The following is a 72089-nucleotide window of genomic DNA, read 5'->3' on the forward strand; positions in this document are numbered from 1 at the left end:
ATGTAAGGGAAAAGAAAGTGTGCTTGGAGTCATACGAAGTGAAGGACTTGTCCGTCAAAGCGAACGTACGGGTCGCGAACATTGCATTCGAAAAATCTGTGAAGGTAAGGTTTACCATCACTGACTGGGCAACGCATTATGATTTGCCAGCAAGGTATGTTGACAACTCGAACGATGGCCATACAGATAAATTCACATTTGAGATTGCGTTACCCAGGGATTTTGTAATCGGTTGCCGACTCGAATTCGCCGTGAAATACGAAGTCGATGGCCAGACTTACTGGGACAACAACTCGGACGACAACTATGCATACGAATGCACGGACAACAGGCGCACATCTAGACCGTGAACTAACATTTCCGACTTAAAATCGAAAGATATAAGATTTGTTGAACTGGGAATAGTCAAGCAGGACTGAGCTATTAGTTTGCGTCCATGGAAGACCTCTTCCCAGTTGATGCGGGAAAACCGAAAACAACAGCTCCCTGTTTCTCCACTACTGCTCTGGACGTACAGGGGTGCACGATCGATATTGACATGCATGGTAATGCGTGACGTCAAGCCAAGCCTACCATTACAGAATTTCAATGAACACTTATTTACATAAGTATGTTGTTCAACATGTTCTAACGATTTTCTTTAATAAGACTATTGTTTTTGTCACATTTTCAACTTCAAAGCAATCTCTCAGGCCATACATATACAAATTTTTGAAAGATTTTCACAACAAACCAGTCCGGTGGCATTACAGCCCTACAGTGGCAAAACCATGTTATGCAAATATTGCGGTTTTGGCGCGACCGCTATGCGAGGGATTGCGACGAAGAAAAACACGATAAACTCCGGGCATGCTTTACCATTACTACTTTACACACCATGTTTTCTGAAATTTATCTATGACACTTATTAGCATTGCCAGTAGTCAATTTTACCGTTTTGCGGAAAAGGAAAACCGATGAAAATTTTGGAAAATTTCTCGTTTGGCTTATGTAGATAATAAATGAATTTGGGTCAGTACTGCCATTTCTATGGAAGAAGAAAAAAAAACATGACATCATACACTGTGAAATCATCATGTCAAAATAGATATAGAAATATTAATTTTCAAGAGCATAATGGACTTTTTTCCTGTGACTTCAATTTATGTTTATATTCACCAGTTGCTATTCTGACATAATTTAGCACTGCGTGTTTGATAAGATCACTCAGAAAGAGCGTTCGACTCGATGAATTCCTCTCTCTACAAATATGAGAGCACCTATACCTGCTCTCGTGTCAATCGATGGAATTCGGATCTTGTTCCGCTTCAATTTCTGATGTGGCACATTGATGGTATGGTTATGGCGTTACAGAAACCACCGCTAGTCTCACTAATCAGTGGCGCGTGGGTTTACTTTTACAACAAATGTATACCTTCAAACTTTGTTTGCAAGATAATTGATCGGAGAAAGCACCGCGAGACCTGCAGGTAGTTTAAACGCGTGTGTTTACAACAGAAAGATACACCTTCAAACTTGGAGTTTACCAGACAAATTGAAATTCTAAGTACTTATAAATAATGTAAAAAAACACTGTAAAATACAAACGAAATATATGCATTATTTTTGAAGTTATTTTGTAGAGAAACTTTATCGTCAGAGTTACAAGCCGTTCGATGGGAACGTCGAGTTGTCGTTTAGACTTGTTGTTGGAGCTTGTGGAATTTTCACGGTTTTTTGTAAACGAATTGTAAATCGTATATCTTGAAGTTGTTACCATTTCATTTGTCAATTTGTACGTGTTTCAGTGTTAGTGGAATAAAATTGAAACATACAAAGATGATAAAGTGAAAATTTGTCTCTGCACATTTCTATAAGAAAGTGGTTGTCTGTGGTGTTTGCGATGAATATGTTGAGTGTAATGGACCGGAGATGTCACTAACAGTTTAACGTCTCTAGTAAACAATCCGTCGCTGGGCCCGGGGAAGAGACGAAACTACAATAAATGCTGACCTATGCTCTGCCTGAAGTTATGGGGACAATGTCCCGTTCGACCCATTAAGTTACTGTGGCGTGCGGTGCATGTAATGAAACCCTACACCGTGTGTGAAGGAGTCAGTTTGCAGGACAGTGGGGGCGTCCTGAGCGAGAGCCCAACCTGGACGAAACAGCTCTGTTGAGGTTAATGCTGAGGAAGTGACGCCTCAAGCTGCAAACTCCAGGGAGTGTTTATACCGAACGTGAATTCCATCACGCCAAACATTGCAACTCAAATATCATCAATATGAATGATTGTAGTGTCTTTGGTTTACGTTCACTTAACTTTCTGCTGTCGTTATCTGTTCTTCCGTCCACTGCCATGATCTGTTCTATTTATATAGTTCCAGAGAAACTCGAATTCCTCCCTAAGCCGACACTCAGACAATGTGCGTCGGAGTCTGTCATAATTGTACGCTGATTAAGACACTTCTGCCGGATATCATGTGGTCTCTCCATCCTCAATGAACCAGTTATTTATAGAGGTGATCTACCCATCCCTGAATGAACCATTTAAAGAGATGATACTATAATCATGATAATATAATACTAGTTGGAATTTCCACCGCCATATTACTTTCATCCTTAAAGTAAGGAATGGGCCTTGTCATATTTGGGTGGAAGAGCATTTTTCTCACTTGCACTGTCTCTCCTCCACATCGCTTGGTCACTCTTTTCCTGACGATGTAGGCCTTTCCCATGTTCAATTCCACGGCCCGGAAATTCACATAATATTTAAAAACAGATTTGGCAAGGAAAATGAAATTCAATCAACTCGCATCATAACTACGGTGACTGAGTTCATCGTAGTTCGAAAATAAAATAGTGTCGTACGCTTTGCCCCAGAATCACCTTGCTAATTTACAGAGCTATCAAACGACACAATTTTCATATACTTCCATTTCCTCCGTGTCAATTCGCAGTCACGTATAATGTAGTGGATCTTAAATGATGCTATGTCGAACTTTAGCTGATACTTTGAATGAGACTTTGAACTCTTCCCTTTTCAGAAATCAAAGCCACGCCCTTTTCAACTACACATTCTTGTTTCATTGTTTCCTTTCTTAAAATACAGAGTGTGAACTCTGTTTTCTTTTCAATATAAAAACCCAAATATCATTGCATGCGGCAATTTTAAAGGATTTAAAGGATTTTAATTTTTTTTCAATTCTGCCCCTGCGTTCCGCTGCATTCAAGACTCTTTTTCAAAGTTTAACATTCAAACTCAAACTTCGTTTACTGAATTTTAGATAAATTCACTAATAATCCATTAAGCAGAGCACCTTCAACCTGTAGGTGAATAGTGAACTTGATCTGCTCGATGGCGCTATACCCTAGAGGTCCAAGTTTTCAATTCAGTTCGTAAAGCCTTTCCAGTGTGATGCAATCACGTCCATCCGTGAAACAAATCGCTCCAACATGCAGTGAGGATTTGTTCCATCTTCAGTTATCACAGCTACACTGGTTAAATTTGGAAGCTTTTAAATATTTAAATAATTACAAATCGGCGGGAAATCTTGATTGTACCACGACATTGCATTGCGGTACGGTTCACGGCTGGACTATGACTTTTCAAATTCAATCCGGTCAAACTCTGAAAATCTTGACAAACTCTAGATATGAGACCGGACATTATGTTACATAGGTAAATTAAAACATGATTTTCCATGAACAAAGACACTGTCACATGATAATGCCGGTCACGTGTCAGTGTAATTCGATGATGAATGGAATACGGCCTAAAGCATTGCCAATACATGTATGTCGTTTTAGACATTATTTGTGTTGAATAAACATATTTTATACTCGTTGTACAGGACGTTTTTGTTTCCCCTCATCTTGATGCATGCACTACAGGAATTTAAGGGCTTTTATGATGCAAATTCACAAAAGGGGCAGTCCCTAGGAATACATTGAAGCGCTTACCGCCGAGGTACCGCTGGCTTTTCATGTGTGACGTCATCTTTTATGACGTCAATCATTTGCATTTGAAATAATTCTTTGAAAGCTGCAAAACCGACCGTTTCACTTAGTTTACTGCTGTTTTTATGCAGTCAGAGCAAAATAAAAAACAACCCTTAACCTAGTATGAACTTTACATGAAGTTTGTTCTTCATATATTCCGATGACAAATGAAGGGAAGATCGATCCCATATTAAATTAACTCGTCTCTGAAGACGCAAAGCGTGAAGATAAATGAAAAAATTCGAGATTTGGTTTTCCAGCGAGTAATATTTTTTACCAAGCTTTTCAAAAATGTATACATGAGAATGACCACAGTGTGTAAAACATTCCCAAAAAAATGGCCAACACACAATCTTAATTCTTCACGATATTCATCACTTAAAATAATTGACAATGTACTTAATTGTCCTCCAATTAAATATGAAAATGCTAAAATGCTAAAAAAGAGAAGAAAAAGTATTTTCTGTGAGTGCCAAAAAGAAACAAGGAAAGAAAAATTGTCGAAGGTGACTAATTTGAAGTTTGGCAATGTAGTTTAGGATGAAAGGGGAAGAAAATGAGAAAGAGAACACAAATAATGGCACGCCTGTCAATGAGCTGAAAGAACGGATTTTCGTTTTGTTTTTTTTTCGCAGTCGGTCGATTCAAACTTGCTTTAGTCACTATGCCTATTTAGTTTGTTATTTTCCATGAACTGAAACGTGACATCATACTGAATGCATTATGTAACACATAAAGAACAACACTGACAACAGCAAAATTAAATTCTTTTACTGTGAATTTGTTTATATTTGAAATATACATGTACTTTTTGTATTTTCGATCGAGTCTAGCGTTCGATTACGTTTCATTGATATGTTTATCATCCGCTCTTTGTACCCGCGATCAATGCCCTTCACCGCGGGATCGGACGACAAGAACACACAACAATAGAAGCCTCGCAAATAATACGTACTGTGGCCTGTAAACACATGGGTAATCTCACGTAGGCATCATAAATATTCAAAGCGGCTGAGGTCTCACGTAGATATCATGAATATTCATAAGTAAGGTTACAATGTCACCGTGACAGATTCAGTGACACAAATACATGTGGACCGTATTAACAGCTTGTATGACATTATCCGACTGTAATAAAATTGATGTTTGAGCGGATTTTCGTTATGATCTGATTGCATGAAATTCAGTTTTCAATTTATTAGGTGTTTGTTAACACACATTTCTTGTAATTTCTGTATCAATTGTTTTCTGCTCGATAACCCATGCTCCGCTCCGATCGTCTTCCTAGCTTGGCAGTTTAGCGGTAAATCAGTTATAGGCCTAATAGCTCAGTAGTTTACACAAATATTCCTTGTAAGTCAGAATGACAATGTACTTTTCCTGTACGCAGAACTCTTAATGGAATGAACTGAAATCAAACAAACCTAATCATGCACGGTTGATCATCGAACGCTAGCCAATTGATATCTCCTTTTCACTCTTGTTTATTTCAATAATTTCCCATTTCCGTTCGCTGTCGATAAATATGGAGCTGTTTTGATGAAACACGATCAAATGTAGTGAAGTCGATATCGTGATGTCAATGAATGGTACCCGGATGTTGCCCCTGCACAATTACAACTCATCTGCGCAAAGGACTTCATCTTAGGTCTGGAATCAGAGTGATATACCGAGGAAGCGCGGTGTCATTTTTTTTTCTAATTTATTAATTTCTTGATGTCAACTTATTATCTGTACGAATCAATGAAGTTGAGCTGTAATTGAGGAAACTTTGATATTCCAAGCATTGACTAACTGCACGATAGGTAATGACTAATGTCAGAACCTGAATATCTCTTGTAGTTTACAATATTGTTTAAAACGCCGAGTATTATCAAGAAAGCCTTGACCATCACCATTGACTTCATGAAATGTCGATTTCATTGACTGGATTCCATTGTCCACCTCAAAATAGCATACGTCACAAATGGCATTCATTGGTCTGGGTTACACGGCCGTGACAAGGTCATGTGTGAATAGCACTTGTAAGTCGATGGTCTATTTTTCAGATTTACTTCTGTAGCAACGCAAAAGTGTGTCTATATAGGGCTAGTCAAGGACAATGAGTATGCGGTGTTTCAAACCCACTTCCCTCAATGAAAATAAATTTGGATGCAATAGACTCTTTCAAGAATAAAGGATGAACTCGAGAATGCCGGTGAAGTTGAAACTTCCCAAACCAAAATATGCAATGTTCATTTTGGAAGACAACGAAATCACATATTTTATTGATGAAAATGAACTACAGAGCAACATTAACCAAATGTATAGTTATCACACATATCAAGTCATGATGATAAAATATCACATCATCATAGCAACATTTCACTTTTAAAGGAAACTCAGAAACTTTGAAGGATGTAATAAAAGTAAAAAAATTCTCGTATATATCAATATAACTGTATATATCTGTTAGGATCAACTTTACGATCATGAACATATCACCCACGTGCCCCTGTCACAGGCACACAAACTGAGGTGACTCTGTGCACATGCGTGTGGTTAAGGTAACGGGAAGTTATCGATATTTGTACAGACAGGTGATATATCGAGGGTGGTAATGTAACCGTCTGACAGTTTATCGACATCCTGTTCGCTGACCCTTCACTTCAAACTTTGTACCAAGGGCTCCACTTCTCTATCGAGTTTACGTGAGCCTTGCGCTTTGCATCGCAGGGTTGCACAGCGATAACTGGGGTCGTTGACCGGATTGATGATACCGCACACCGAGTACGTTGATAGTATCATGCGAACCACTTGAGATCTTTGATGTCTGATGTACTCAATCGATTTTGTGAATTAACTCTTTAATCTGTCAAATTTAAAGTGATTCTTTAGAGAAAGATCTACTGCTTTAGTTATAGATCGGCGAGTTTTGGTGCTTGTTTGTATTTAGGTACTTTGACCATACTCATAATGCCCTCAATTTTAACTGCATAAGTTTGTAAACCAAGCATACTTCCCCTGACATGGGCAAAATATCGCTAAATTGATCAATATAATGGCCAATTGGCGAAAAATGTCAGCTGCGGTATATAGACTAATAGCTTTATTTGAACCCATGAACTTATTCTGCGGCCTCAGACTCTACGGTACACTGACCGGAACTTTTCTTACCGTTCACCACTGGTTCAATTGAGGTTATTGATCGGAAATCATATCAACAAAGTCTGATACGTTGATCAAATACATATACGCAATAATTAAGTAAACATGTTTATTTGCAGTATAGGTTATCGTACGCTTTATGTCACATGGTGGTTTATGCGTGTTGACGAGTCATTCATTATTATTCATGTGTGAAAAATTATTATTATGTTCAACATTTTGATTTCAACTTATATATTTGTCCTTTACGTTTCCATTTACAAAAAAACAACTGTAATAATGGAGAAATACGTTTGTTCATTTCCGTGCTAGACTTCTCGAATCATAAAAATAATTTTCCTACATGCCTCGCCGAACCAAATACTACATATTAACGATTGGCGTAAACAGACACTGCGATCAATGAAATGTACATATTTCACTCTTATTGTTGGATTGAATTTATTCAATACACGGCTTCACACTCACTCAGTTCCAGGCACGCGATGTCTGTTTCGTCGAAATCAGGGTGACCCCACGCTTACGATGAGTCACCACGTCATAATTTGAAAACAACAATAGCTAACGTTCACACATGGTCAATGACCCTCGTCATATTACCTTGTCCGCACGACAGACGGTCAAAAGGATTTTCCAATAGAATGCTTGTTAGATTATGTTAATGGCACAAAATCAACGTTAAAATTATTGTCAGGTCAGTGGAGCTTCAGTTGATAGTGTGTTACCAACGAAGGTTATTTTGATAGTGTTTGTTTTGACAGACCAAGTGTGCTGCACGCTAAGTTTTTTAAACATTTCCAGAATGTGGCCTATGATGACAATGAGACACTGTGACGTGGCACATTCATTCATGAACCTTTCGCTGAAGTTCAAAGACAAGGTGAATGCTCGTGACGTGTTTCATCTATTCGAATGGAGTTGGTTCAAGTCATGTGTACAATAAACGGGCGGACAACGGTCGAGATAATATTATCTCGGCTGACAAATTGTTTTGATGGTTTCCTACCATTTAGAAACTCAACTATGTATTGTTATTTTAATCATCAAAACATGTGGTTTAATACGGTTTACTTGTTTATTAGGGTAGGGTTACCAGAGGTCATAGTGTGCGTAAGTCGCTTTCAAAACAGTTCCCTTTTCCATGAAGTACACTGACCTTTTGAATTCTTCGGAGCTTATAGCCCATTTGCTACAATCCGTCAAAACTGCCTTGCCTGAATTCCAGGCATCCCTTTAACATTAATTGATACCCTGTATGGTATGGAGTTTTGTTACACGTGAATCATGAACGTGTAACGTGTTCTGCTTGGCGGCGTTACCTGTACAGCGCCATACCTGTTCATGTTATAGTATTTCTGTTGTTTTCTATATTGAGATACGTAGTCTTGATTTGTTGATTTGTTCTTTAGCACATCCTCCATATTTTGTTTGCACTAGACACTGTTTGTTATATAAGGGCTTCTCGTCAGTGACAATCATGTCACGATATTAGCCGCTAGTTGTAACTGTGTTCTACTCGGTAGTGCCATGTTGTTAAACTATATCTTCACAAGGCAGAGGAAAACTTGTTTGTTTCCAGATACCCGTAATAGCTATTTCAAATCATGCCGAGGCAAAACATTGTACCTGATGTTTGCCCATTGTAGCGCCTTTTCTTTAACAGGTCGTAAATCCGAAAAACCTGACAGTTCCGTACCAACCTACCAATTCGCAAGAGGGCATGTTATGGGGAAACAAGTCCCTTGTATTATGCTTTATTGTGTTGAATTTGTGGCGGGCCACTTTGACTTGCCAACGCTCACCTTCTTCTTTTTCGAAAATTTATTTTCATGAAATGAAACATTAAATATATCCACCATATACATGAAACGTCATATCAATACTGCTGTAAATAAGTAATTGAAAAGTAAACGAAAATATATAAAGAGCTGGTCTTAGAACAAAGCTTGGTCGGGCTCAAGGCGGTTCCTTCACCATCAAATTTCACAAGGCTTGAAAATTTAGCCAAAAAATCACCAACTTTGTACTTCATCTTATAAATGAAGTACGAAGTATTCATCCATAACGACAAACTCGCATTTCAAAGGCGACTTTAATCTTATCAAGAACATTAAAATTCTTATATTCAAAAATTGTGCATTATAACATAGGAAGTGATACAGTAAATAATATCTCTCGATCTACTGTTTATCTTTTGGCACTCTGTGATGGATATCGCAAATTTGTTCATTTTGTGAATTTGAACTCATGATCTTTGTATTTCCGTGAGTCTTGTGTAGAAATTAGACGTGCAGCATGTTCTGTCGTAATTTGCATTTGAATCTGTCTGTTCGTACCACCTGTCTTCTCAGAGTCTAATTTTCGCAATTATCATTTACCTCTAGCTGACCATTGTAGTTTACAGTGTACATTTTCAGCTTGCTAACGCCCTCTCGGGTCTAACTTCATAAATTCGATGAAGCGACGTCGACGATTCCCTTACATTTCGTACTTTCGTCTGGCTTCCTGTCCCATTTCTACCACTGATTGCCCTCTGTGAACGTATAGGGTCAGTGTATGGCCAAAATATTCGGCAAACATGTCAACAAGGTCACATGATCAAATCCATGAGTTCCACTACCTTCAGTGTGTAACTTGTCATGATATGTTCTCAAACGAACTTGGCATCGATGGAGAAAGTGAACGACGGGTTAAAGTCGTTGAAGAGTCAGGTAAAAGCGGTAGACTCTATCTTCGAACAACTTGTATTTTACATCATGAATTCTTTCAACAACAGCGATGCCCAATAGCTTTCCCCGGTCGGCATTATCTTACCAACTCCTGGCCCTAGTCTATACCACTACAGTACAACCAATGATAGAATGGAATAGAGAACCAGAAGATGTTATCCGGTTCGTCTATGCGTTACTGAACTCAATCAATGCCATTTCACCATACATTTCAACACTGTCCATCAATTTTTGTAAGCTCAGTAACTGAGGCAGTTGTCCATGTTGTTGGTGTATGACTCCGTAAAAGTGAAACACAGTTAATCAATGTAAACTGCGCACCGCCGGGTTGTTTGGATACTATTATCTTCGACTGATTTTCCAAAGTACGTCTGTGAAGACTTCCATCGTTATGTACACTTAAACAATTTTTTTGAGAAGATGCTTACACTTTTTCCACACGTTACCAACGATACGTTCACTGAAATTAAAATAGGTTTAGATTATGTCACCCTTGAAAACGCGCAATGTTTAATTTTTCTTTTGGTCAAATCTCGCGGTTGCTTAGCTTTGGAATAAGGGACATTCCTCAAGGGTTTGAAAGAGAATCGGTCAGATTACCCGGTGATCTGAGTAGAGCAGGCACGTCCACTGGAATCAAGTTGAACTGTTTTTTTTAACGAAGTCGCTCAGCTGTTCACTGTACACCCGTTTTTCTAAGAATTCATTCCCCGTTCCTCAACAAATGTTGTACGTATGCAAACTACTATTCATTATGCATTTCCTTCAAAGCCGAGTTGATGACAGCCAATAATAATACAGTATTACGTGCATATGGTAACGTGCCAGCCAGTGATACTGACACTTGAATGTTGTTCCGGCAGAACTATGGCAATCACGTCCATGTTGGTTGAAGAGGAAAAACAAATATGTGATGTGGGTATCATTTAAATGAGGGAAAATGACATTCTCTTTACAGATTTGCCGTAATTGCGATAATTGTCGTAATAGTTGCGGTAATTGCAATAATTGTCGTGATTGTAAAATATAAAACGGTGCTTTTCCTCTCGACTATTCTTTCATTCTTTACTTCTCTTTTCTTAAGAAAGCAAGCTCACAACCTCACATTTTACAAGCACAAATTGGACAAGTATACGTGTGTAAATAATATTGCAGGTTTGTTGGGACGCATGAAATTTGAATCTTGGAACAGCATCGTTACTTTCTTCCACAGTTTGCTTTACCCTTCGAAGGTCATGGGGTCAGAGCTTTCTTAGAGCAGGTCATTGACATAGTTCACCCAAATTTGACACTAAAGACCAGTACATTGCAATCGGATCTTTAAAATATGAAACAATCGTTGAAATTTTCCGACCCGATATACAATTTGTCAATCATATACTGCTTTGGTTTACTGTGTGTACCTACCAATACCTTATACGCTCCGTGCGCACATAACTTTTCCTAGAAATCTCCTAAATCCCACAATTTTGTGGACATGGTGATCAGTCTTACATATTAAGGTGACAAGACCATCTTTGTCGAAGTAAAACGTCTTTTTTTAGTCTATGATGCTATTTTTCTGTCTGTAATTGATTCTTGCTGCATTGTATGGGGCAATACTACAAAGACGAATTTGCAACTTGAAGAATTTACAAACTTCAAAAGATGGCCAGTAGAGTCATACTTGGAGTTGATATCACAGTGTCCACGGAAACTCTTTTCTCACGTCTTAAATGACTACCGATTGACCTTCGTATGATTTATATAATGGCTGCCCACACTTTCAAAGTTCCGAATGGTCTAGCGCCTGACTGTTAAATATTTTCGTGATGTATCTTATAGGAATGATTTTAATACTCATGGTTCCAGTAACCGTAATTTATATGTTCCTTCATTCAAGACAAGTATGTGAACAAAGGTCATTTATTTATCGTGCAACTATCATTTGCGATATTCCTCTTTCTAGAAACACCGGGAGTTAGTCGCAGTTTAAAAACCCACTTACGCAATTTTCTTCACAACTTATTTATGAATAAAGGTTTTTCATTGGATTAACTAATTTTTCCTTTGTCATATGCGGTATTTATACTTTGTTTTTGAATTGTATCAATGTGTACTCACTGTTTTTTCCAGTGATTATATTAATTCGCTTGATTTCATAGTATATTGTTCTTTTTTGTGTAATGTCATTTATTAGAGCTCTAATGTAAATTACAATATTTTGTAACTCAGACTACCCTCTTGAAATAAAGTGTAATAATAATAAAATGAATCCTTGAAGGCAAAAAACGCTTCTACTTTCACTATCTGATGATGGAAAGTTTGCCATGTCAATTAAACCTATTGTGTTATACAAAATGTCTGTACAAATGGTATTGGGCATCGTCAGAAAAACACGCTGTCACACATTTAGTAATGTGACTTATGTGATCCGGCCTAGTAGGCCTCTTGCGAATCAATTTTACAATTTTACAATTCTTTTGTTTCGAATTTTTCATTTTTTGTATTCAGAGTTCATCCTAAGTATAAAATTATATCGTCTTCCTTAAAATAAGATCTGTTTTTCCTAGCTATGACAAATGTGAGAGAAAAGAAAATTCAATTCTTCTTTAACAACTTCAAAAGGCATGTGAACATTGCTCGGTCGATTCCATGGTGCCAAGAATGATAGATTCATATCCCACACGTCTAAGAAAACGATCCAATCGTCGTGAAAGACGTCCCGCAAAAGTTTATTCATGTCTTGAAGAATATAATCGCTAGCATAAATATGTGAGTCTGTCGATCGATGGTCACGTTGATGAGAGCCTTTAACGATAACTACTGTGTTGCTACAGCGTCTTTTCAAACGCAGTAGCGACTCACGAAGCAATGTGAGACGTTCTGAGTAACTGACCAAGGTCCATTGGACATAGTGCGCCCATGGACTTATCAATATAACGTAATTACAGTTTTCTGTTTTCAGATTGTCAAGAATGTGCTGTTCGAATAATACATCTGGGTTTGGCTCTTTGATGCGGTATCTGGCCCTCCCTGTAATCGGCAGACCGTGGAATCGGAAAGTCATATTGATATTCTCCTTTTCGTGGCGTACGAGGGCGTAATACATTCGCATATGGTCCTGGTGGCAACTGAATCCGGTAAGATTCAACAGTTTTTGGTCCGGAATGTGTACCTCACCTGGGTAACCTAAAGAGCCAACTAGAGCTAGAAATAGTTGACGAATGGTCGAGTCCCCAAGGAAATAGATATTTTTGTTTTTTAAACAGTGTTTAACTTCATCAACAGTGTATTGTTTATTTCTGCACACCATGGAATGCCAAACGTCATCTAGCCAATATCCTGAAGTAATGGATGTGTTGTCGAATATACCGGGTCCACAAATCGGCAAGGAAGTGTGACTAATTTTCCTCTCCGAGTCTGCAAAACAGAATTAATAAACAAAATTGCATTCGTTCTGAACGATAAAAATACTAAAAGCAAATAATTATCGTCTCTAAAATCAGATGACATGGTTAGTTGTATATATTTGGCGTTGTGGGGTGAAAAGTTACACGCACCCTACGAACCTTCTTACCTGAAACGATATTTAACTAGGACAATCAAAGTCACAGAGGAATGGAATTTATACCAAGTATAATATGTGTTACCTGAAACACTGACGACATCGGGGGAACTTCGAACCGGTGTGAATAACGTTGACCTAGCAAAGAAATTGATATCCTGAATTTTGGTGCGTGAAAAAATACAATATTATTGTGGAATGTCAGCAGAAGTTAAAAATATGATTTTAAGTGAAAGAGTCACGGTGCAAAATATAAAAATAGTGTCAATGACACTTTGCTTACATTTGGTTAGATGTTGCAGGCCAGAGTGAGTGTACGTACGATATTTAACAGCTTCTACAGGCCTTAGCTTGTAATATTCAATGTCACAGGCATTTGAACACATTTTGACACCAATACAAAGGCAATGACTGTAATAGTCGGTAACTGTTGCTATGGACACATACATATACAACACCATGTAGCATGGTACATCGAAATTAGTGATACAATCTACCGTAACAAAGTAAAGATGTCCTCTCGTAATATTGTATCGCATAGAATTTATGAAACCAATTTGGTAGTTCATCGAGCAGTAATATTTAAGAAAACAATTTATTATTGGCTTGGAGGTCTTTGGTGTATTTTTGTACAAATCATCAACGACATGTAAAATTCTGACTCACATAATAGAGATTTTCACCAAATTTACACTTTTGCTGCTCATTAGCATACTTTTTGTAAATGTTAACTTACTTGCAACAAATTCCCATTTACAATTGAGTATGCATCTGCACAACAAATATAAAGCTGAAATTGTGAAGCAGCTCTAAAGTTTTTGGAATCGGACCAGGGAAACAGCAAATTGTCCCAAAAGTACAATTTGACAGGTTTTGTTAAAATTTGAACAAAACTGAGATAGATCATAAGAACCTTTCAAGTTTGTCAAATATCGAAGCAATCGGACCAGCAATTTCAAAGAGTTATTTTTGAAAAAAAAGGGGAAAAATGACCAAACGCTCCATATATGCAAAGTTCACCACAATTTGAACTCAACTTAATTTACTCCTTGGAACATGCATACCAATTTTCAAAACAATCATACGAGCGATTTCAGAGAAGATGATTTTGACCACAAAGGGGACAAATTGCAACAAAATACAAACACCACAATTTGAATAAATCTAATTTAAGGCACCTTTATGAACCTGCATACCAAGTTTCAATCAAATCTAGCTTGTGGTTACAGAACTTCAGCAATTAGCACGATTTTGCCTTTTTTTACCCCATTTACATATTGTTAACACTGACATGTTCATTTGAACAAATTTCACATCTCCTCCTCTAGGTTCACCTGTACACCAAATACTAGAGTGGTAGGTTCTGCGGTTTTTTAGTTTTTGATTCGGACGGACATGCATGCATGCATGCATACGTGCATACCTTCTTACCTCCCTACCTACCTTTCTTCATACAAACATACATACATACATACATACATACATACATACATACATACATACATACATACATACATACATACATACATACATACATACATACATGCATGCATGCATGCATGCATGCATGCATGCATGCATACATACATACATACATACATACATACATACATACATACATACATACATACATACATACATACGCCACCGACCTACCATATGAGCTCTGATTGGTATATATACAAATACCAAAAGTGAGCTAAAACCATTCATATTATCAAGTATATACTATTAAATAATTGTTGTTATAAAATCGTCAACTTACTTGTCAAACAGGTACGTTTTGTTGCCAAGCAACTCAGTCACTCGTGCATCCATGTTCTTTGATTCCATGTAGGTCAGGTGATCACATGATAATTCGCTTGGTTTGTCACAAACCAAGACAGTTTGTCCTAATACAGTAGTGTCCTGATATTTGCACTGATCCAACTTTGTCCTGTCATCTCGTTCTATGACACACTCTGTGGTTTCGCCTCCTATTGGTCCATCTCTGAACAACCCCTTCCACGTCACACGACGTTCACTTGGTCGGTACACCTCGTTCAACCAATTAACTGTTTCGGCAGGATAAACCAGTGTTATGTTAATATTCATAAGTCCTTTGAATCCACAATAAAAATGCAAACTGTAGGATCCGTTTCCGTGATCTAAAAAGCGACCTGACGTGCGAAAATTTCTATCTTCAGTCGACATTGTAGCATACCAAAAGTCACCACCACGATGACGTTGATGCCCTTTAGAGTCCAATGTATCGATTTGAAAATGAACGATGTCTCCCATATTCAAGACAGTGTGCGTGTTAGAAATTGAAAATACTGCTTTATCAGTTGATATGCCCACTGTAGGTCGAACTGCAGCCTGGTCTTGATTCACTATCACCTTCGAATTCGACTTGGCATCTTGGCGCTTTCGGCCATTATTTTCATGATATGCAATACGGATCTGTTTAGCTTTTTGAGCCTCAAACTGATACGCCACATCCTCGCTTGGGTATGGATGGTCGACCCAATGTTGGAGAGTTGTCTTCATAGAATATCTAAACTGAAATGTGAAAAAGGCAAGATGAATGAACAAAGTATTAAGGCGCTCTGTCTTTGCTTGGATGGCAATAAACGATGCCGTGAGAAAATACAGAGTTCGATAGTTCACAAGGTTACACTGTAGTTGTACCGAAAGGCCATATTTATGAATTAACAATATTAGCGAACTTCCAAATTAGCTAACTATTAACCGCCAAAGTGGTTAGCATGTAAGTTTGGTTAGATAAATCGTATGTTTATTAGATCAATAAGGTCCTTGACAGAAATAATTTTCCATAGTATTATGTGTTCCAATCTTCTATTTGCTTTTGCTTGCCCCATTTATGCTTAACTCTAATGATGCTAAAACGGCAGTCAAAATTCCATTTCAAGGTGGTAAACAACAACAAACTGTACGATGTCTACTGCACTTTACGTGTACCGCAGGCTATCGTAGTTGACAGAGTCAACACATCAATTTGGTACTTACCAGTATAAGTGTCAACATCAAACAGAATACACAAAGGGGAATGCCATACACCAGCAATCTCTGTGATGGTATCATTTTTCCTTCAAATCTTTGGTCGTTATATTCATACTTGACTGTAAGAGAAATGTTAGACTTTGTCATGAACAATGACTTCTCTGTATCAACAGTATCAAGTCCAATGCCATCATGCTGCATGCAATTTGTGACTACCTCAGAGATCTCATGGGACAAACTCACCAGTTTAACCAAAATAACACCTAACTACACCAATAACACTTTCATTCTTATTCGTGGTTTAAAACAGGGAATGGGTTGTTGACCCCGTATTTATACTGTCAAGAACAGGGACAGTTCGGGTGTGCATCATGTCATGTGTTAGGAGTAGATACCGGCTGCACTTCTGACAAACAAAACAGCGTTGATACTCATGCGCAGTAAACCTACACTGCACAGGCAAAGGTATGCCAATACTTCATTCTTGTGAACTCGCTTTGTGTGTATCGTTCTTCACAAGGCCTACCAGTGGCCAGGCTGAAATGCCGAGAACGGGTGTAAAGACCTTAGGTGCTTGTGGCATCGATATCGTGCTTATTTAGTTATTTTAATACCACTACACTACAGTATCTCGGCACACTATACACTCGACTATATCCCCGAATGTGTGTCACAAATCAGACAACATAAGTAGCGCTTCTTTATATGGAGACCAGTACAGCTCTGACAACTATCCGTATAACGATGTAACTATGTTCTAAGATGCCTTTGTTAACATACATGAGTGATTGAACAATCTACAGCATATCATGTACCTAACGTAAAAGCAACACATTGCACCCGACGCGGGAAGATTTGGTTTGCACAGCGAGGTGGTATCGAGTAGTAAAACAAATATCGTTACGAAGTATATGTTTGTGCTTCGTTTAGTGCATTATTGCGCCGATATTAGTCCTTTTCGTAAATAGTTACCTACAGATTCTCCCAGACAATGCTGCACATCGATTGAATACGACGCAATTTTTTCAACGGGCCGCCATGATTGCAAGTCAGTCTTGTTAGTGACGGGGATGTATTGTAATTAATAACTAACTTGGTAAAATTTTAACTAGGTATACGTGCAAAGATCACGCTCGGATCTCTCAGGTAAGGTTTCGGCACAGGGGATGGCGAGCAGTAGATTGATTTATTAATTATGATAAACAACTATTAGGTAGTATTAAAACAGTTTTATAACAAGCTTAAGTAATGCATCTCGGGGCAACGATTGGTCCAATGAAGAGGTCAGATTACTTCAGCCTAGTCAGAACGGAACCTGCAGGGACAGCCATGTATTATAAAAAACCTCTGCAAAAGCGGCTAAACAGGACAGTTGAGCAATGCCACCGGAAAATCAAAGCACTTAAACCTGTTCAGAAGTTGTGGGCAGCAAAAGACGAAACGGTAGAGGGAGTATATTGATGCCTTTCATCGAGGAACTGTCTCAAATCACAGCTTAGTCATATACATATTTTACCAATACTCAAGGTTTAGGGAACCTGGGAGTGTTAGACCTAACATAATACCACGAAGTATTGTGTGTGTGGACGCACACGGACTTAAACTATTAATCCTCCGTGTTTGCAAATCACAAATACTGTCTCTGAAGAGTTTCCAGTTTTATCTATTTCTTTGTTCACACTATTTAAAATTGGAAACCTTTCAGCGACACTATTTGTAATTTGCAAACATGGGGGATTAATAGTTTGAGTTCGCTATGTCTACAACACGAAGTTCAGTCTTTGCTTTGGTGTTTTAGCCGGGTTAAGCGCCCTCTCCAGTTCAAAAGATATAGTAAAATAAGGAAATGTGGCTCCTCACATCGACAATTAAATTACGTTAGGAGTTATGTGTTTTAATGTTTTGTGGTATGGTTTGATAGTGTATCTGTACAGAGATTATTTTTGTGTAGTATATTCTTGTTGTATGCTTTGTTATATGTCGGCTATTTGATGTTAGAAATTAGCAGACCAAAAATCGTGTAGGACCCCATTAGACCTGCATGGAAGTCTAACCCTGGTAAAAAGCCATACAGTGGAAATTTACAAACCTTTATGGAGCAAAACTGAGCACTTGTACGACATGGGCACAAGCAAAGCATTTCTGCAAATCTTTCGTCCCTGGCTAAGTCATGATTAACTGAAACAGAAAAACTAAAAAATTTGCTTACAACATTTATAGGGAAAATCTAAAAATTTTGGTGTAAAGACATATGTTTGACTTTAACTACATTTGACTGGCAGAAATCATACGGCATTTTAGACCTTGGCCGCACTGAAATTTATACTCTGCTTTCAGACATATTGCTTTAAAACCCGCCCAAAAGGCGGCACATATGCATATTGGCAAGTAGTGGAAGTTACCTACTGGGACGAAGTCGGGCCAGTTTTTATCTGTGACACTGTGATCCTTGGAGACTTTCGTTTCTGAGCAGTTCTGTCATGAGTCACTTGAGTTTATGTGTTTTTTGGTTCACATTTCATTGCTTTGATATTCTACTTTTGTTGCTAGAATGTCCATGTTTTGATTTGTGAAGGCTTGTGTTGATTTGAGACACTTTCTCGAAGAAAGGCAATGATATGTTTCCTCTACTACTTCGTCTGTTGCTGTCCACAACTTTCTTGTACCTGAATTTAAGTGCTCTGATTTTTTCGGGCGTATGGTTCGGCCTACGGGCCCTAGCACGCTCGGGCCCTTCCGCCGTACAACCTCGATCCGCAAAATTTATACCAGGGCCGTAAAGATTATAATTAATTAAAATACCTGTCGCGCGAGGGTGTTCATAACGTTCCTGAAACGGCCTTGTCCGTTCACATAGCAAGTAGAGGTGATTTTAAACCCACCTAAGAAAATCCCTTTTTGTTCGCAATCAACCAAAGGTGTGTCCAATAAGCTTCAGTCGTTCCGTTTAATATGTATTAGTTATTTATCACAATTGATAAAGCAACGCATTCTTCGCCATCCCCTGTGGTTTAGGCCGAGAATGGAAACTTTATTCTTTATGTTGAAGTTAAGCAAATTTTCTGCGAGAAAATTTAATTGATACATTGATGCAAATATAGTACATTACTAATATGATATTCTATTGCCAATATTGTCCCTACTAATATGTACTGTTTGTTATAATAGAGTAGATGCATATGCTAACATGATGTACAGCTAATATAGTACATACTAATGCTAATAATTTTTACTTTTTGAATTCATCTCCGTTGTTGATTAGCAGTTTAGAAGTGATAGATATCCAACAATTCTGCTTTGAAACGAATAGAGGTGTGAGTATTGGGTAGTTCGACCTGTTTCAATGGAATTTAAATCACTAGTCTGATAACAAATAACAAGTACTTCCACCCTGATTTCCACAAATTCTGGTCACATGACATCAGTCGGCGGCGATTTCATACGAAGCCGTAGTGTTTATCTCCTTTGTCAATCTGGTCGCATATTAATTTAATTTCTTCACCGGCTTCACTGGCTTCACTGGCTCACAGGTAACTTAACACTGACAACGTATTTCACATGTCGAGCAAGATACGATAAAATATCTATAAAAGTTTTGTGTTGCAAGTACCATTTAACTAGATCGTGAGAGTACCAACGACGGAAGAACAGGTCAACTTTAGTCACAAGATTAAATCATTGAAGATAAAGTACTTTAAAAATACAAAAGTAAGTGCATATAGTTTTCTTGATTAGATATTTGTTGTCGTAATGATGTTTATACATTCATTGCTTCATTGCAAGTGCTATGTTCTGTCTCATCGCTGGATAAAGAGAGTCATGCGTACACAATTATAGTCTTCTATATGGAAACGAGAGGTTGAATTAATAGCCATGGGTCGGGAGATAAAACTTCTGGTAGCGAAAAATTAGATATCAAGAAGGGTTGGGAAAACTTTTCTGAACCATGAGGCGACAAACATTTTGAAGAGTAAGTTTAAGTTAACAATGATATACAGAAAGTCCAATGGCTCGAAAATTATAAATAAGGAAGAGGCATAACATGAACTCATGACGTCTATGCCAAACCCAGTCTGACAACATAGACGTCAGACTCTAAATCATATATATACAACATTTACAATAGCTCAACAATGCTGAAGTGCCTTAAAGAATAGCATGTACGTGAAGATACAGAAACGCGAATCTAGAGTGGGTGGTCTTTTATTCGCCTGAAATGGTGTAACATCACAAGAATGTAAGGCAAACCTTAATCTGCGGTTGATGCTACCAGTTTGTAAGGACAGTCATGCATGTATCATTAAAATAATGTAGAGGTAGTGAAGATCCTGATAGTATTAATATTCATAATATTAGTCATTTGCAATATTTTATAGATTGCATGCCCTCAGGTAGACAGTATTCAGAATTTGCGTAACTCACTGTCTACTCAAGTTGCATGATGAACAAAGTAAAAGGCGCACAGAAAGGATTTGTAAAGGGCAAAGGTTAAGACAAGGCGTGCTTGTTTGAAATGATAGAACATTGCAATCATCATCATTGTGGCGCTAATGTTGGTATAACCTTACATTGACATGGTCTATGGACCTAGTACTGTTTTGATCCTAATTTAAGTTTCGATTCTCGGCCTTCTACAGGTAATATTGGTTCAAAAAGTTACAACAATTTTTCCTACTTGTTCAGTCCTTCTTACTGCTCGAACAATCATGTCAAATTTCGTGTTCTTAAACGTATCAATTCAGTAATACAGTGTATGATGCCCAATTTTACTGTTAACAATACACCTTTTGTCTGGATTACATGTTGTCAGTTGTACACAATGCGTTCCATTGAAAGACTAATACACTAACGTTCCGTTCAACATACTTCATAAAACATCTATTTGTTATAAAGTTAGAGTTTTTTTCAGTTTTTCAGCACGAAAAACACAATATTGTCAAACGTCACAGCGATTGCCCGTTCAAAAACAGAGTTGCCGCTTTTCCTTAAAGATTTTGAAAAAATCATGACGCTTTGAATGTAAAACATGCAAGCTTTGTTGAATAGACTTTGAATGTCTGCCAAAATATTTTCGTCGAGCATGCATACACTGTCGGCAAAAGGGTGACAGTCTCGACGATGTTCCGCTTTTTAGAAAGGTCGTTTATCATATTTTGAAATAAAACCGACACTTGATCTTATCTATGCAGAAGTGTTTTCTTAATTTGAAATTGCAGTTTTGAATCCCCTTTTAACACCAGAACAAGCTGTACACCATTGTTGATTAAACATTTTTTAATCACAAGACAAACTTATCAGTCAGGAAGTTGAGTTTACCGATAGTGGAGTTTTGTTCTTAAAAGCAGGCCGGTCACATTGTTGCTCATTCCTCGACTAGTCTGTTTTCCGATCAACAAGTCACTCTAGGTTTAGCCGCTGAATCAGACAATTGAGAAAAAAAGGAATACTTTTCACGCCAGTAATCTGTATGAATTCTAATTGCAGAAATCACAATGGCATGGAAGCTTCATGGTCGTGTCGATGTATTGGCCGTGCTACTGCTGGTGATCACCAAAACCAATAGTCAACAACAGACATTCAAGTACTGCCAGTCGATGACGTCGACACGAGTTGGTTCACGTTTTGATTGTTCATCGTTACAGCTGGCCAATGTGCCAAGCTATCTTCCACACTCGGTCACCGAACTCAATATGGACACAAACTATCTCCAAGATCTCGGTGAAGAACCTTTCATACATTTGCCCCAACTTAGAAAACTTGTTCTGTCGAACAGTGACATCTCTGTACTCTCTGAGAAGAACTTTCAAGGTTTAGGGAATTTGAGAGTGTTAGACTTGTCTATGAACAGGATACGGAGTATCGAATGTGAAACGTTTTCTGATCTCTCAAGACTTGAGGTTCTCGATCTAAGCGGAGCTGTCACGACGCCTGATACAAGCTGTTGTTACAAATGGGAAATGCTGGACAAACGATATCGCAGGCTTCAATCAGGGCAACAAACACAAGGTGCTCTCTTCTTGAATAAGTGTACATGGTCTGGTCTGTCGAACCTGAAGAAACTTATACTTCAAAACGCAAAAATAGATGAAAAGTCATTGCTGCCAAAGACATTCTCGGCTCTTAATGGTCTTAAACTGTTAGATCTTTCAAGTAATCGACTGACAAACCTGAAAGCAGGCGTGTTTTCTGGTTTAAATAAACTTGAAACACTCATTCTCAACCGCTGCAATGTTAAAACCATCGAAAATGGGACTTTTAGTACCTTGCATAATTTGAAATATTTGAACTTGATGTTTTCAAATCTGACAGACTTTTCAAGCATTTCATATCTACCAAAACAACGTCTTGTAACACTTCACCTGGGTGGACCATTTCACAGCATCTTCTTCGATATTGATTATTTTTCACTGGCATCGTTAAAGCTGAGTCCCGACACAGTGACCTGTCATTCAAAGAAATTCAACATCAAGTTTGCTGAACAGACCTTTCAACGCAAAGTGTCACTGGACGAATTGTACGTATGGTTTGACCTGATACACAGAATCAATGTCAGTTCTTTCGAGATTTTCGATCACATCAAATTGCTACAGTTGAGATGTTCGGTTGAAAACTGTGACTTGGCGGCATTTGCTTCATTTATCCTTAAGCATTCTACTGTATCAGCTATTACAATGCCAACGAGTACCTATCCTCTACAAATCTGCGACAAGTATAATTTAACAGAATCTTTCCCAGTCGTCAAATTTACCATAGAGAGACCATGCATAGAGACTGAAAGACAGTTCTACGTAACAAGTGACCATGATTTTTCCTGTTTCAAAAAACTGAAAGAATTAAATTTGAGCCACATCGACATGGTTTATTTTACACAGCACACATTTGCTAGTCTTGAAAAATTACAATTCCTGAATCTTAGTTACAATTCTCTGAACAGACTTGAGGACTATGCCTTTAACAAGACAGCTAGTTTGGTGAATTTAGATTTATCACATAATAACGTATTCCATTTAATCGAAGAAACGTTTATCGGGCTTGCAAACTTGCGGATTCTGAACCTCAGCTACAACTCCATACAGGATCTGAGTGTTCACACATTTCAAAATTTAAAATCATTGGAATACCTTTACCTTGACAACAATAATTTGAGGACAATTCCGAGCAATGCCTTCAAAGGTTTGGCCAAATTACGAGAGATAGATCTTAAAGAGAATTACATACAGACTGTTGGGGATGGGGCATTCAGTGAACTCCCTAGCCTAATGTTTTTATACTTGAGGAAGAATCGACTAAAAGAGTGGCAACCAGCCTTTGATGATTTCAGTGAAACATCACTACAAACTTTAGACATCGGTGAAAATTTGTTGCATTGTTCAGACCGTTGCGTAGCCATCCTTGGTAATTGTTCACGTTTAAGAATTATTGATTTGTCAACAGTATATGCAAATCCTACAAGCTTTAAGCCTTTTGAGTTGCCCAATATTGCAGAAATGACACTAACAAAAGCTAACGTACTTCCAAACAAAATATTGGCTCCCAAATTGAAGAAACTTGACGTTTCACATAGCGATCTGAGACTTCATGCTGGTGAAAACAATTTTATTTTACGAGTCGAAGCAGCTGTCGAGGAATTGCGCTTGAGTGGTAATTCTATTAACAGCCTGCTTTGTACTGATTGCAGTGGCATTTGTTCGAGGATATCGTTGTTAGCTAATATGACTTCTCTACGTGTTCTTGATTTATCATCCTGTGACATCAGTGTTTTGTGTGAAGATTACTTTCCAAATCAACCCCTTCTTGAGAAACTTAATCTTTCAAGTAATAAGCTAACTTACCTTACAGCCGACGTCTTCAACGCAAATACCAAATTATGCACACTAGATCTGAGTTCCAATCGCTTGTCCGTGATAGATATTTCTGCTTTCACAAAATTTGCAAATTTAAGACAGTTTTACTTCGGAAACAACCCACTGTCATGCAGTTCGCGCGCCGAATCATTGCAGATTTGGATGAATGACGTCACAAACAATATAACTTTCACAAGAGACAACTCGTTTCCATGGCAAACATACATATGCAAATCACCAGGGAGCCTCGCAGGAACCCCTATCCTGATTGTAGATTTTCACAAAGTTAATTGGTATATAATTGCCACCATCATCGGATCGGTATTGATAATTTGTGCGATCGCCTGTGTCTTGATTAAGTTTACATTTAAGTATAGATGGAGTATTCGATATAGACGATATCTCTATAAACTTAGACACAAGTCTCAATACCAGCGGCTTGATCCAAAACGAGACAGGTCCATTAGATACGACGCTTATGTGTCTTTCAGTCATAAAGACGGGGAGTGGGTAGAACAGGAACTGATGAAGTTAGAACAAGTGGAGGAACAACATCGTCGAATGAAGTTTTGCATTTGTCACAGGGATTTCTTAGGCGGCACTTATATTGTCAAAAACATCTCAAATGCCATGCGACAAAGCAGGAAAGTCATATTTATTGTCTCAGAAAACTTTGTCAGCAGTAAATGGTGCTTATTTGAAATTGAATATGCCACTCAGCTGTTGTTAGAAACTAACGAAGACAATGTTCTGTTCATCATATTGGACAATGTTTCGCGAAGGAAGATGCCAGATATTTTGAATTTATTGATGAATACACGGATTTACCTTGAATGGCCCGGAGACGACCCTGACAAAGAAAGGGAGAGAGAGACTTTCTGGCAAAAACTTGAAATGTCATTGCAAACTCATGCTGTCGACTGATGTAGGTCTCCTAAAACACTCGAAGTTGTGATCTTTCGATACCAAATATAAAATAATCAGAACATAACAAGAACAGTGAAGTTGCTATTACACAAGGGCGAAATGTTGTTTTCAAAATACACTTTTTAACGTTATTTTACCCAAAGGAGCGTAGAGCAAGTCGTTTCATTACACACGTGTAATTACGCTGTACACAGTAAACCGAAGAGCTTCTGAGGTGGATGATTGACACAAACTGATGTAAACATTTTTAAGCATACCAAATAGCATGGCACATTTATAAGGTACGTCATCGTGTCATTAAAGCAGATATCGTGTCGGAATAAAAGTGGTATACTGGTTGCCTTCCTTCAACTTTGTCGTTGTTCCTTGTGTGACTTTCTGTGTTCATGGGCAAGATTGCTTTGTTCTCGATTTCAGGGTCTATCACAATCCATGTGAAAGTGAAAAAAGTACACGAAATACACAGTCTGATGCATATAACATAGAAACCAAATCACTCTATGTTTTGTATCTTTTGTGAATCAGCTTTTATTGGAGCTAGGGATACCATTTCAGTGCCACGCATAACAACTATGATGACTTTTAATTTTCTGACTTAATTACCATGGCATGCAGTATACTTATGAAGACAGTCGGTAAAATCAATACAGATGCTGTAATTTTCTCATATTGATCAATAATCAAAACAGTCACATCTACATGTTAAGATGACAACGCCGACGATGTTCACACTTACATATGCTGATTACGTTGCCCTTATATGGATTGATAGAATGTATTAATGTTTATCTCGTTTCTCTTCCCACCTCCGTCGCCATCTTTTCTTTCCTCTGATAAATACAAATTTAATCAACTGATTTGCGAAAGTGCAAACTGATCTTCATATACAAAAGTCAAAAAGGAAGTTGGTTCCCTGGGTGAATTATTCTAGCAGAGGGTGGCAGTTTCAAACTTTGTTGCTCACTTAACTGTGCAGTCGGCTTGTCATTAGAAATTGAAAAGTTACCCATTACCAAGACTTTACTGTGTCATTTTAGTAAGTGAAGAGTAATATTAATTTAGTTTACTTCTTTATTTGCGTTCAGAATGCCAACTCCACTGGCAAATAAAACCGATGTGTTGTGTTGAATTTTTTGGGCAAACCTTCTATTGAGCAATGCCCCTACCAATTCGATCTGTGACGCTTTTTACTGTTGTTACAACACATTAAAGGGTCTGTGATGCTATAATGAATGACAATATTTTCACCATTTTTATTTCGATTGTGAACCATAATTCCTTGTTCTAGTCCCCAAAGCATGTTGATATACACAATATTCAACAATATTCAGCTTGTCAACTCAGCCCATACGTATATAAACTGATTGTTATTGTTGAAAAGTGACTTCTGGTACGGACTAGAATTCAAATGTAAACAATAACAATGCATTTTACGCTGCCAGGGTGGGTAAAAAATTGTCCCCATACGTATACCCACTTCCTCCACCCACCCCCCGAAATAATATGGGCCACCTCTTACTGGCCCTTATAATCTCTTTGATGAGCATGTACAGTAAGGCTCAGAGATAGCGTTGTTTTCGGTTAGCGTTAATTTAAATTATACGTCCATAAAATGGTGGAAGACTGCTAGATTTCTTTCAATTTGTAAACATAGTGTGCGGAGGATACCGTGAGGGATAATTTAAAACACAACATATATCATGTTCTCTGTAAACTCTTTCTTGGCCCACGTTTAAACGGGAAAAAAGTTCAGCATACCCATTGTTTGCTAGTACCGCCCTGGCTAGCCAGACCAGGACCAACCAAAGTAACCAATTTGTAAAACAGATCAAAATAGTTCAACCGCAGACTTCTATTACCTTGAAATATTGAATGAACAGTTAATAGAAACATGAAGGTAAAATAATTTGCCCTTCCGGATTTCGTTATTGGAAATAGAGAAACAAGAAAAATAAACTTTCTAGAGTTTAGCACTGATACGTAAACTCTTACATGTAAGAAATTAAAGTAATTCGTTTTCCTGGAAAGTAATGTTGGATATGGCAAGTAGTTTTTTCTAATAAATCTGTTTTATTTCAGTCTTAGGCAACAGGCACAATTAACTTCGGAAGAGAAAATGTTTCGTATTTTTTTCGCAGACCCCTCAACACATACAGTCACACACAGACACACACACACACACACAAGGTTAGTCAAACTTTTTATTGCTCCCCCCCCCCCCCTTTTCGCTGGCAAGGACATCAGTTCACATAGTCTACCAAGAAAAAGTAAATTGTTTCCTTGGAGTACTTGCACATTGGCGTATTATCACGCAGACCTCTTTAAAAGTTGAATGACCTCAAAAATGTTCAAACGTTTGTGAAAAAACGCAATCGGGAAAATTTTCTACAAAAGATACTCTTCATTGGTAAACTCCGTGTGCCTGTTTGAGCGGTACAACAGATGAAGAAATGTTTTCGAATGTTTGAGCTTCCACCGATACACGAACAATTTGCAACTCAAGTATTGCGACGACGCTGTACATGTGAGGAGCTCTTACGAAACCATTCTACGCTTTCGAATTATGTGATCTATTTATACACTTGCTATGCAGCTCCACTCTCAGCACCAAAGTCTACGTAGATTTGGATTTTCTTTATGTGATTACTGACGGTATAATCAATAAAATAATAAAGTAGTTCTTTATCAAATAAATTATATATTAAGACCAAGAAAACACAAAGATAAATTTGTTTCTATGCCTTTAATACTGGGAAAAGTGATGTTGGATATTGCAAGTAGTTTTTCTGGTACAGCTTTTTTACTTTCTATGTTAGGAAGCAAGCACAATTAACGTGGAGAAAATAGCCCTACCCTGCACACACAACATTAGCAAAATTTCGGGGCCCCCCCTTTCCCCACCCCCCCTCCGTTGGCAAGAAAATATTTGATATTTTCGTGATAGGACCATGCCATTCAGCAAAATTCTAATCTGTTTTAAAATACACATGACGTAAAGTGGATGATAGTTTCTCTCACAGATCCGATTACAGCAGGGTTGAGAATTTCTATCTTCTTGCCGTCAAAATATCAGTGATCTCAATATTAATTCATGCAAACTTAGCTAACTTGTATTATGTAGTGTAATTATAATTTCTTTCATTAAAAGGATTCCGTTGACTTTTACGTCTCGGGTTCACGGCGGATCCATGTCTTAGGTTTACCGACTTACGAATATGTAGGTCAACAGTCAAAAGAAATTTTTTTATTATCGGTCACTTATTTGTTTGGCGTTAGGTGTATGTGTGTTTTGCTATTGATTTTGTTTGTGCTTTTCGTGTTCACATATAGAATTTGTTTTCGTAATTTGTTAATGGTATCACGTCCTTGCTGAAGCATGCACGATGACCCGTGTAAATTTTGTTCGGTGTCCATCCACAGACGAGTACGGGTTAAACTCAAATTTAATAATTAAGGATAGAATTTGTGAAGTAGTATATTATGCGTGACATAGGCTTGTGCTACGATACAGGGTGATCACGCAGCGACCTCGTGAATTAACCAGAGTCCACAGCGTTCAAAGCATTTGGGTACTCGTTAGATTTCACGGGTAGGTTTGAGTATGAGATACGATGTTGACAAAGTTCACATCATTCTGTACGGTCCATAGACCTTCCAAGTCCGATTATTGACCTATCAAATAATGGTATCAACGCTCTAATAATCCTACACTTTAATTTCGGCCTCGTATTGAGATTAAAATTATGACGAAGTGTATCCTACGTCCCGTATTGCGAACTTACCCACGCGATGGTATATCTTGTCTGCTAAGCTGGCTAAAGTTCAATAGTGCATTGGCAGTTATTCACCTGTGTGGTCAGGAATTCCACACCCGTGTACAAATATTTTTGTCCGGCATCTGTTCCATGTAGAATGTAGTCAGTCGCAGTGTCCATGTGTTTACCACAGCACAGTCCCCCAGACACTTCCGAGTCGAATTCGGCCGACATCTTTCTCAGACTCTACGCCGTCGTTTTGTTTCGCCTAGTATAAAAGAGCAAAACGTTCCCATTCTGTGGATTACCTAAGTCGTATAATATTCTTCGTCATGTCTGGGGGTTGGTGGATGACCTTTGCGCTCTGTCGATTCAGCGACAAGTGTGGCTTCAATTGCAGTCGTTCGTGCTACGAAAGCCTTGATAGAACTGATGTCAATTCGAACTTGACGACCAAGAACGACGGCAATTTTGCTTTCGGCGATAAGCGAGCTTTAGTTTTTGAAAAGGTGGCGGAGAGAGATTTACAGAAAGACAACCGTGGATTCGTACAGGAGGACGACACAGGTGACGACGAAGACTTGCCGAATGAATCGGTGTCGTGGAACGACAGCGAACACATCGGGAGCTGTTTGAAAACCTCAGACGCAAGACGAAGGTCATCAACCGGACGAGTGTGTTTCGCTGATTTCTTCGGATTAGAACTAACACAGACATTGTGCGATTCGTCGAAAGCAGATAGAAAGAAGCCAAGATTGCCAAAAATCATTACAGACGACCTGCGTGGCCAGTGGCACCTCAAAAATCTATTTACACTACCATCGCAGGAAGAACTCATCGAGAAAGTAAATAGGGAGAAGGTATGTCTAGAACATGTGGTTGTTGCTGGCGTTGTTGTCATGGGAACCATTAGAGTCGCGAACATTGGCTATCGTAAATCTGTCATAGTGAGAAAAACACAGAATGGTTGGAAATCGTACGTCGATGTCCCAGCAACGTACTTGCTGAACGCGTATGACGGGACAACCGACCGTTTCTCATTTGCCATTCTCGATAACAATCCAACTTGTTCGTCGCATGAGTTTCATATCGAATTTGCCATAGGCTATACTGTCAATGGCGTCACATATTGGGACAACAATGGCAAGGAAAATTATTCTTTTATATGCTACACAACGTGAAAATACTTGATGTCGCCTTGAGAGACGATAACTTTTCAAGTTACTCGGACAGGAAATGTCACAAGATTGGTTTGAGGACCAGTTGTCAGAAGATCGTAATCTATGTGAGGGCGAGAAACAAGAAATTTCATCACGCAAAGCATATGCTGTTGGCTGATGTAATAACACACATCAAACGATAAACAGGTTATCAGATTACAGACAGTATGACGTACCAACAGGGAGGAGTCATATCATATAGTCATATCATATAGTCAGAGACAGTTTTGATGAGCTGGAAGGCAATGTAATGCAATTTTAAGACCTTTAATGTATTCATAAAAAAACTGCATCATATAAATATTTAAGGACATCTTTGTACTTTTACTAAAATACCAAGGAAAACTGCAATTATATCCAGAGTGAGAATCGAGCCGTTTCTTTTCCCAGGAGTGAAAGAAATTTATATTTTGTTTGAGTATGGAGGAGCAAGCGATTTCGAAGCTGTTATCCAATTGGTTGGCAGAATCGTACCGTTATAATGAAATAATACAAATAAACTCCCTAAGTTGCTGTGCATAGTGACAATCGACCAATCAGATATAACCTTGCAAACACGCTGCGAGTCAGGCAAGAAGTTATCAAAGTGGTACATTGTGTTAGGGAGCCGCGTTTTCTGGGATTCATTTACCAGGATCATTTAGGTTATTGTTCACACGTCTCGAACAGACCAGATAGTATAAATATATAATATGGTAATATTATTGTCAAGTATATATTATTACAAGTCGCATTTTAGCATCACCGAGAATGAGAATAAAAATGAACAAGAAAGCTAATAATCGGCTGTGACTTTTTTCATGATTGGTTATTGAAAATTAAACGTAGTGAGCCAGAAAAAGAGAGAATTGCAACGAAAGGTGTGATTTGTTACCGATCTCAAATGAATAATTTAAAGCTTTCCCTACTTTCCCATGATTCCAGTCCATAGCACAGTAAGATACCAGGGATGGTTTAATTTACTTGCCGTGATGAGGCGCTGCCCAGCAATGCAATAGTACTTTGGGTACGGCTACGTGTTGTCTTGTAGTGGCCCAAATCCAAAAACTGTCACAAAGTTTTATAAATTACGAAGATATATACAGTGTGCTTTTACTAAATTTATGGGGACACTCCGTTTCGATAACTTTTAGCACGTAGACACTGCATTTAAATAACTACTATCAATTACATGCGGAGAAAACTCAGCTGGAAAAATGTTTGTAACTAGGAGTCGCGACTGATGAGAAAGATATGGCTATCATTATTTATCGACTTCTTTAGTCAAATCTGTTGTTATTCATTTTTCCGAAAGGCATATTATAACTGAGTCATGGTACACGGTATTTTTGTCAAACAGCGTTCTTTTTGTGGTTCGCGATCGTTCAATTTGTCACGAACCGCACGCCGCTCCTTGGTATACCAATATTTCAATGTGCGACGAATGGAAGAAGTCAAATGCAGTATTTGAACATGGGTGGCGGAGTTTGGCTGACATTGACTATCACGATGACAAAAACAATCACTATAATGTTATATAAATAAATTCATGTTCAATACGTGTTGATAAATGTTTAAGGTAGTATGCGCCTCGAAATTGAAAGACTTAAACTTTTGCTCAAACTTTTCGAAAGGAATCTTTCAATTCTTTCTCCGTGCAAATTTTGGCACCAGAGAAACGGATTACCCAAGATTTTCCGATATTTGATATTCAAAATGGCCGCCATCCCTGTGTTAACTCAACGGAGAATAATAAAATTTTCGATTTTCGAAAAACTAAGAAGCTAGAAAGTTTTCTTACACGAAGAGCTTTAAAATGAACCCCCACAAGTGGTCGATTGAAAAAGAACTGTAAAAGTTTGAGAGTCAAGATATCTGTCCCCGAGGCGCGTTCTACCTTAATATAATGCAACATCAATGACCAGTTCAATATGGAAATGTTTAAGGATAGGAGAAGGCCTACACTGCTCAAAACAGAATGTTTTACCCTTTTGCTCATTTGAAACCATTATCTTTCATAACCAAGGGCACTTTAAATTCAGATGTCACCCTGCAAAGTTTAAGTTGAGAGAAATAAACTGCCAAAAATTACAGATTTTTGACATTCGAAATGATCACCATAGTCTGTGTCAACTCTTACGTCAGGGAATTCAGTTTTTGATTTTCAAGAAACAAGACTCTGAAAATTGCATTTATCCTTCAGGCTTCAAACCGGAAAATTATTTATAATTTTAAAAACTTGAGGGAACGAAAAACTGTTGCGAGGTACATTTTAACTTTTAATAGGGAGTTGGTAAAACATCACACCCTGTCGCCATGATACGCGATGCATATCCTTGATAAACCTAAAGTAAACGTGTAGCCTATCCCAACGTGAAGAGATAAATATTCGGACCGTAGAGTGAGAGTGTGTTATAATACATTAATAATGGTGACAAACACTGATTGCACGCATGTGATACGTATTCTTCTGCAATTTATCGGCAGAGTGCCGCTAATGTGATGGTGTTTTAGATATTTACCAAAAGGGTGATGGGAGGACCGTCTCCTCCCCAATAAATACTGTCATAGTTATTTCAAGCACGCGAGTGAAATTGATTGTTCACTGATCCTCTCGCTTGAGCTCTGTGAGAGTGACTTTTTTTTCTACTTCAAAAACATGCAACCCATGTTTAGCAATTTGAGTTTAGAAATAAACATGTACTTCCATTAAAATCAGAAGCTCCATATGAATGGACACGATTGTATAATACCGTCTAATGATAAAGTGTTAACTTACAGATGGTTCATACCAGTTCATGCAGGAGTTTAAGAGGTGATTACGAAATGCGCTCGATGCATGACGGGACATTCGAACTTTGATCAAGGCTAATTGCATGGTAATTGTGTAAAAAAGATGATTTGGTTTGCATAATTGACAATAAAACCAGTGTTACTGTTCAGATCTTTCGTGCATTCGTCGATTGGTCTTCTCAGTGTTTGTCCTCTATTATATTTATGTCTACCTTTTGTATTCTGCAATCCTGCGATTCTGTTTTCGTGATGTTTTACTCAACTTTTTTTTTCGGAACTACGTGTGGGCTGGGGACAACTGTTATGCAAGTCATCAAAGAGTTGGCACACGCCAGGTACTTAGGGACTGGTCAGTTTCTTCGGCCTGGGGGGACGGTGGATTTTTTTCCAACGTAAAAAAGTGGCTGACCCCCCTATTCCAAATTTTGAAAACAGGGTGACCCCCTATTCCAAATTTCGAAAACAGGGTGACCCCCCCGGGCGCGACATAGGTAAAACAAAAGATGGACATAAATTATATATATATACATATATATATATATATATATATATATATATATATATATATATATATATATATATATATATATATATTATATTTTACATTTTACATATATTTATATTTTAAATAGTCATTCTATGTTTTAATGATATTGTTGACATGTCAGTTGTAAGATAGGAATTTCAAAGTGTCAATCTTAAGTTTGAATACAGTACATTTTGAATGACCTGTATTTTGAATGAGCTGTGAATGTATTTCACACTTTCTATGCTTAACCAGATTCCTGAACTGTTGTACAGAAATGGATGTCAATCATTAATATCAAAGAGGAAAAACCAGTGAATCAAAATTTTTTTATGGGTGTTAAGACTTGCCAACCATCCAATTAAATCTCCTGAGGAGTCATAGAGAGCTTTTTTTAGCAAAATCTGGTGTGTACAGTGTCTGAGAGGACCTTTTCTTGTCACATTGAAACCATAAAAGCACAGCTAATAATGACAAAAACTGCCTTTTTAACTGTTATTTTGTTCATAAAAAAGCATCTTTCTACAGAAAACCTGTGAAACAAAGGAAACTAATTGCATCAATGAGAAGGAAAGATATCTTGTCATTTTTCTATCTCCAAAATAAGTCACTGTATCAAATATATAATGTGAACTACTTGTGCATGTTGCTTTCTCATACTGAATTTTCATAGAGAGAACAGAAAAGTATCAGAATTTGTCATCCTTTTCATATGAAATGCAGATTTCATAATGGTACACTTTCGCTTAGCAAACATCAACATATTTCTGATTTATTCAAGTATGGCGCCCGAAGGGCGCGCCGATAAATATGAAACATCCTGATATCTCTGATATATATGCCTTGTATATTAAAGTCATACACCTGAAGGGCATGCTGAAAAATGTCTGATATATTAAAGTAATGAGCTTGAAGAGCACGCTGAAAAATATTGAACATACAGATATCTCTGATGTATGTATGCTTGATATATGCTGAAAAATATGACTGATTATTAAAGTTACGCGACCGAAGGGCGCGCCGACAAATACAACTGAATGATGAAATTTGTGGCTGACACTAGCATTTTAGGCAATGATGAGCCTGTGTCAAATTCAAAACACACTGACCCCCCCCCCCCTAATTGGGCATTTCAAAACATGGTGACCCCCCCCCCCATCACCAAAGTCAAAAACAGGGTGACCCCCATGAATCCACCGCCCCCAGGCTGAAGAAAACTGACCAGTCCCTTAGCAAGAATACCAGCACTAGTGGAAATCGACCATGGAATGAGTAATGTTCAAATGAATGAAATACGCAAAGCTTAGTTACCTTTGATATCTAGGATGTCAGTGTCATCGTACTTTACATCAGCGTTCATGAGATGAAAGAACGTCTCATTATACTAATATCCGTTACCATTTATGCATAGAAACGAAGAAAAAAACCAGTCCGACGATGTACTTCATCAAACATTTTGCCTTGTCTAGTTCTAAGTCTCTTTTTAATGAACCTTGTTGTATACCATTTTGCACTGCACACTTCCATCGATCGCGTGTTTACATATCTATCCTCTTTTATGGCATTTACATTAAAATGCAAGAAAAACTATCAAGTTTGTAAGATACATTTTGCAATTATCGTCTTTTCTACGTTGGTCAAACCACCGCTGACGAGTATATACGACAGAAAGAGTGAAAAGTCCGGCATGATATCGACGAGTTCATTTAACATACCAGTGCGATGTATCGCTGTAGAATGAGAGTGTGTTGCATGAAATCCAAGACACCCTCCACGACAGCAATGTGACCTGGATTTCCAGGCACTCCATGCTTACAAATATATGTTAGGCCTAACTGTTTGTTTTATTGTGATAGTGTTTCATTACAGACAGGGAAGACAACTGCGAGAAAGTGCAATGACTGATACTTGTAGTTGTACACATAATAGCACAGTTTATTTGACCGAATTGTCGGTAAGCTGTTTGTCGACATTGATCTTGCAAAATTCCTATCTCAACATATTAACAGGATTCTTTATTTACCATTTTGAGCTCAATTGTGTTTAACTTTTTGTATTTGTCTATTTCTTTTCTTGTAATTGTTACATAAGTCTTTCAATTTTCTCTAAATCTCGTCGAAATTCCAAGCTTTTATTTTTAACACGGCCTGTATATGTGTAGTGTCAAATATGAATTGTCGACAATTGAATTTTACTACCGACTAGAATTCATTTGTCAACAATAACGATGAACATTGCATGCAATGAGTTTTATTTAAAAGCCATATACTTTGTTTTTCGACACACTTTAGGGAGAAGAAGAAAACGTATTTGTTTTCCAGAACAACCTGATGAAAACAAAATTAAAAGTTATATTTATTGTCCAAAATATCCCACTCCAGCAGAATGAAGATCAGCTGTCATGTTAGTGCGCCCCCAAGTGTGCGATATGAAGATGGCGTGAAACTATAAAAATGATCTAGGAACGAAAAAAATCCATTGCAGTTATCTCATTATACATTGTTTGATATCTATAAACTATTTGTGAATCTTCCTTGATCTGCCATACGAATGATGTGTGTAGTTTATTCCGACGATCTGTCCACTTACGTACTCATCCAACCACATTGTTTCTGTTGTCTTTCATTAACACTCATCTGTGAGGTAGAGACATTGTATATGAAAGATCAGAATCCACATCACATAAAATTTTAGTAGTGAAAATTTGTTCCTCTTTTACTGATGAATCGCTCAGGATCCGTTGCAAACAATTTCGAATGTCATTGAATCGATCTTTAGAAGTTTTCCCGCCACGTCATGATGCATGAGCAGCACTTTTCAGGTGTATTCGACACATACGGAAATGAAAACTTACATGTATGATACAAAAAATGAGCCACTGTTTCTGATTGACGAATCATTTACTCTACACCGGATACCCGCTGCAATCTCATTCTATGAGGGGAATCTTTCCATCGAGAAGACACTGTTAAGTTTTACCTGGCTTCCAGCATAGTTAGATCAAGAAAACTGGATCTTCGTCGTTTAGGCATGAACGTTTGATATGATACAGCGAAAATCATCACAGTGACAAACTAAATAAAATTTTTCATTTATTTTGTGAGCACTATGAGATACGCAGATTAAAGTTTTATCACAATTCGACTTTATAGCCTGCTGGATTCGTTCTTCAAGCGAGCGATTAATGATTATGGATTGCAAAGTGGGCTAGAGCTCTAACTATTTATTAAGAAAACTATAGTGTTATGGATCATGAATAGGTCACTACAGACATATGGTAACGAACAATCGCCGCTTCTAGTCTCATGAATGAAATGCATTTTGGAGTCAGAGAAAACAGACGTTGAAATTGGTATCAGTACCGTCACCTAGCAATGGTAAGAACAGTTATCAATCATGACATCAATAATTCATCATTGAATACCACAAACGTTTCCTTTCATGCAAATTAAAAAATACTGTACATTGACATTAACCGTAAATTGAAGAATTTGATCTTTTATTACCTGCATATTCACAGATGTACGCCTTCTTCTTAAAGTGACAATAATCGTCGTCAAATTCCCAATTTCTCACTTTCCTGCAGGGATATATGATGATCAAAATTGAGATGCATTATTATATTGCAGTGAATTGATCAATTTACAATCACATAACACAATGACAAATATGGTATCTAGTGTAAAACCACGCTTTAGCTGAACAGAAATTATACATTGCTGTTAAGCCTGAGAGTGCACATAGAGCATTTCAACACCGATAGAAAAATACGTCTTTTAATATTTTCCGATTAATGGTGACGTTAATTTTGACCTTTTAATGACTTGCCATTTAGAAGTATTAAGAGACCCGTGCACTATGGGTCATCCAACTTCTTGTGGCGATGTTTTGAAGGCACGTTATCAAGCTTTTCACATTTTCGCCGACGCAGAAGCTACAAATTTAATTGGTTATCTTTTAACCCGACAAAATTTATCATCCGTGAATGCTAACATAAAATTTCATTCTTCCATCATCCAATGTTGACATGATGCTATCCCCTACCCTTGAAATGTAATGTACTTGGCCTGCTGTCTATTAACCACGGATGTAATCTTCTTTTATTCAAGAACGTTGCTCTGACAGGTAGCTTTATCTATGTGCAGTGAAAATCATCACCTTACTGTGACCGATAATTACTTCATTCTGACTGTGGCTATATTCATTTCATTTCACTGTCTGACTATTGTTCGTAAACGGGAAATTGGAAAATGTTATTAACCACATACGTATTATGAAGTCAAATTTCTCGGTATCGTATTTCAAGGGCGAATATTTGAATTAACCGTTTAGTTTGATATTTGATATGCTAAGACCCCATACCACCAAACAATGTTTTTGATTTACAATTACCGTAAATCGGTATTTATGAAACCACTGGAACATATAAATGATCGTGTATTCTTGTACCTATTAAATATGAATGCTATTTTTGAACAAAAAACTGATACCACAGTTTACAGACAGTGTATAAATGCTTGCACGTTGTTGATTCTGTCTTTCTCCATTTTGTACTATGGAATTTCCATCCTGCTCTACAAAGGGCAAAAGGCAACTAGAGGAAAAGGCAGACGGCATTCTTCCTCCTCAATATTGAAACCTTTAAGTTGCTAAGTCTTGACTCGAAGAACGCATGTTTTGTCAAGTCAGCTTTACTTGAAGCCCTGATACAATGCGTTGTTTCATCAACTGAAAGCAACTATTAAAGCCCCAATAGCTGCGAATGTGTAATAAACAATCTCAAAATATCCTCTGTTTTCCAAGAGTTTTCTTTGAATAAGACTCATTAAAGACTGAAAAAGTGTATGTGTCGAAAGTGACACGTAAATTCAAACGTTTTAACATCATGTTAGATTTCCCGCCATTTTCAAAAACTAATCATGTGACAGAGGAAATAAGGATTACAACAATTGGCCATCATGTGTTGTGCATTCAAGTAAATGGCATCATGCTTGTTTTGGTATACGACGTGTATGTGCAGGAAATACTGTGTTTTTTGTACTTTTCCGTGGGGCGCCATTTTATGAATGCGACACCTGTTTATTATTCAGCCAGTGAGAACGTGTATAGGCATGGTCCAAATCAGCGAGCAGTAATACGTCTATACACCGTCCTTTACTTAGCACATTTACAAGAATCAACTTTGGTTTGAAAATAAAATCATGAAAATAATGCATAAAAGTCGCAGCTATTGGGGTTTTAAGTTTTCTATCGCGGGTGACCGAGATGAACGAGACGAGGAAAACAAGAATTTCAAAACAAATATGTAATAACTTAACTACTTTTCGGGTAATTTTATGTAATTCGTTACTAAAACCTACGTAACGTACCCACCAACACACCGGGATATTACAAAATGAGTAACTGAAATTTAGAGACACGCAACGGTGACAACAAAACAAATCGTTTTAACTTAGAGTGCTCTATATCTCTGTGTGTGATGAATTCAAAGTGTTAATGAATACTGAGTGATAATTACATGGTGAGTATGGTAATACGTTTAAAATGTTACAGAACTGTAACCAATTTTGAACAGATGGGTTTATTACCTTCGAGTTATTTTATCAATAAATTATATTATTAACCCTTTTCCTGCCAGACAGTATCACTTCCCATCAGCCAAGTCAGTAAAAAGCGGTATTGAGCCAAAACATGACGTATTTTCACCCACTTGGCTTGGACTGTTATGGCATCTTTAGTCCAAAAAAACAAAGTTTACAATATTTATGTTTTCAACAGCTTTCAAATGTACAGTATTATGTTAAAATACACCATATGGAATATGTTGTGTTTCATTAATTTTAACCATCTTGACCTGGTGGTGAAATATGGACTTGGCAGGAAAAGGATTAATATTACTCGAGTTTCGACGCATCGTAATCCGGTGCTGAAATGAACACACGATTGATATCGTTGCCTAAAGACTTCCAGAAACATTATATACAAGATTGTCACGTAAAATCTTGAAACTGTTATCGATAAAAATATAACAATACCACTATTTGACATGCCGATTAAGACTGACCAAATACGAAATTCTTGTCCTTGTAGATTTGAGAGACAAGACATCAACAGAACACTGTGCAGTGCATCTACAACTCTATAGGAGTACGTTTCAGTGCCAAACGCGACGGTAATGTACACGTTTGCGAGTTCGTTGTTATGTGTATAAATTACGCGCGTTTTTCTGCACTTGCTTTTAATTTCATTTATTCGGTATCTCGCACATCACAGTTTCAATGTGGTCTTATATAAATTGCAAAAACTGCTGATGCATATTTTGCAGCTTATTAATACAAATAATCTATTGTTCGTGATTTATATGCATCTTCTTTTAAGACATCTGCTAGACAAAGAACTTTCATTTACTGTGACATCTGCTAGACAAAGAACTTTCATTTACTGTGACATCTGCTAGACAAAGAACTTTCATTTACTGTGACATCTGCTAGACAAAGAACTTTCATTTACTGTGACATCTGCTGGACAAAGAACTTTCATTTACTGTGACATCTGCTAGACAGAGAACTTTCATTTACCGTGACATCTGCTAGACAGAGAACTTTCATTTACTGTGACATCTGCTAGACAAAGAACTTTCATTTACTGTGACATATGCTAGACAAAGAACTTTCATTTACTGTGACATATGCTAGACAAAGAACTTTCATTTACTGTGACATCTGCTAGACAGAGAACTTTCATTTACTGTGACATCTGCTAGACAAAGAACTTTCATTTACTGTGACATCTGCTAGACAAAGAACTTTCATTTACTGTGACATATGCTAGACAAAGAACTTTCATTTACTGTGACATATGCTAGACAAAGAACTTTCATTTACTTGGACATCTGCTAGACAGAGAACTTTCATTTACTGTGACATCTGCTAGACAAAGAACTTTCATTTACTGTGACATCTGCTAGACAAAGAACTTTCATTTACTGTGACATATGCTAGACAAAGAACTTTCAATCTGCTGGAAAAAGAACTTTCATTTACTGTGACATCTGCTAGACAAAGAACTTTCATTTACTGTGACATCTGCTAGACAAAGAACTTTCATTTACTGTGACATCTGCTAGACAAAGAACTTTCATTTACTGTGACATATGCTAGACAAAGAACTTTCATTTACTGTGACATCTGCTAGACAAAGAACTTTCATTTACTGTGACATCTGCTAGACAAAGAACTTTCATTACTGTGACATCTGCTAGACAAAGAACTTTCATTACTGTGACATATACTAGACAAAGAACTTTCATTTACTGTGCCATATGCTAGACAAAGAACTTTCATTTACTGTGACATCTGCTGGACAAAGAACTTTCATTTACTGTGACATATGCTAGACAAAGAACTTTCAATCTGCTGGACAAATAACTTTCATTTACTGTGACATCTGCTAGACAAAGAACTTTCATTTACTGTGACATATACTAGACAAAGAACTTTCATTTACTGTGACATCTGCTGGACAAAGAACTTTCATTTACTGTGACATATGCTAGACAAAGAACTTTCAATCTGCTGGACAAATAACTTTCATTTACTGTGACATCTGCTAGACAAAGAACTTTCATTTACTGTGACATATACTAGACAAGAACTTTCATTTACTGTGACATCTGCTGGACATAGAAACTTTCATTTACTGGACATCTGCTGGACAAAGAACCTTCATTTACTGTGATATCTGCAGGATAAAGAACTTTCATTTACCATGATATCTGCTGGACAAAGAACTTTCATGTACTGTGACATATACTAGACAAAGAACTTTCATTTTCTGTGACATCTGCTAAACAAAGAACTTTCGTTAACGTTGACATCTGCTAAACAAAGAACTTTCGTTAACGTTGACATCTGCTGGACAGAGAACTTTCATTTACTGTGACATATACTAGACAAGAACTTTCATTTACTGTGACATCTGCTGGACAAAGAACTTTCATTTACTGTGACATCTGCTAGACAAAGAACTTTCATTTACTGTGACATCTGCTGGACAAAGAACTTTCATTTACTGTGACATCTGCTAGACAAAGAACTTTCATTTACTGTGACATCTGCTAAACAAAGAACTTTCATTAACGTTGACATCTGCTGGACAGAGAACTTTCATTTACTGTGACATCTGCTGGACAAAGAACTTTCATTTACTGTGACATCTGCTGGACAAAGAACTTTCATTTACTGTGACATCTGCTGGACAAAGAACTTTCATTTACTGTGACATCTGCTAGACAAAGAACTTTCATTTACTGTGACATCTGCTAGACAAAGAACTTTCATTTACTGTGACATCTGCTAGACAAAGAACTTTCATTTACTGTGACATCTGCTGGACAAAGAACTTTCATTTACTGTGACATCTGCTGGACAAAGAACTTTCATTTACTCTGACATCTGCTAGACAAAGAACTTTCATTTACTGTGACATCTGCTAGACAAAGAACTTTCATTTACTGTGACATCTGCTAGACAAAGAACTTTCATTTACTGTGACATCTGCTAGACAAAGAACTTTTGTTTACTTTGACATCTGCTAGACAAAGAACTTTCATTTACTCTGACATCTTCTAGACAAAGAACTTTCATTTACTGTGACATCTGCTAGACAAAGAACTTTCATTTACTGTGCTACTGTTCTTTGGACCATATTACCCCTTATATAGGAAATGTTGAAAATGTGTTCAAAATCGACTGCTTGGTCTTTTGTTCACTAAATTTAAGTATGAAGGCTCTTCCTCAGATTACTTTTTCCATCTGTCCCCATTTGTGTCATATGTATTTTACTCAGTACAGATGATTTTCTACTGATGATGTATTTTTGAGGGCTCTGATAAATTACAATCAGTTTGTAACTCAATTTAAATAAAGTGTAAGTAAATAAATATGTAATATTAGTTTAATGTTTGCTAGCCCCTTTTCCTTTTCAATTCGCTCCCCCTGTTTTGTCTTATATGTTTGTTTTTTTGTAAGCGCTAATCATGCATCACCACAACACTGTCCTTGTGGCAAACCAGCTTTTCGACTAGGAAACATGCATAGGAGACATGCACACAGAGAGTAAAACCTACCAAAATGCTGTACTTCAATACATCATACAAAGAAAAGACTTGTTTATTCAAATCATCACTTGATAAGTTGCAGGTATTTAATTGAGAAATTTAACTGATTCTTCCAATTTCAGTAGAGCGAAGGTACATGGGAACACATGTACCTGTAATTTAATTACAAGTGCTTACCAAAGTTGAACGCAATCTTGGCCATGACAACTGTCCTTCTTCAAGTCGTTGTTAGGATTATTTCCAGACCATGGATGGAAGTCGCCGAGTGCTTCTCCATCCAGCCAATAGAAATCACCCTCTTGCGATAAGTCATTCAGACCTATCCATACTCCACGGCTTATATCTGCTGTGACGTCAGGATTGTTTGCGAAGAAGTCTCTTAGAAACTGAAATGTTTCTGAGTCTTTAACGGATGCTAATTGCCCTCCGTCTGCGACACAATCATCTCTGGCACTCGTCCAGATTTCTGCGGGATTTGTATGAATGCTGAAAAGCCGTCCGTCTGAAGGATGACACACTTCTAGATAGACAGGAGAGAAAGTTGTATCGAGGATTAATTGATTGATTGATTAATTGATGGATGGATGGATGGCTGGATGGATGGATGGATGGATGGATATAAGCGCGACAGAAAGTACGTTATTTTCTACTAATGGTGGTGATGGTGATGATTGTTGTTGTTGTTGTTGTTGTTGTTGTTGTTGTTGTTGTGTTGTTGTTGTTCTCGTGCTCGATTTTTTACACTTCACGCTGGCAGGGTACTTTTTGTTATCCCCATATAACCGAAGTTTTCTCTCTTCTCACTTACGTGTTATTTTGAGCAATGTGATGCGATGTGGTATCCCATGGTGACTTATAAATCTAATAAAAAATTGCTTTTGCCGCCTATTTTAAATTTTTGTCTGATTTTTTCTGTCTTTTTTTCCTACAAGCCATCTTCAACATAATGGCAAATATGGTATATAATGTAAAACCACCATTCAGCTTAACAGAAATCATACATGGCTAATTTTGTTTAATAACAACTTTCACAACTTTTAGGTAAGTATAGATGTACCAGAACACAGCAATGAAAGTTTTATGCATACATTAAATGTCAGTTGTATCAATGGACATTACATTGGTTGTCCTCATCAATTATTTTCAAATATATCGGACGCATGTCCTTCAATGCGATAACAATCGGGTTCACATCATTTTGTAAGCTAAATTTGGGAATGCCTTTAATTAATTAAAAGCATGAGGCAATGGACAAAAGGACACAGCTATTGGTGCGTTTAGGCACGATTGACTACTTGATTTTTAACACTGTATGAAACTCTGCTATTAATTTGTCAATATTGATTTTTTTTATCAACAGTTGCTGCACACGGTGTACACATTCACAAATACAAGATGCTAGGGTCAAGAATTGAGCAAGTTGGTACTTACCATTGATAGTTCGTTCCTGTAATTATGTTGTCAGAGAGAGAAGAGGAATGGTGAGAAACGCCCCTCTATTGCAATTACTCACTCTAACTGTAAATGAATCTATCACGTTTGTACAATACACTAGGTTGATGAACACACCCGAGACGTATTTGTCGAAAAAATATTCTTTCTCCCCACAACAAAGTTTGTGATTTAGTCTACCTTGCATCTCTAAATGTCTGTATGGGTTCTTTCTATTCTAAAACCATTTGACATGTGACGGATTTGAAGCAAGTCTATTCCTCGACATTCTTTCTATAACACAATATTCTTGTTCTTGATTTGGCTTCAATTATTTAACAACTACATATTATACAGTTTACAAGACATTTTAAATTAGCATATGAAATTAAACAAGTTGACAAATCTCTTTCAAATATTTACGGTTTGGTGATTTCAAGGTGAAAGTCGCCGATCGGGATATTTTTGAATTTTCTATTAAGTACATAAGAAGCCAGTTGTGTGTGCCACTATCTTCAAACATTCTAAATGGATATTTGCAAACACTTTCTTTAATCCGACTAACAGACACGATAGAAAAAGAAAACGATAACACAGTTTACCATGTTTATCAGATCTACAAGAAATGTATACAAACGACTTGCGGCTTTAATTTATCCTAAGGCTTAAAGCTCAATTTTGTCCAATATGACATCAACATATGATGTCAACATATGACTGCAACAGACTGTGTATTTCACGTGTATATAGGGGTTCCGATTCTTTCCGATAAAATGTGTAATTTCGAAATTCTGTGACTTACATTACTTGCTACTACTTTTGGATATCGAGAGTGCATTGAGGTGTACCTGTCTGTCTGTCTGTCTGTCTGTCTGTCTGTCTGTCTGTCTGTATGTATGTATGTATGTATGTATGTATGTATGTATGTATGTATGTATGTATGTATGTATGTATGTATGTATGTGTCTATGTGTCTATGTGTCTATGTATGTATGTATGTATGTATGTATGTATGTATGTATGTATGTATGTATGTATGTATGTATGTATGTATGTATGTATGTATGTATGTATGTATGTATGTATGTATGTATGTATGTATGTATGTATGTATGTATGTATGTATGTATGTATGTATGTGTGTGAATGTATGTATGTATTCCCTAGCAGTGTACAAGCACACACATGATCTGCTTGGGTAATACTTCACTTCTGAAGCTTTTAGAACTCTTCGTCATTCACAGGATGAGATTCAGTGAAACGGCGAAAAGAAAGAAAAGTTAAACTTACTTGTCGGCTGACAACATTGGAAAACACCACTGGTGTTCCCATTAACAATAGCACGAGTGAACAGCGATAAACGTCCATTGTATTGTCTTCTTTTGCCGACCTGGCGAAGGAATGGGGCTTCTGAAACAGAACGAGTAGAAATATTGCAGTTAGTCGAACAGACGTGCATTTTATAGTGTAGGCGTCAGACTATTCATTTATAGCAACAAACGAGAGGCATAGAACGGCAGCACTGTTTTTCCCTTGGGTTACACATCGTCTCATGGTTACTGGGTTCTCTAATTTGAATTCAAAACCAGAGATGGGAAAACCACACGTCAAAGAACTTCATCATTGTGGCAAATGTGTTGCTTTGTACTTAAATACACTCTATCACTTACGGAGGTAGATTTTTACACAGAAACTTGATTAACTCCGAGGGTAGATTATTTTGTCGCTTCAGCAACATGTGGTTGAACGATTTCGTGCTCTTTGTGAGTCACGGACGTTCGACGACACAGTCAACGAACAGCAAAATGATAACGGTTGGGTATTTGGTTGTTTTCATGCATTGCTCGAGGCTAACAATTCTGCGATAGAGTTTAATTTGCCATTATTCTTCCATTTCGAGGCACCAAAGACAATACCAATATTGTCATGCCAGCAACACATGAAATAGAAAGACAAGTATTATCTTGAATTGCACGTCTTGTTCTTTAAAAGACCATGCATCATGTAAAAAACTTCATGATGTATTACAGACTAACGGAAGGGGCGAGCTTGTTTAAAGTCACAATTGCAATAACATGCCCATGGAGGGAGGCGTTGCCAGGCAACATTAACCCTTCAGGGAAAACGTTCTTTATTTTGCTAAATGTTCATACTATCATAGGTTACCATATTGCATGTAGTATATTACTGTATGATATGCAGCCTGGCAGTCGAAAGGATATGCATCGTGTTGTTTCAGAATGCATCGTCAAAAGTCGAAAGCACGGAAATTAACTCAATACGGCGTTGTTACTTAAACTTTCTTCCACCCTTTACAAGTTGCCACTGGCCAATATTTGCGATCTAATTGGTCTTTCTGTCCTTAGTGAACTGTTACATGGCTCTCTCTCTCTCTCTCTCTCTCTCTCTCTCTCTCTCTCTCTCTCTCTCTCTCTCGCTCTCTCTCTCTCTCTCATTTGGTTTATACTTTCTCTCTTAGTATACTTTCTCTCTTAGTATGCCTCCGTCGCCATTGAAATTGTACGTCCGTCTTTCCTGGTTTTGCATTCCGTGTTGATGTGGAGTTGGCTGCATCCATGTCTCTGTCCGGCTATATCCCTTCATCTCTGCCGCAGAGTTCCTCATTGCCACCTTCCACTATTGACCAACTCTCTATCCTTTCACTACTGAAAGTAATGGCCAGAGACATCTTACTGACATGGCCTGGAAAGACACTCTGGTCAGTTTGTTTAGTTTTTTCTATTTTCAATGTTTTGTAGCTTTGCTAGTTGAGAGAAATGCTTCATTATAAAGTGATTGATATTACTCTACATGAATAGAATTCAACAAGGTTTTGGAGCAAATGAAGCGCATTTTCGCAGGGAAATTCTTTTTACTTCCGTCTTTGAAACCAACGAATAAGAACATATGGCTATCAAACGAACGTAAAACGCCTTCCAACTCAGCATACCTGGAGGAACTTGCATGTTTCACCATGACAACGCAATAGTCAGAGGAGCGCGCAGAGCGCGGCCGTATTTCTTTTAACGCTGTCTCAGATCATGGACATGGCGGGCAATGCACACATATATACAAACTCTGGCACACGATGAAGTGTGTTGCATGCTTGATTGTAAGCTACATGGCGAAGATTCACTTTTCTTGATGCAAAAGTCTAATGGTCTAGTGTTGTCAGTTGGAACGAGCAGACAGATTCCTTTTCCCTCGCATGGTTGATGTAGGAGATGATCGTTTGTCACTGTCTACACTTTACAATGGAATGACATCCATGCCATATGGTCTCTTGTTAGATTCACAAGCAAATATAATGTCAAATTCTTAAGAGTAATATAAGGATATTTATGTCATACACAACCGCCAAATTTTATTGCAACACTGCGATGACATTTACGGGAAATGAAAGAAAAAACTGTACTTTTTAGCGTACTGACGTAGTGTGTTTTTACTTGTTTTGGTTGTTCGTATTCTCCTTAATGGGTAGTACCGAAGAGATATCACATTTAGTTTAAAGCAGACTGTCATACTAATTTGAAAGTCGCCAGAATCATTAACTAAATTCATTCATTATCGTTTCTTCATTCACTTTCTTTATCATGGTCTTTTACTATTTCTCTCTCTCTCTCTCTCTCTCTCTCTCTCTCTCTCTCTCTCTCTCTCTCTCATTTTGCTGATACGCTTCAACGACCATTCAACATTTTCTTCATAATTTTTTAAAGACATCAATGAAATATAAATTTCAGTATTTCCATTCACCGCCCTGTGTTCCTACTTGGGTAGTTTTTCTCGACAGATTTCACGGAAATAACGCAAAACAATGAAGAGACGAGACAGTGGGTTGGGTTGGTCCATTTCGCTAAACCCAGTGTGTCTTCATCGAACCGAGTTAGAGACACTATTTTTGCGTCATAGTAATTTTGAATTACCAATAACCGATTCAGAAATAAATATTTTACACGCAATATAATAATAATTTTAATACTTATGAAATGAATAATTTATATTTTCTGTTTTCCACTGAATATTTAAATACCCAATAACAGGAGTGAAATAAAGCTTAATGTATATCTATAATTTTACCAGCTGCACTCCTTTTTTCTAACCTCCGATCAGCATAATTTCACAAGTTGAATAGTCAAACAATCAAAAGCCGAAAATTGACCAATGAGAGAGCAAAGAGGTATGGAGAACTGGTTTTAGAAGATGAGTACACTTCCATACTTGCTGTCATTCATTACAAAGAAACCAATGACCAGTCAACCAAGCAGCAGCTAAAGGATGTGTCTTATGGGAAATACTTGATCATCATTGATACATTAAACCAAATCTGCATTAATCACAATCATGATGTCACGGTGACGTCACTTCTTCTCACTGACACACACCAGGCATGCATATCTTATTTACAAATACAAAGGTTGGCCAATGCACCGCGTCGGCTAACCTTGCTCGAGACACTTCACATTTCAGATTTGTTATTACATGTTAGCTATGGTGTAGACAACATGGCCTATTTCGAGGAACTTGTACTGGAGACATAACGGACGGGACTGCGCCTGTATACAAAGAGGATATGACAAATTGACACTGCTAATAAGTTGACTATAATTAACCTGATCAAAGCATCTATAGCGCCCTGACTTCTATTTCGTATTAGCCCTGGATCTTAAATCTGAAATAACCTTTCAGTTTTAAATTTCGACCGCTAAATATCCATATATGAATGGGATTCAATTGAAAGTAGGAAACAAGTTACTAGGGTTTGACGGGTAAACGAATGTGTCATTTTTACGGCAGGATAAATCATTTGCTCGTACTTTTATTACCAATTGCGACACACATTACATCACAAAATGTTAAAAGTATAAGTATCTAAATGACGAAATACTAGTATTAAGAAGTATGTTTATTACCTTAATTTCTTTAATTTTATTGGTTCTTCTCATTGTTTTCGACCAATACTCAGATTCAATTTATTGATTAGCCAACTTGCGCAGTGGATTGTTTAGATGTAGAGCTCGCAGTTTACACGCGCGACCCCCTGGCAACAGAATAGTCTACGCCAGGATACGTGAACGTTATAAATCATATCCTTTGGGAAACGATTATTCATTCTAAAGGTGACGCCTTTGTTAACATCGATGTCATCAGCGTGGGAAGCTTAATCAAATTAATACAAAGAGGACAGGTTTTTTGGTATTAGTTTAGTAACAGGTCATCATTGGACCTAAGGTGAGCTCGTTTCATTCCTTCTTCTATCGCCACTTCTCTGTGTCGCCTTCATCTCTCTGTTCCTTTTCCGCTATCTACACCTCAGTTAATAGCTCCTCTGGACCTTTGCAATTCAATCAACGAATTAATACAGACGATCGGTCAAACCACCATACGTACAAACCCATTAACACAGCTTCAACTGCGAGAGGAGTTGTCGGTGGGCAATACGCTTACTCTTTCACAAAACTTTTTCCCCGATAATTGCAAAAAGGTGTTTTCAATATGGCATGGCCACTGTAAACTGGTGTAAAGCTGTTCAGAATTAAGCTACCGTGCAAATTATGTTCGCTGTTACAAAGGCACCATACTGGAAGACGGCTTCTTTTATTGCTGGGTTATAACCATAAGCAATTAAATTTCATAGCCATGGTTTGCGTAATACTACATCTGTTTCCCTGATATTTCGTTTCCAAAGCATTGTGTTAAAGAACTGTTATATTTATATCGCGGAAGGATTTATCGAACGAATTTAACTGCCCTAAAAATTTCCTAACTCAAGGTAAGGATTTTGAAATGGTACTTCTGCTCTGTTATATAACATCTGTCTGTCTGCCTCACCCTCCTTCCCTGTCCGTCTATCGACCCCCCCCTCTCTCCCTCTCTCTCTCTCTCTCTCTCTCTCTCTCTCTCTCTCTCTCTCTCCCTCTCTCTCTCTCTCTCTCCTCTCTCCTCTCTCTCTCTCTCTCTCTCTCTCTCTCTCTCTCTCTCCCTCCCTCCCCCCACTGCCGTGAGCTAAGTTTCTGTTTATTATATAATTACAAGTACACAGACAATATGGGTCCATAAAGTTGCTCAACTTTTAAATTGATGGATTAATGATCACTAGCCGAGCAGTGAAGTATTTCCAGAATTGTATTCTATACAGACGTCAACGGCTAATTGTCACATTTTATTGCAGCGCAGTTAAACTTCTCATAACCGTACAACTGGAACGGAAATGAAGTACTTGTTAATTTTAGTGGCACTGTCCGGCGCCACTTCGGTAAGCATCGCTTACTAGTTTTCATTATAAAACTTATTGCAATATAAGAGCAGAAGTTCTATACTTATTCTCTGTTTTGAGAACAGACGATAACTAGCGATTTATGAAGGGTCGGTGAGAGGATATTTAAAAAATAGTGAAAACCAGATCTCGCGTACATAGGATGATCACAATTCTCAAAGAATGATGCTATCATGTGTATTGCGAATATTAATATGACAGTTGCTGGATTCTATCCACCAGTAAAACCTGAGAGTACTTTTGCAGTTCCAGGTGGAATTGTTATTTCTTTTGTTCAAATGTAAAATATTGCTGACTCTGATCAGATTGCACTACTGAATTTGTCAGTGCTGATCGAAGCGTTTGGCTAAATTTCCTTTACACTTTGTATGTAATTACTTTCTGTAGCTGGTATAGAAAGGCTTGAAATCTTACAATTAAAGCAGTCTTAATAAACTCAAACACTAATTTTCAGTCCATAATTCAAATTCGGGGAAGCCAGTCAATTTAGCAAATACTTGCCCGAATCGTATTCTCATATTGAAGTTGATTTAGTTTTCGGTAATTTCATACTATAAACCAGTCTTATTAAACATACCATTCAACCGATTTCAATGATGCCCTTGGCTCTCAATCTGTGCGGTTTTCCACTTTTCGGCTTCCAACAATGCATTTTTCCAGTACGTAGTCTTCTAATTGCACAGGAATATTATTTTCTTTGAAATACAACACTCGGCAAAGCTTTCCGACCTCGCAGATACCGAATAAATCTTACTCCTTCAGCCCTGGCTGGCAACGTTCATCCCCGAAAGTTCAGGATTCCAAAATTATTTTCCAGTGAATACGACCACGGGCGTGTCCGCTGTCCACTATCTGCAGTGTTTTTTTCTCCCCTGCGCTGATTACATTTGACATCAGTGCAATCCTTGTAAAATGCCAGCGAGAAGTTGTTCTGTATGAACGACAGCTTCGTTTGCTTCAACTACAATGATATTCCACCCTAAGGTTAGGATGCGCCTCGATAGTGCAAGACTTAAACTTTTGCTCAAACTTTCATCAACGTATATTTCAACCATTGTCTTACAAAATCAAGAATAAAAATTTTGGTACTAAAGGAATAAATGACCCATAGTATACCGATATTTAAAATTCAAAATGGATGTTGCCCCTATGTTATTTCTATGGAGAAAAATCAAATTTTGGATTTTCGAAAAACTACATCAGTGAAAAGTTTTCTTACACCAAGAGCTTTAAAATGAGCACCCACAAGTGGTAGATCAGAAAAGAATTGTAAAAGTTTGAGAGTCCGAATGTCTGTCCCCGAGATGCGATCTACCTTTAAATTGTAATCAGCTATATCTCAAAATGACTGATACTGAAACAATCTGTAAAGTTACTGATTTGTGTCAGCATAAAGAGAGACATTGTAAATTCAACATTTTGCCCCAGGGGATACTGCAATGATGGTCAGCAGTAGGGTGTTCGAGGAGATTGCATTTCATTTTCAATTAGCGTGTAAACCGGTAGCAGCGGCATTACCACTTTGCCTTTCTCGCCATGGTCTCTCAGCAAGCAAGCTACAGGTTAAATAATTACCGTGTGTTAAAAATGATCGCCACTGTCCTCATTCAATTATTACTACTTCGCTATGTCATTGCATTTCAGACGAATGCTGACGAATGCTGTCATAACTACCCAAATACAATTTGAATCGAATTCATGCGATTTCTTTGCAGCCTCAACAAAATATAGCCAGTTTCTCAATCCTCATTTTTATAACATGTCTGTATATCAGAATGGTTATTGCTCATTGAACATATGTATTGGACATAGTATAAACTGAACTTTACCCGTATACATTCGCTTTGCAGGTTTACGGAAATTGGGGTAAGAGTGCGATTTTGTTGTTTCTTATACATAAATGCATGCGGAGATCTCACTGTCTATAGGCCCTCCTTGCCTGTCAAATCGTATTCGATCAGCTGTTCTGTTGAAAAAAACCATCAACTTATCAGTCTCACGACGATGTCCTGTTTGTGTTCTATCGGGACAAACAACACGTTGTGTAGTCAAGAGAGGGCGATATCTAAGCCGGCGTTGGCTCTGTATGTATGACTACCCCTCCTTGCCTATATCTGTCAGGGTATCGTTACTCATCTAATGCAATGGTCATGCTGTCTGCCTGTTTTATCGTCTGCTTGTCTGACTACTTTGTATCCATATATGTATACATTTCTCTCCTTGCCGCCTTTTTTTGTATGTCTACATTAATCCAGGCTCTCCTCTTGACTGTCTGCATGTCTGCCAGCCTCTCTAATACTATCTTCTGTTTGGACGTCATGATGACCGGAAAAGAATCTGGCGAGAGTGACCGATAAGACTCGACAGCATTATATGGAGTAGGGACAAAATATATACAAAATGTTCATTTGTAGAAGTTCCTGTGACATTAAAAACTGAAGTTTATTTTTAATGAGAGAATAAATATTCCTCTGACGATGCTGGATGGGAATACTGTCTCGTATTATGTATAATCGTTTCGATTTTTCTGACAGAAAAATGTATCGATGGAGATTTGTTCGTGATTGATTCACTGAGTCGAAGTTGGGAAGCTTCAAAAACACTTTGTTCTCAAAATGGCGGCCATCTCGCCGTGCTAGCAACTGAAGACTTGACAACCCAATTCAAGCAATTTCTGAACGATGAGAATTTAGATGCACACATCAGTAAGGGTATGTGGATTGGATTCAACGATATCCAACAGGAGGGAACTTTTACTTGGATCGACGGAACAGCTTGGGATTACACTGATTGGTTCCGTACACAGCCTGACAACAACAATAAGAGAGATTCTTGCCATGGTCAGGACTGTGGACAAATCTGGTAAGGGCCAGCTATTGATCAGATCAAGAAGACATTTTTAGAAAGAAGTGGTCATACATTGACTAAAGGGACCATTATAAATAGAGGCATCCTCATGGAAGACTGTCTGCACTCTTTGAAATTTTATTTGAGGATCACGACACGGCGGATTTAAGAGAAACTGTGCGAAAGTCGTACTTTTTTCTAATTTTACAGAGATATATAGCAGCCTGCAGTGTAACAAACTTCGATGAAACATGCACGGCAGATAATTGTTGCTATTGGTCGAGATGGAAATAACTCTCAAAATGATTTCCTAGTTCATTTATTTACGATAAATATTCCTTCGTAACGTAAGCAACTTACAACTTTAGGGAGGCCATTTCAGGTAAAGTACTGAACTCACGATCAAGAATGGTGAGTTTGAGAGCCGGGTATAACAAGAATGGCGAACTCATTATCAAATGATGGTCAGTGAATTAGAGAGTCAAGTGCAGTGTCGTGCCCTTGACCAAGGCACTTTACTTGGGACTTTACTCCTGATAGCTCAGGTATAGTGGGTGATGGGTACATCCTGTAAGTTGACTTCTCGCCCGTTGGATGATTGATTTGTAAAAAAATCATTTCGAGAAATCATGTAGTTGGCGTTAAAATTTCACAGGGTGTGGATTCTGTCAAAGTTTCAGCAGTTCGTAAGCTGGAGTAACACCCGCAAATCGAATAAATTGAATTCTATTTGCGATGAGACATACAGATCGAAGCTTTTAAATCGTACATGCTCGTATTAGCTTGGTTTAAATGAGACAGTATTGAAATCTATAATCACTTACGATGATCAAATGTAGTGAACGATGGCATTAGTCTTGAATAACGACACCAAAGAAAAATATACAAATGTTTAGAAAGTTTTGAACATAGCAACGCTCCAGATAGTAAAAATTACTGACAGATTAAATTTTAGCACCGACAATTAAACCAAGAGTTTTTCCTGAAATACTCGGGTTAGCGGAGATCTACTCAATGTGAACAATTTTGCAAGCTTTGACGCGTTGCTTAGGTTACATGAAAAGGACGGGTATTATCCACATTATTCGTTGACACTCATTGTTTTTTAAACATAATTATAACGGCTTTATGGCCCATCGGGAGGGAAAAATATTTTACCTTTTCGCTCAAATATAGTACCGAGATCTTTCGGTTTCTCAGATTTGTTTGGAGATCCATTACCGTCTTTCATTTGTCGCTGCACATATCGTAAATCAAAGAGATCAGACCATTGAATGTTTCAACTTCTTGTTTCAGGAAATGGCCCCGATCAAATCCTACCTGGCAATGGGACGATGATTATTGCTTTAAGTCAAAACCACATGTCTGTCAATATGGTAAGTGTATTCTGTGGAAAATTAATAGGCGTAGTGAACTAAGCTTTCCCACTCCACCACAATGCCGTTGAGTGGTTAATAGTCTAACCATAACTTTTTGTTCTTTTCAATTTAGAGTCTCACCAGACGTGTAACACACCATAAAGCCAATGGTTTGTCTGGCAGTGGGATGAAAAAACCGTGAGCAGAAATGTCGCAAGCTTCCATGTTCATCTTCTGTGCCTTATTTAAGTTGCAAATATTTAGTGATATTTGATGATGTCTAAAGTACTAAGAACTTCAGAAATTTACTTTTTCTTGTAAAAACTTTTTCGCCTGCACTTTTCATCGTTTTCTTTTTTTCTTCCCAGGAGTCATACTTTAAGTCATGAAAATTTGCATACTATAGGATGGCTTAAATCTTTACTGTGACAGTGTATCGTCAATTTATGTTAAAATATACTTTATAACTTGTAACTAGGGTTTTCAATTTTCATCTGCGGTCTGTAATACTTAACACAGTCAAGTGTGAAACTCTTTAAGTTTTGCACGAACTATAAAAGTGGGTATTTTTCTTGAATACTTTTTACAATGTTGCTGTAAACTGATTCTATTACCAGTGAAAATTTGCTACTAGAATACATTATTTTCTTATATCTCTGGCCTGACTCGAACTTTATAGACTGGGACTAGAAAATAAAATAGACTAGATGGGAGAAGTTATCATCTTTGTGTGCTTTTTTTGTATATATGCCGTTGGCCGAAACGATATGCAATTTTCTCATCTCAAGTCTTCAAAATCGTATTCTTACATGGACAATCATTATGTCAACACTTAGATAATCATTTTGTCAACATATCTCTTGATGAGATAGTCATGATCGATTAAAGCCTTAAGTGAAATTGGTGCCAATGAAGCTAATTGGTTATCAAATCATTGTTTTCACATTTTTTACAATAAGTAAGCAGCTCATGGAGTCAATAGAGAGTTGAAATGGGGATGGCGGCTATTTTGAATTTCAAATCTTGGTAAATATTGGGTGATTTGTTTCTCCAGTACAAAATTTAACACGGTCTTGGGAATGGTTCAATATTTCTTTACGGAAAGTTGGAACAAATGTTTAGGACTGGTAACATTGAGGGGCCTATAACCTTGTTACACGTGCATCACAAACGAAACTATTTGTGCTGACCTTAAACCAATCACAATCTTCCTTTGAAGCGCAAAAATCTGACGACGAAATCACGATTCAAACTCTCCCCCCCTAACATATATAATACGCAAAAACATTTCTATGAGGAAAATATCATAGTTTTTCAATTTTCTTGCTGTCTGCCTATATAAACTCAAGCGTTTCAAAAGTTATTGTCATGCAATATAATTTGTAATCTAACATTTGCTGGTTACGATGCGTGTTCTTATACATCTACGAGAAATCAACCTTGGGATAAAATGGCTTGCTGGTATACCTTTCAACATGTCTAGTTTGACGACGTTACCTCGATGAAGCCTTTTGATTTCGTGAAAACAGCTTAATTACTGTTATGCAAACGGTTAAGTTCAAAAAAGATACAGTTCAGCCGTAATGAAAATGTGAAACTGTCAAAAGTTTGGTTCGTTGAACTGTGTCCGAGACTCACCAGGTTCGTGTCGTGAAATGTTTTGAAATTGAAATAAATGAAAATGTGATTTCTGCAAACAGAGTTTGCATCTGTAATTTTAGTATGGAGTATTCAATACGGTAATAAAATTTGATTGAAATGAATAAGCTTACATTCACTTGATTTGAATAGGAAAATGACCACATGGCCGTGGTCTACATTTTAATTGGTTGCCGCCTATAACGACACTGTACGTGCGTGAAATTGATTAAGTCCATTCTGTAAAACTTTTGCACTGCACCGCCAGCTTGAAAAGAACCTCTGTATGTGATGAATAATTGGCCTCTGGTAAAACAAAAAACGTATTGATGGAATATTGTCACTTCAATTGAAAAATGGGAATTTGAAATGCTCGATTTGAAGAAAATGAGATGACGTCACGTATGACATAGATTATAAGGAAAGGTGGGTTTTTTGAGGAGGCGCTGGTGGTATCTCTACATATAAAACTGATCTACATCATCTCGTCATGATCAGCTGAAAAGGCAAGGTTGATGCGAATAAGTCAAGCTTTTTGTCTCTGTCCACGAGGTAAGCTATCCTTCCTCTCTGTTCATGTCTTTTGCCGTGACCTACAATTTCTATTTATAATTTTCTTCTCACGTTTGACTGGATTAGCTTCGTACCTTGTGTTCTGAAGATAGGCGTGTATAATAAGAACCCGCCGGCTTTGTTTTTCCAACAGATAATGTCTTTCATAATCAAGTTAAATTTGCTGCTTTTAATACAGGTTTGTTCAGTAAGTACACACATTCCTCTTTATCTATTCACTGATGAATTAAATCTCATTCTCTGAGTGTATTATATCCACACAATCCCGCTGACTCTAAATTCAAATCCAAATCTTCCTTATTTTATTTTGATGTTTTGCGAATGCCTGACCCATCTATCTCTAGATTGTCCCTGAACTTATTTTTATGCACGCTGAAAAGAAAACGGAAATCTCAACCCTTACGTTAGGAACGACATAATATTTTTCCAAATCCTAATGGAGTCAGTTTTTTTATTACGAAGATGCGAGATGATTGATATAAGATAAAACACTTTCACTGATACTGTATCATTGTCTTTGGTTTGTTTAGCGCAGCACAATATTTTGCAACTCTGTATACAGTCGTCCCATTTGAAGTGTTTGTAAACAAAATAAATTTTTATGTGTCCTTTTTGATTTCCTCAAGGTAATATTCGCCCAGTACCAAGCAAGTAAGTACACAGTTCTCATGCTTTCCAGACTGCAATGTTAAATGGTATAATCGATTGATGCTGATACAGGAACTTTGTATTTGCTACATTGGAAAATGAAAAGTCCGTCATCATTTCTTGATTAGCAAGTGAACGTCTTCAAGCATATCAGTTACAATGGCTGTATTTTCGAAATTTGTTTTGATAATCAATGCTTTATAAACTTTTATGTTCCAAATGAGCGGGGAGATTAACAGCAGTCTGAAATCCATGTTCCAATGTGCATTATCCTTCGTGATGTTCGTCTTGATTTGTAATGATTTCATGTTGAAAAAATGACTGTTTTACCAACACAACCCTAAATTTACTGATTACGTCATGAAAGATGATATTGAACCATTTTTTGGTGTGTTAGTTTAAACGATAGATTGTTGCTCTCTATGTTCTCACTCATTATCTTTTAATAGTTTGATGTAGCGCAGCCAGCGACAGAGAAGAGAGAATATGTCTCGATCTTTCGTTTTCCCTTCTCCAATAGGTACCTGCATTGGGGGCGATAAATTCGCCCTCATGAACGACAAAGTCACCTGGAATGACGCTTCGGATATTTGCTTACAATCGTCGGGCCAGCTTGCTGTGTTAAATACAGAAGAAATATCAAACGAACTTGTTGCCTTTATCAATGATAACAGCCTGAGTGAACTTAACTCTAGAGGTTTCTGGATTGGTCTTCATGATAGGCATTTAGAAGACAGTTTTGAGTGGGTGGATGGTAGTGCAGTCACCTTCACCAACTGGTATGGTAATATGCCAGACAATGCCCGTAAAAAAGACCAATGTCATGGCCAGGACTGTGTACAGCTATGGTAAGAACGATTGAAATTCAACTACACATGTTAGGTCTTTATTTTTTGTCTTCCTGCCGCCAGAGAAATACCTTTGATGCCGTAAAATGTTACTGTCCAAACCGAGAGACATGCTATGTCAATTTTCAAAATAGCATCGAAGTATTCAGACCAAAAATATGTTTCTGATGATATGACTTCTAGATATAGGATAGGTTAAATGGAAAAACGGGCATGTAGGGATTGATTTGGAGGCTTAGAAAATTGCAAAGGTCTGATTCACAACCTATTTCAACATACTCCCTTGTATGTAGACAAATATTTAGGTTGACGGGTTTGAAATAAGGTAGGTCGGACTACTAGAAATGCAATTTTCCTTGCCGAAGTTCCCGGTCAATAAAGATATGAGGCATTTGACGTCGTCACATCAGATCATGCTCATCGATGCCACTATGTACAAAGGTCAAATTCTGGAGAGGGCAAACGATAATTAATCACCTTGCAATTTTACAACTCTGTCGTCAAAGAAACAATTGCGAAAATACATACCTTTACACTGTTCACTTACTGAATCAACGCACATTCCTGTTGCGATATAGGTATGCTTACACTCAGTTTCTAACAGTGTTAGTGTTGTGTTTCTGAATATTTGAATGTATGAGTTATGTCTAGCGATGGCTTTAACCTACAATCACATCTCAATGTCTTTAATGTTTAGGAAGAAACCACCGACCACGCCTCTGTGGCAGTGGGATGACGATTATTGTTTCAAGAGGAAGTTATTTTTCTGCCAATACAGTAAGTGAACACATTCTGTCTTCAGTTATAAAAAGTAGCATTTCTTTGCTTTAAGATGGTAACTTTATGTCATACGAGAGCTATTCAGAGTGTAGGCAAAGCACAAATGCATACCTTTCCCCAAATTATTTTTTTTAAATTTCTACCCATGATAATATTTTAGTGAAAGCAGCATTTTTCAACAATTTTCGCGCTGCTGGTTTTCCCATTTTGACTGACTCTCCAGAGATCTAATGGTCGACAACCCCATAACACGCCGCCTTTTGACTGTAAAAAAGACAGATAGATTTTAAATTGAGGTGATGTACTTTCCAATGACATAGGACTCAATCACACAGGCAAGGTCGGGAACGCTGTTCTGTCAAGTAGTTTCAGCCAGGTTCTTGTCTACATGGTATTGTTTTGATGGACTACATGTCCACAATTTTTTTCATACGCCGGAAAAGCTGTTTAGCTGGGTCACAGAACATGTTCAGGTTTGTAGTAACTGCACATCCAAGGGCTGGGTTTACTGCACAGAGAAATGCGTTAACATTGTTGGTTTGCAAAATATAGCCGCGGTTACAGTAAATTTGATAGTTTCATCGCCAATGTTTGTTCCATGCATGAACTTGATCTAGTCAGCAAAGTATGATGACATGCATGATACTTGGGATGTTGTCACAGTCTATGAATGAAACATCTACTATTTGTGCATAAAACTTTAATGTCAGCACAAAAATCCAATGTTCAACAAAACAGACGCCGAAACGTTAAAAAAACTATTTGTTATTTCATCGTTTTGAGGAGTAGACAAGAAACTTTTGCCGAAATGGAAATAAATTCACAACGACCTGGGATTCAGGATACATTATAATTGTTATTGCTTTATGTTTCTCAACAGAAAATACACCAGAATGCGTCTAAATATTGGAGACCGATCGATCACGGATTTAAACCTGATATGAACGCATCGCGATCGTTTAATATATTGAATCAAGAGTTGTATTATTTCGATACTATGATCGACTTCTACTTTTTCGATGTCGTGAAGATGTCGTGAACATGGCACTTCGTGAATGTTACCGTTTGTCTTACTGAGGAATACTGGAACCGAACGTGTGAATTTCTATAGAATAAAACTTATAATCTAAGACTTGTAATTTCAGCTTTGCATTGTCTCAATAAGAAAGCTGCCTTTTGTCTTGAATGTATACCGTCTTCTTAAAATGAATAAAACACAATACCATACGTCATCGTTTCATGTGGTGTCCAGTCATAGTAAATAAAAGTTCATAGATGTTCTGAGGGTTTACCCTTCACTTGTATATAGGAACATGAAATAAGTGTCAGACACTTGAGAATTTGCAAGAAGTGAATAGTGGCAACACTAATCAATATAACAGTATGTGTGTACAATCCCAGGACATATAGTTAAGGACTTCATGTCAGGTGAAATTACTCACACTTTAATATTCTGTTTCTTCATCAGTAGTGAACTCCACACGGAATAACACTGACTGTAATCGTAACCGTCTTGGTTTCATTGATAAGATGCTGTGACTTAGCTTTGATTCCTCGTGTGGATCAATTTTGCTGTTTTTAAACCAGAAGGGCAATTGGGTGTTTAAAAAGATCCTTTATATTCATCGACATTTGTGATGAATCAATCATACCAAATACAGATCATTCAATGTTTGATGACTTTTAATTATTTTGTTTTTAATGTCAAAAACATTTTCTTATTCTACTCCCCAAAGCACATTGAAATACACAGTATTTAGCTTGTCAAGTCAGCCCGTACATGTATAAACTGCATTGTTATTGTTGACAAGTGAATTTTTCCTGTGGCCTTGACTAGAATTTGAATCTAAGCATGTCTAAACACCCACTCCTTAGCTTGTCAATACAATGTCTATACGTGTAAAATTCGCCGTTATTGCTTTGGAGTAGGACAAGCAACTGTAGTTGACATACAAAACAAAATGTCAATAAAACAGAAAAAATTACAACTTCTTGTCCTTTAAAAGTTTGCAGGCAAACAGTGGACAGGTCTTTGCCCTGCGGTAACATTGATACAACATGAAAGGTTTGGCGGTGCATTTTTCCTTTTAGTCACTGAACGTTAAGAAAATTTATGCCATAGCATGCCGGGTGTCAGCAGTTGATGTAACAGCAGCGCAATGAGATTGGATAAACCGACGCCGAAAAAATTGCTACAATTTGGCAATTCCTCGATTGTGTTTGCCGCGTGGTGGCGTCAAATCATATGCATAGAATATTGAAACCAATAATATTGTCGGTAACCAAGTGAGAGCTACAAGTGTTATCCATCCTCTTTAAACTGAAACACGGCAATATTGCTTCTTGTCGAATTTGAACTGAACAATTTAGTGAATAGGTAAGTTTGTGCATCTTCATTTAACCAGCGTTAGTGAATGATATTAGCTTGTCGTACAACTTCCCTTATCGACATTTGTTGCTTAAAATTATTTCATGAATAAATCAGGTGACTACATTTGATAATCAAGATCCTCACTGTAAAATATTTCACATTACCGGCTTTACAGGTATTCATTCGTTTTGTTTGACAAAGGAACGTAAAGTACATGTATACGAGTGGCAACGTTGCACACACTCGCCAGAGACATATCGGGTGTCTTCTTCAGCTATGACACGCAAATAACACGTATCAGAGACGCATATACATCATATATGGTTGTTTAATGAATTTTTATAAGATTTAATTCTGTTCTTAAAGCGCACGCTGTTAGTATACGTCCCTAACAAAGAGTGAACATTGATCTAAAACGTGGCCTATTCCTGGTGCGGCAAAAACATTATACTGAGTATTATCCATGCCGTTCCCACGAGTATACTGACAAGACAAGTCCGTATAGGTCACAACTGTAACAGTTGCCGATCTTCGCTTTCAACGAGATAGAAGGATTATTGAAGAGCGCAATATGTTTAATTTATTAGTTATTAAATAATTGATAATTTTGTCACTGTAATCGACAGGTATATATATATAATATATTATAATATATTTATATATATATATATATATATATATATTATATATATATATAATATATTATAATATATTTAAGCAACAAAGCACACCCAGCGACGGTATACCAAGAGATTTTGACCAGTTCACGACACATATGCACGAGCGATAGCGAGTGCATATATAAAAAAGTGGTATATCGTCGCTTGGTGTATTCATTGCTATTATATCATAACAGTGTATTGAAATTCTGGCATGAATGTCAAAAAGGACTTTTGCTCTTGCCGAGAGCTCGCGCTTGTGCCAGCCGTGGTATATCGCGAATATACCATGGTTCTTTTCGCGTCTCGACCAATCAGATCGCTTTTTTTTGCGCCATCAATATACTGGTAAGATATATATATATATATATATATATATATATATATATAATATATATATATATATATATATATATATTATATATATAATGCAGACAGACCACGCAGTCAAACAGAAAATGGGAAACTGACAGACAACTGAAGAACAGATAGACAAACAAACATAGACAGATATTCAGATAGACAATAAAAGATGACAAATTAAATCGGGCGACATTGCGGTTGAGAAATATAAAACTCTATTAAGTACATTATAGTACAAGCCATTTTGAAAGTAATCAGAGTGGCCAAAATAAGGTAACGTCAGTTGATAATAAATGTTCATCATTTAAACAAATTCTTCGTCGATTCTTAAATGTGGTTTCACAATAACGACCAAATAAATCCTCGAAAACAAGACCACAACATTATTTATGCAAAAGCGAAAGTAAAGAAATTTGCAAGATTGGAGCGATGCGATGGATCGAACCTCAGTATGCGTTATCGCTCTCTTTGAGTCCACGATGTGTCGGAATTATATGACTAGTCTAAGTATGAAGGACGGGGTAAAAATCACACCTATTAAAGATATGCAGTTCGTCTCTACAACCAATATTCTATTACAAATCTGTCAAAGCCTGACTTACTTTTACCTTGCAGTTTCAAACACGCAGGTATATATGTGCTTGAAACGGAATCTCTGACTTTCAGCTTGAGCGGGACTAGACTTTGAGAGCCACGGACAAGTGCACCATTTTTGTGGTTGAGTCTTTCTCGACGTCTGACAGAACCATTTTATCGTGCATCTTGACAGTTAATATTACAATCATCAAGATTTTGCAGGTGGAGCAAACTTTGACCAGTTCAACTTTTCCTTAATATCCTTTGTTCCTGATCAATATTACTTTGACATATGTCCGGTGCGTGAACAGACTCAATTCTATGAAGGTATTGTCATGTTTAATGCCGTCGATGTTGAGTATAATATCCAGCTTTTGATGGATCTACAACCCTTTGTTCAACCTGCAAATATATTAAATTCACTAGTCTCCGTCGAATATATCCAAATCCTCTCATATTCAAAGGAGATTATGCAAATTCGATCAAGGGACAACTCGTATCTCAGAACTAAGCCCTGCGATTGGGAGTCACCAAGTATGCGCATTAGGTCGTGAAAAGGGGCTATTCATAATTAAACAAAACAGTTCAGAGGTCAACTTTACATGTATTTTAGCCGGAGATTTAACCATGTACAAAGCATTCGATCTTCACCATACGGTACAACACGTGAAATAACGTCTTTATTCCGTGAACATAACACCAACTTCAGATTCTGCTCTCGGGGAACTATTGTTTTTACTAGTTTACCGGAAAGAATGACAGCTCAACAGAATAATAAGAGATTTATATGAGGTAAGATATGATTTCATCATAGTAACCCCAAGAATAGTATATCGTTACAGTTGCTGCTCGGATCTAACAGACGTTGATTTCGCGAAAATTTGTGATGATAACTTATTGGAATCGTGCAGGAGTACAGTTCAATTAATTAAACAGATCTAGATGAAAATTCCGCCAAACCCTTTTCTGAGGTCATGTTAGGTCAAAATCTATCACCACCCTATTAACCGTGGCATGTGCGTTGTTTAGAATGCCTTACCGGTTTCGAACACGAAATCCAGTAGTGTATTTCAGCTTTAATACGAAGCGGCTTGTCCACTCATATGGAATATAAGTGCCTTTGTTGGGCAGTGATTCAATTACCTTAGGACTTGTCGGGAAGTGATCCAATTACCTTCGGACTGTAACAAAGCCAAGAGGAGACGTGGACTTGTCAAAGTAAAGTTCGTATTCGTCAACTACTTTGAGTGAGGACAAGAATGGCATCAAGACTCTCAAGCAAACTAATACTTGTACTTTGTGTTTGTGTTACATGACTGTAAAAGCGCCTCCATTTACAGAATTTTTTTATCAGTCAAGATCTATTCTTAGCTCTGAAACAAGCTACACTAAACTTCAGAAATTATTACCGGCATTTTTCAATTTTAGGAAATCTAATAAGCAGCTTCGGATTCCATTTGAACAGGAAGGGAAATGTTGGACAGCAACGAAGAAATCAAAACATATCATGTTCAGTATCTGAAACCATCAAAGCATAGAATTCGACAGTATTCGTTTTTGTTTCAACAAGCAAGTCGGTTATTAAAGTTTGTGGTATCGCCATTCTGTAAAATAAGCGTTGCGCTGGAACGTGCCCTGTGATCGATTTCTGTTTTTCTGTAAGAAAAGCTCTTCAGAATCTATGACCTGTAATATATGTTATGTGTAGGATACACGGCAACGCAGATTATTTCACTGTCAAAGTGCAAAAACTATTTTGAATATTGTCTGATGAATGATCTGCAGTCAAGCTTTAAGAATTCAAACCAATATTATAGACGAACATGTTTTGAGTTTTTCTCATCTGTCATACTCAGACACACACGAAAAAGTTTCTAAATATTCTGTCCTTTATTGGTAAAAGAACAATGGAAAAATACCTCGATCGGGGCAAGACGAAATATTGTATCTGATAAGAATGGTAGAATATTGATTCTTCTCTGAAATTCGTTATCATACAATAATTTTTGTAAAATCTACTCTGCAATGTATATGTAAACAGTTCATTGGAAGCGTTTAAGTAGATATTTTAAAGTATTTTGCCGAAAACTGAGGTCTTTGCCAAACGTGAAAACATCGGTTTTTAAGCAAAAGCTCATCGTTTCGTGTATAAATGATATATTTTTGTTTTATGTTCGACAAACATCGAAGTTTTTCTGAAAAGATAGCATTTATATTATTTTCTAATCGACAGTTTTCTTCTACAGGAAGTATTTGGCTTTGACGTCATGAGTCGAAGGCCGGTCACACAAGTAAATTTCACAGTTGGTTGCACGCAGCATTAACTGAGCTCAGCAAAAAACACATGCGTGACAGCCAATTATTTTGTATGAAAAAGAATTTGTAATATCTCATGAAATCAGTCGGGGCAAACATTGCAGTGTGGACATATCTATTATTTGCTGCCTTCCACCAGCTGTGAAAACCGGTATTGTTTATGATCTAAGTACGTAATACTGCGACCATTTCCCAATCTCCTTTAAATTTTTCACTTACACGATCACGCCGCTAAAAATTACTTGGTAATTGCATAGACGCTAGTGGTTAGCGAAGCAAATAATGCGACGAATTTTGTCCAGCTCTTTTTGTCTGTCAATAACTAGCCATAAATACTTTGAATGACAGAAGCTGTTAAAAGGATTGTTTGACAAAACTACTTTTCTTTTCATTTTGTAGAAACGATCGGCGTCAGTTTGACAAGCGTCGTCACAGAAATGCTTATCAGCAATGGACGTGAACAAGAAGTTCTCTCGATTTGAAATGTCGCAAGAGGATTTATCATCTTCTCCTGAAATCGACTTGGTCGGGGTAGACATCGACGATGAACAACGAAGAGCCAGAAATATTCACCATTTAAACGGGAACATCGATAAGTATTGGAGACGAGCTGGGGCTCTGAACAAGAGAGAAAAAACCCGACAGGCGATATTAGAGAGAAACATGGAAAAGACATCGGGAGAACGGAATGCGACTTAATAGGTACACAGAAACACTGAAAAAAGAGATTCAAGAACTCGAGGCACAGAAACGCGCCATGAGACAACATCCAGTGGCCGGATACAGTTACCATGACAACGACCGTCTACATCAAAGGAACATGTTAGATAGATACGGCACGAGAGGTCGATATCTGTTTTCCATTAAGCAAGAAATGCGTTATCAAAGGCATTTGGGCGATTCCCAACAAACAGAAAAGCCTCACTTTGCAACGCACCGTGATTACAACAAATTTGAACTCCGCGAACGCGACGCCCGGATTAAATTTCGACTTTTAGCGGACGTATCGAGGCGTGAACAAGTTGAGGCACTTATGCACAGAACGAAAATGGTTCTGCTTCCAGCGAGAAATCTTCCTAGACTTGGGAGAAAACCAACTGTACGTATACCTCTGTCCACACAGACGACTACAGACCGTAGTATAGCAGCAGTTCAACGCCGTGGACCAAACAAGACTCATTTACCACCTTTGTAAGGCAAAAAAAGAAAAGAAATGTTTCTGGTCAGCGCGCCCGTCACTTGAACAGCAGTGCGTCACCCTTTTTTTTCCTGGTTTGTGGCCGGCGGCCGCGGCAAACTACGTACTGATCACTATGACACCAAACCAAAACGGTTGAAGAGAAAGGGAAAATTCTTTGGGCACATGATCAGTGACTGCATGAACAGTTTAAATGTTACTATATTGATAAAACTATAAAACTGACCCTCCTCCCTCCCTTGAGGAGGAAAAAAAAATTCGCGTCGCCGCACCATTTTTTTAAAGAAAGGTCTGACCAGAAACATTTTTTTTTGGCCTAATTACTGTATCTTATTCTCACTGACCATTTAATAATATCTGTTTTGCCAGAACAAAGGCAGAATAGTTCCATGGCGATAACTAACTCTTCTTGTTAAAGGAAGGGCGTCGTCCTGTCTGCGGCTGCGTGACTTTCTTGATGATAAACAATGAATGTCGACCAGTATGAAGCAAATTAAGCATTTGATGCATGTTCACAGTTCACCAGTCTTGTAGCTGAATTCTAATCACTGCAAGACTTTGCCAAATAAACTTTGGTTGCGTCGACATGAAACTGCTTCGACAGCGGTCACCAGTTTCAGTGCAGTCACTATATTTTTAAATTTCGGATATGTACAAGGGATGTTGGGATATGTTGAATTTGTACATAGCAACAGACCCGTTGCATAGGTCCCATACGCACAGCTGAAGACGGGACGACCCCCCTCCCTCCCTTCAAGAGTTTCCGACAGGTAGTAACGAATCCTGTGTCGTCAAAACTTACTACGACTTTTGAGTTATCCGATATTTGTGAACTGGATGTCTACATTATTATGCTCAGGCAGACAATGGGCCTCGGGCTATACTTATGGCAACGGAATCCATGGCGGCTGGAACATGTACGTACCTTAACGGTTAATACAAGATTAAACATGTCATAATCTATGGAGTATGCATCCTCATTTCAAAATATTGAAGAGATGAAGTTACGATTAATGCGGATTTGAATTTGGACGCAAACATTTATGTCGCATTTGTAGTCGTTTCTCACTTTGCTTTGTAACTTTTCACACTATAATTCACAAGGAAAATCTTGCCACCCTGATCGTTGAATGTTATTAGCAATCTAAAGGCCGCTCAGACAATTGCAACTCGTCATTGACTTTTGACGATTGCAATAACTACAGTATTTTTTTTTCGTCTGCGAAATTACCAAGTAAGGAATCGATACAAATACCAAATTTTCGTTAAAACTTTAACATTGACCTGCGGGGCTTTGCTTTAGTTAATTTTGTCAGTGCGTCATTCCTGGATAGAAGATACTGTAAACACACGAGCTCTAGTTGAGGATCGCGTTGTACAAGGATATATTTCCCGAAGCTGTCTTCTAAAGACTTAAAATTAAGTCGTTTCAGATCCTGTTTCATCGGCCAGGTGCACGCGCAGTACTCGTGTCAGAGTACGATGACGTAATTACGATAGACATGCACTGTATACAAATGATATGTCATACCACCCATTTTAAGCGAGGATAAAATTGCTGGCAAAAGTCAAAATTTTAAGAGTGCATAGAACAATCAAGTAAACATACTTATCGCTTGAATCAAGCACTGAAATGACACGAATTTGTCTCTTTCTATCGTGAAAGTTGTCTCCATTTTATTAATATTGATCACTGTCATGTAACCTTATCTGGATTCTTGAGATCTGTAGCAACCAAGCGTTGTCATTTTATCCATTCGATTCACCTGCACATTCGTCTAATTTAATAAATATGTAAAAATACATGGAGTAAATAAAATCAATGGGAAATGATCGATGTATTCTCTGAACGTACGTGATCTGACAAAGACAATGTTTTCTGCCTAAAGCATGCTTCACTGAAAACAGTTTTTAGGTAATTTTCTGCAGTAGCACGCCTTTATTTCTCAATAGTAAAAACACATTGTTGGATTCCACATAAGTAATGGACACACGATTTCTCTGGTGACATTGATGAGGTGTGCTTAGGTCTTGGGAAACTGTACAGCTACTGTACCACTGCCAGCGAGTTAAAGATTCCTTATGCATAAGAATTTCAGCTGTTGAGTGTTGTCATTTCGTGTCATTCTCATGAATTGGTGCACAGTCATTTTTGAATAATATGTTTTTCTTCGGTTTACTTTCCTCGATAAATGGAAATGGAAATTTTAGAACGCACGATTCGTCAAGGCATAAAATTAAAATAGTTTAAGATTTAAATTTTCTATGACCGCACTACCGGCTTATTTCAATGACGCACGGATGTAGTTCGACGTTATTGCCAAACGGTCCGTCTCTATAGCAACAATCTGAGGGTACTTAAGATGCCGAGGACAGTTATGTTCTGATGATAACGAACGGATATTGGAGTCTATTTCATTAGATTGTAGTTTTCGCAGACCCGTGTTTCATTTCATGATCGATTTCACTCAATCTGGCGGTGTTCTGTGCCGACAGAAGCCTCATTAAAACAACCTCTTTTCTCACGATACCCAACTGTACGTTATCCGGTGCTAAGTTAAAAAATGAATATGGTCCACATACGGTAATCAAAGGAAAAATTCAGTTAAATATTTCTATGGAGTCTTTAATTCTCAACATCAGCCGGTGTTACAGTAGATTTTTTTCTTTTCAGTCAAATACGTAAAGATAAGCGGCTAGGCTACATATTTATGAGTGAAAGCCCAAACAGACTGACGTTATCTGAAACGTATGTTCGTAATATTTTTATTAAAAAAGATAAAAGTGCATTATCATTTTAATCGCATATATTTCAAAGATTGGAAGCTTCATTTCGCGATACCATATTTTGATTTTTCCAAATTAGGAAACATCTCATAGTACGGTTCAATTTTGAAAATTTGGACACATCTCATCATCATACGGTTCTATTTTACCGACGACTCCCACGTAAATGGATGTCCTGTGGAGCCGGCTTGTTCTTAATAGAAAGAGCTTTTTACTTTGAAATGATTTCCAGAAAGTGTTTGTTTTTTCACATCCAAATTTATAGAACAGTGGGACAGGAGTGAAACTATACAACGGTATCACTGTTCATGCCATTAGGTGCTACCATGGCAACGATCTTGTAGTTCTTTCTCCCATGATGGAGAAAGACATCTTTGCAAATTTCAATATCGTATTATTCCATTATAATAATTTCCAAAATGAGACAATTGAGCCAATTGCCTCCATAGAAGTATTGAAGCAGTCTCTATGGTACTCTGCCAACGTAATCATAAACGTTGACTCTCAAATTCAAAAGACTGTTTATGTTAAACATGGAAAAAGACGAAGCTTTCAATCGGTGCGTTCGATAATGCAAGCTCAGTGACGTTTCTGTTGCATAGGCGGACGCTTTTAGATTTCCGCTGACGGTGCAGTTTGGAGAATGAATGAAAGATGTGGTACAGAGTAACCAGAGTTCTTATCAACACTGACTGTATTCATTGTATGATACACGCACAGATTACTTGTCTTCAGTGTCTTGTCGATTATGTAATTATAAAGGGATATTCTTGATCTTATCGTTGGTCGAACTTACAGCATGTCGATTGAATATGAATTGAATATTGAATGGATGGTCAATACGACCAGATCTAACATATTGAGTATGTCTATGTCTTGGGGCAAGGACAACTACGGTGACAAAGTAAATTTTCAACTATAACACTAATCGGCTGCGCGATTTTGTTATTTCAGTAAATCTTACAAAAACATATTTGACAACCCTCAGCAAAATAGCCTGTAGAAATTTCGAATTTAAGTATTCAACCATTCAACGCTCTTGCTAAAACGCAAATTGCAGAAAAAAAGTAGTTTTCGTAAGCAACTGGTGAAATAAGCTGTAACTTGTGGCGAGTTCTTCAGTATTCTGCTTCTGTATATCAACCACCGCGTCTGACCCCAATCCGTTTGTCATGCTGAAATTTCGAGTATTCTTTTTGTCAACACAGCTTGTGTGAGTAGTGATCATTGTTTATTGTTTACAAATGAATTCTAGTCCGGACTTGAATACAATTTTCGACAATAACAATGGAGGTTATACTCATATAGGTTGTGTTGATATGATAAATACTTGGCATTAAATTACAGTTTAGGGATTCAATGCAGAACGTGTTGGGAAACCAAAACAAAAATTCTGAAAAAATAGCAAAAAGCTACAGGTTAGGAAGAGAGAGCAAATATGTCTCCCTGCGTATAGTTTCCCTGACGTCTACTGACATCTCATAAAATAATAAATGGAATTCAATAACTTCAATGTGTTGTACAAATATATGTTCCTGAATAAACTGCCTGTAAAGTAACACCATTTCTTTCAAACAAACCCTTTGAAAACATGCGACTGAACGAAGGCAGACAAGGAAAACGCATACAAGCACTAATGAATAAAATATAGGAACTAACACATTGAGCTGGTTCACTGTTTGAATACATAGAAGCAAGAAAAAATTACGCCACTAAAATGTTGCGAGTATACACAGAATTCCCATTAAAATACGTGTCGGTATAACCATTACCAATTCCAATGCAGCCATTGTGACCTAAATTCATCAGTATTTATTAATTATACACGTAGAACCGTAGAAGCGTCGAACATCAATATAGTGCACGGTGATGGGTTACCCAATGCGAAATAATCCTACTTTTATTTGTCCCACATTTCACGTTTAATAATAAGCGTAGTATTGTAGAACCTAATACTGGCGGATTCGGAACGGAAAACAGCCAAACAAACCACGGCGTATGGGCTGTCACTCAATACTTTCTATGATGATAGAGGGCGTCCTTCAATTTCAAAAGACCTGAGCTGAAAGATCTCAGTTGCCACCTGGTTGTCTACTGAAATTAAAACTGTCACAATACGATTCCTTTAATACTTTACACACGTCATGGAAGCGGGTCAAATTATAGGATACTTTGTTTTGAAATACTTTGTATAGGGGCACATGTCCTCCAAGGACATCAAACCATTCCATTGAGAAATCAAAAACCTTGTACTATTTCTGGATCAATCTCTCTACAGTAAATGTTCTGAAAACTTATGGAAATCTTAAATTATGGAGAGGTTCTAGACATTGTAAATAAAAGTGCTTCACTATAAATTCCCCTTGATAAGAAATAGGCTAATCTTGACCTCGCACTGTGATGTTCAATGGTTATTGACAAGACATGCAGATGTAAGCCCTATGTAATTTACATGCTGCATTAACCCTTGAAAGGATATGCCTTGTATTAGAACCAGCATCATTGGAAAAGTTTAAAATCGGCTAATACCATCACGTGATGTATCAGGGATGAAGTGTGATCATGGAATATCAATCATGGAAACACAGTCATTTTGCAGACTATCCATCGTTTCAAAGATCCATGGATCATAGGGGATGGTAGTTTCATTGGATTTGGCTCTGATGAGTTTCTGAATAGGGAAAAGTTACAAACTGACAGAATACACATTGGACATGAATAAATCTTGGTATGAGCACCAATCCCCAGAGCCTTGTCTAACCTTCAGGTGTAATACATGATAGTGTACGTATGCTTGGTTGCAGTACAGTATTGTGTGTCAATGATCATTCTAAATTGATAAACTTGTGGGCA

General features: G+C 37.5%; 5 protein-coding genes and 2 long non-coding RNA genes across 10 annotated transcripts in view; 5 read left to right on the forward strand and 2 right to left on the reverse strand.

The window, feature by feature from the left end:
- Positions 1 to 1833, forward strand: part of LOC139147146 (protein phosphatase 1 regulatory subunit 3C-like) — a 4869-nt gene extending 3036 nt beyond the window's left edge. Inside the window, exon 1 of the mRNA XM_070718055.1 lies at positions 1 to 1833. This exon is cut by the window's left edge and continues 3036 nt beyond it. Within this exon, the coding sequence (XP_070574156.1) occupies positions 1 to 350 (350 nt within the window). The 3' untranslated portion in view covers positions 351 to 1833.
- Positions 1834 to 12017: 10184 nt separating this feature from the next.
- Positions 12018 to 17470, reverse strand: LOC139147149 (NXPE family member 4-like). The gene is made up of 5 exons (XM_070718056.1): positions 17380 to 17470; positions 16414 to 16526; positions 15170 to 15945; positions 13490 to 13542; positions 12018 to 13259 (listed from the first exon to the last, which is right to left on the reverse strand). The coding sequence occupies exons 2-5, from the start codon at positions 16486 to 16488 to the stop codon at positions 12406 to 12408; spliced, it is 1758 nt and encodes a 585-aa protein (XP_070574157.1). The 5' UTR covers positions 16489 to 16526; positions 17380 to 17470; the 3' UTR covers positions 12018 to 12405.
- A 2455-nt stretch (positions 17471 to 19925) lies between these two features.
- LOC139147147 (uncharacterized) lies at positions 19926 to 25529 on the forward strand. The gene is made up of 2 exons (XR_011555657.1): positions 19926 to 20115; positions 21892 to 25529. It is a non-coding gene; the product is annotated as an uncharacterized lncRNA (long non-coding RNA).
- Positions 25530 to 30110: 4581 nt separating this feature from the next.
- LOC139147148 (uncharacterized) lies at positions 30111 to 30935 on the forward strand. The gene is made up of 2 exons (XR_011555658.1): positions 30111 to 30581; positions 30724 to 30935. It is a non-coding gene; the product is annotated as an uncharacterized lncRNA (long non-coding RNA).
- A 4749-nt stretch (positions 30936 to 35684) lies between these two features.
- Positions 35685 to 45708, reverse strand: LOC139147150 (perlucin-like protein). Of its 2 annotated transcripts, XM_070718058.1 has the most exons (6): positions 45671 to 45708; positions 45291 to 45410; positions 44001 to 44016; positions 42747 to 43089; positions 36958 to 37031; positions 35685 to 36087 (listed from the first exon to the last, which is right to left on the reverse strand). In XM_070718058.1, exons 2-6 carry the CDS (start codon positions 45366 to 45368, stop codon positions 36077 to 36079), a joined length of 522 nt encoding a protein of 173 aa, XP_070574159.1. In that variant the 5' UTR covers positions 45369 to 45410; positions 45671 to 45708; the 3' UTR covers positions 35685 to 36076. The 2 variants fall into 2 exon arrangements, with proteins under 2 accessions (XP_070574159.1, XP_070574158.1); XM_070718057.1 differs by lacking the exon at positions 45671 to 45708 and having other exon boundaries at positions 45291 to 45503.
- A 3381-nt stretch (positions 45709 to 49089) lies between these two features.
- On the forward strand, positions 49090 to 55199 carry LOC139147152 (lectin BRA-3-like). Of its 3 annotated transcripts, none has more exons than XM_070718059.1 (6): positions 49090 to 49229; positions 50170 to 50253; positions 52125 to 52140; positions 52809 to 53136; positions 54418 to 54497; positions 54613 to 55199. In XM_070718059.1, the coding sequence occupies exons 2-6, from the start codon at positions 50209 to 50211 to the stop codon at positions 54639 to 54641; spliced, it is 498 nt and encodes a 165-aa protein (XP_070574160.1). In that variant the 5' UTR covers positions 49090 to 49229; positions 50170 to 50208; the 3' UTR covers positions 54642 to 55199. The 3 variants fall into 3 exon arrangements, with proteins under 3 accessions (XP_070574160.1, XP_070574162.1, XP_070574161.1); XM_070718061.1 differs by having other exon boundaries at positions 49104 to 49229; positions 50175 to 50253; XM_070718060.1 differs by lacking the exon at positions 49090 to 49229 and adding an exon at positions 49620 to 49770.
- A 1395-nt stretch (positions 55200 to 56594) lies between these two features.
- On the forward strand, positions 56595 to 60197 carry LOC139147153 (C-type Lectin CRL-like). Its single transcript, XM_070718062.1, has 6 exons — positions 56595 to 56669; positions 56824 to 56877; positions 57317 to 57341; positions 57859 to 58186; positions 58884 to 58963; positions 59847 to 60197. The coding sequence occupies exons 2-6, from the start codon at positions 56827 to 56829 to the stop codon at positions 59867 to 59869; spliced, it is 507 nt and encodes a 168-aa protein (XP_070574163.1). The 5' UTR covers positions 56595 to 56669; positions 56824 to 56826; the 3' UTR covers positions 59870 to 60197.
- Positions 60198 to 72089: the final 11892 nt, after the last annotated feature.

This window comes from Ptychodera flava, chromosome 13, assembly GCF_041260155.1.
Source record: "Ptychodera flava strain L36383 chromosome 13, AS_Pfla_20210202, whole genome shotgun sequence".
NCBI lineage: Eukaryota > Metazoa > Hemichordata > Enteropneusta > Ptychoderidae > Ptychodera > Ptychodera flava.

What these genes read in the sequence shown, in the direction of transcription:
- LOC139147149 (XM_070718056.1), bottom strand. Translation starts at nt 16,488, where the DNA reads ATGATACCATCACAGAGATTGCTGGTGTATGGCATTCCCCTTTGTGTA. An exon ending in TGATGTTGACACTTATACTG is followed by an intron (nt 15,946 to 16,413) that starts GTAAGTACCAAA and finishes TTCACATTTCAG; the next exon opens with TTTAGATATTCTATGAAGAC. An exon ending in CGATGTCGTCAGTGTTTCAG is followed by an intron (nt 13,260 to 13,489) that starts GTAACACATATT and finishes TCTGTTTTGCAG; the next exon opens with ACTCGGAGAGGAAAATTAGT.
- LOC139147152 (XM_070718059.1), top strand. Translation starts at nt 50,209, where the DNA reads ATGAAGTACTTGTTAATTTTAGTGGCACTGTCCGGCGCCACTTCG. An exon ending in CAGGACTGTGGACAAATCTG is followed by an intron (nt 53,137 to 54,417) that starts GTAAGGGCCAGC and finishes TTCTTGTTTCAG; the next exon opens with GAAATGGCCCCGATCAAATC. An exon ending in ACCACATGTCTGTCAATATG is followed by an intron (nt 54,498 to 54,612) that starts GTAAGTGTATTC and finishes TTTTCAATTTAG; the next exon opens with AGTCTCACCAGACGTGTAAC.
- LOC139147150 (XM_070718058.1), bottom strand. Translation starts at nt 45,368, where the DNA reads ATGGACGTTTATCGCTGTTCACTCGTGCTATTGTTAATGGGAACACCA. An exon ending in CAAGATTGCGTTCAACTTTG is followed by an intron (nt 37,032 to 42,746) that starts GTAAGCACTTGT and finishes ATATCCCTGCAG; the next exon opens with GAAAGTGAGAAATTGGGAAT.
- LOC139147153 (XM_070718062.1), top strand. Translation starts at nt 56,827, where the DNA reads ATGTCTTTCATAATCAAGTTAAATTTGCTGCTTTTAATACAGGTTTGT. An exon ending in ATTCGCCCAGTACCAAGCAA is followed by an intron (nt 57,342 to 57,858) that starts GTAAGTACACAG and finishes CTTCTCCAATAG; the next exon opens with GTACCTGCATTGGGGGCGAT. An exon ending in CAGGACTGTGTACAGCTATG is followed by an intron (nt 58,187 to 58,883) that starts GTAAGAACGATT and finishes TTTAATGTTTAG; the next exon opens with GAAGAAACCACCGACCACGC.